Source organism: Diadema setosum, chromosome 1 (genome assembly GCF_964275005.1).
Source record: "Diadema setosum chromosome 1, eeDiaSeto1, whole genome shotgun sequence".
In the NCBI taxonomy this organism is placed as follows: domain Eukaryota; kingdom Metazoa; phylum Echinodermata; class Echinoidea; order Diadematoida; family Diadematidae; genus Diadema; species Diadema setosum.
Window position 1 is genome coordinate 25,367,911 of NC_092685.1, and position 60,809 is coordinate 25,428,719.

The following is a 60,809-nucleotide window of genomic DNA, read 5'->3' on the forward strand; positions in this document are numbered from 1 at the left end:
TTGACATGATTGTCTTTATCGAGCACTAGCTCACTCACCCTTCGATGAATTTCTCCCAGTTTTTAATATGTTGTAGCTGAGACTTTGCGCTATCGTAATGTGTCCTCCGTTTTTTCATACGACGTGAAAAGCACGTCGAAAAACTCGGCTTAAGTAATCAAAGCTTAGCTTCATTAGGTGATCCGAGTATCCTCTCGGATCACCTTCTGTATCTGTACGGATTCTTTGTTGGGTCTTCTTCTTTCTTTATTTCTGGACAAAATTTGTGTATCGATTAGCTCAGAAAGTGTTCTTCCTATCAATTTCAAATTTATACCATATATGTATCATGTCCCAAAGACGACGGGTCTAATAAAATCATAGTGATCAGTCGACCGTGACGTCACTATGACGTCATTATATGAAAACACATTCTCAATCATATCTCATTAATGGAATGGAGTTTTTCAATGAAATTTACGTCAACTATATTTCAAGTTATGCGCATTCTACTCATATTCTAAAAATTCATATTTTCTCTTAAAACGTGCGCGTACGCGCGCGTTGAAATATTTGTATGCTCAAATCGAGCTCAATTTTTTTTTGCACACGTTTCAGACCATTTGGAGCATTTTTTGAAAAATTGAAAAAATCGGACGGACGCGTACGCGCGCGCGCATATACGCACACACAGCTCATATGCAATAACAATTTCACGTTTTTTCACTTTGATGGGATGTCTGAAATGTCAAGGAATATTTCTACCAAGTTTCAAGTCAATCCGACTCAAAATGACGTCATACGGGCCCGTCAAAGTTGAAATTCCGCGCGCGCGTCAATGGCGATATACAGTACAACAATGCCAAAAAACCGCCAATTTTAAATCCGATTTTACTCGTCAGGATGGACGGTGACCCCCAATTTTCTTTACATATTCTGAAAGCTGATGAGTTGTACATGTCATTTCATCGGTTGGCAATGCTGGAAAAATGATGAAAAGATACCAAATTTCTTAATAAATCAAAACAAGTAAATTTTCAAAATGACGTCATCAAATTTCAAGTTTACTCGAGCGTATCTCACTTATCCTTAGTCAATTTTCACCCAGATTTCAGTATGCTGTAGCTTATTTAATACTCTATCAGTTTTAATCAATCAAAATTTCGCTGGATGAAGTCTTCACCTCGTAAAAATAGATTGAAGGTACCCTCGTCAAATTTGATCCATTTGCGAGTTATCTCTATAGGAGTGCAGTTTTTCTTGAAATGAAAATCAACATGACTGTCTTTATCGAACACTATCTAATTTATCCTACGGTGAATTTCTCCCAGATTTTAATGTGTTAGCTGAGACTTTGCGCTATCGGTAATGTGTCCTCCGTTTTTTTTTTTCATACGACGTCGAAATCACGTCGAAAAACTTCGCTTAAATTAAAGCTTAGCTTCGATGTATTTTCATATTTCTTTCTTTTTGCACATTTCTTTGCAATAACACATGAAAGACATTCCCTAGTACCCCCATATTTTGAACATGTTTAGTTCATGTGACGTACATTATTTTATAAGGTCACAACTACTTGATCGAACACCATCTTGGGTAGGTAAATTAGGGTCAAAGGTCATAAATTTATCATCCTGTATCTTGGTGAATACATGTCCTATCTTTCCAATATTTCGCACACACAAAGACCACGTTACCAAGATCATTTCACAAAATAACCAGTTTTTTCTTAGATGCCATTTTAGCTGTGCAAAGTGGGGTCAATGGTCAAATATACTTCATTATGTATCTTCGTTATAGTGTATACCGACTTTGGTACCAAAGATGGCAGACCTGACTCTCTTTTCTGAATGAGAATCCAAATATCACATGGCCAATGTCCATAACCACAGATGAAACCTTTACGGTCATGCCTATTGGGATCAGGACTCAAATCATTGATTTTCGAAAAGAGTACTAGCTCACTTACCCTTCGGTGAATTTCTCCCAGATTTTAACATGTTGTAGCTGAGACTTTGCGCTATCGTACGTGTCCCCTTTGTTTTTCATACGGTGTCTGGATCACGTCCAAAAACGTGGTTAAAATTAAAAGTTATCTTCGATGTATTTTCATATTTCTTTCTTTCTCCAATTTTCTTTCCAATAACTCAGGAAGAATAGCCCCTATCACCCCCATATTTTGCACATGTTTAGTTCATGGTATGTACATTATTTCATAAAATAACAACTACTTGATCAGACACCGTCTTGACATGTAAATAAGGGTCAAAGATCATAAATGTTTCATCCTGTATTTTAGTCAATACATGTCCTATCTCTCCCATATGTTGCACACGCAAAGACCATGTCACATCGATCATTTCACAAAGTAATCACTTTTTGTTCAGATGCCATCTTGGCTGTGCAAAGTGGGCTCAATGATCAAATATACTTCATTCTGTATCCTCGTTATAGTGTGACCGAAATTTGGTACCAAAGATGGCAGACCTGACTCTCTTTTCTAAATGAGAATTAAAACATCACACGGTCAATGTCATTAAAGACAGATGAAACCTGTGTGGTCATGCCTATTGCGATCAGGACTCGAATCATCGATTAAAAAAAAATCGGATCACCTAATTTGTCAGTGTTGACAAATTCCAAGTCTAGTTAGGTGATCCGAGTATCCTCTCGGATCACCTTCTGTATCTGTACGGATTCTTTGTTGGGTCTTCTTCTTCTTCTTCTTCTTCTTCTTTCTTTATTTCTGGACAAAATTTGTGTATCGATTAGCTCAGAAAGTGTTCTTCCTATCAATGTCAAAATTATACCATATATGTATCATGTCCCAAAGACGACGGGTCAAATAAAATCATAGTGATCAGTCGACCGTGACGTCACTATGACGTCATTATATGAAAACACATTTTCATTCATATCTCATTAATGGAATGGAGTTTTTCAATGAAATTTACGTCACATATATTTCAAGTTATGCGGATTCTACTCATATTCTCAAAATTCATATTTTCTCTTAAAACGTGCGCGTACGCGCGCGTAGAAATATTTGTATGCTCAAATCGAGCTCAAAATTTTTTTGCACACGTTTCAGACCATTTGGAGCATTTTTTGAAAAATTGAAAAAATTGGACGGACGCGTACGCGCGCGCATATATACGCACGCACAGCTCATATGCAATAGAAATTTCCCGTTTTTTCACACTTATCGGATGCCTGAAATGTCAAGGAATATTTCTACCAAGTTTCAAGTCAATCCGACTCAATATGACGTCATACAGACCCGTCAAAGTTGAAATTCCGCGCGCGCGTCAATGGCGATATACAGTCCAACAATGCCAAAAAACCGCCAATTTCAAATCCGATTTTACTCGTCAGGATGGACGGTGACCCCCCATTTTCTTTACATATTCTGAAAGCTGATGAGTTGTACATGTCATTTCATGGGTTGACGATGCTGAAAAAATGATTAAAAGATATCAAATTTCTTAATAAAGTAAAAAAAGTAAATTTTCAAAATGACGTCATCAAATTTTAAGTTCATTCGAGCGTATCTCACTAATCCTTTGCCAATTTTCACCTAGATTTCAGTATGTTGTAGCTTATTAAATGCTCTTTCGGTAATATAATAACAACATTTTGATTGGATGACGGCATCATCTCGTAAAAATGGATTAAAAGTAACATTGTTAAATTTGACCAGTTTACGTGTTATCTCTATGGGAGTGCAGTTTTTCTGGAAATGAAAACTGACATGACTATCTTTATCGAGCACTAGCTCACTTATGCTTCGGTGAATTTCTCCCATATTTTAGTATGTTGTAGCTAAGACTTTGGGCTATCGTAAGTGTGCCCTTCGTTTTTTCATACGGAGTCGGCATCATGCCCAAAAACTTGGTTGAAATTAAAGCTTATCTTCCATGTATTTTCATATTCCTTTCTTTCTGCAACTTTCTTTGCAATAACTCAAGAAAAACAAGCTCTATCAGCCCAATATTTTGCACATGTTTAGTTTATGTCACGTACATTATTTCATAAAATAACAACTACTTGATCGGACACCTTCTTGGGTATGTAAATTAGGGTCAAAGGTCAAAAATGTTTCATCCTGTATCTTGGTGAATACATGTCTTATCTTTCCCATATTTTGCATACGTAAAGAACATGTTACAAGAATCATTTCACAAAATAACCACTTTTTGCTCAGACGCCATCTTGTCTGTGCAAAGTAGGGTCAAAGGTCATATGTACTTCTTTCTTTATCTTCATTATCACGTGTTATCTCTATGGGAGGGAATTTTTCTAGATGTGAAAATTGACATGATTGTCGTTATCGACGACTAACTCAATTACCCTTTGGTGAATTTCTTCCAGATTTTAGTATGTTGTAGCCAATTTAATACTCTTTAAGTTTTGTTCATCAAAATTTTAATCGGATGATGTCTTCACCTCGTGAAAATGGATATAATGTAACCTTGTCAAATTTAACCAGTTTACGTGTTATCTCTATGGGAGGGAATTTTTCTGGAAATGAAAATTGACATGACGGTCTTTATCGAGCACTAGCTCACTTACTCCTCGGTGAATTTCTCCCAGATTTTAATATGTTGTAGCTGAGACTTTGGGCTATCGTCGGTATTCGCTCCATCTTTTCATACGACGCCGAAATCACGTCAAAAAACTTGGTTGAAATCAAACTTATCTTCGATGTATTGAGATATTTCTTTCTTTCTGCAACTTTCTTTGCAATAACTCTAGAAAAACAGCCCCTATCACCCCCATATTTTGCACATGTTTAGTTTATGTCACGTACATTATTTCATAAAATAACAACTACTTGATCAGACACCATCTTGGGTATGTAAATTAGGGTCAAAGGTCATAAATGTTTCAACCTGTATCTTGGTGAATACATGTCCTATCTTTCCAATATTTTGCACACGCAAAGACCATGTTACAAGAATCATTTCACAAAATAACCACTTTTTGCTCAGATGCCATCTTGGCTGTGCAAAGTTGGGTCAATGGTCAAATGTACTTCATTCTGTATCTTCGTTATAGTTTATACCAGGGAGGTACCTCCCTGGTTTATACCGAATTTGATACCAAAGATGGTAGACCTGACTCTCTTTTGTAAATGAGAATCCAAATATCACACGGCCAATGTCTCTAAACACAGATGAAACCTATATGGTCATGCCTATTGCGATCAGGACTCGAATCATTGATTAAAAAAAAAAAATCGGATCACCTAATTTGTCAGTCTTGACAAATTCCGAGTCTAGTTAGGTGATCCGAGAATCCTCTCGGATCACCTTCTGTATCTGTACGGATTCTTTGGGTGTTCTTCTTTTTCTTCTTCTTTATTTCTCCTCAAAAGTTGTGTATCGATTAGCTCAGAAAGTGCTCTTCCTATCAATGTCAAAATTATACCATATATGCATCATGTCCCAAAGACGACAAATTTTATAAAATCGTAGTGATCAGTCGACCGTGACGTCATTATGACGTCATTATATGAAAACACATTCTCATTCATATCTCATTAATGGAATGGAATTTTTCACTGAAATTAACGTCACATATAGTTCAAATAAAGCTGATTCTACTCATGTTTTCAAAATTAATCTATACCCGTAAAACGTGCGCGTACGCGCGCGTCGAAATATTTGTATGCTCAAATCGAGCTCAAATTTTTTTTGCACACGTTTCAGACTATTTCAAGCATTTTTTGAAAAATTGAAAAAATCGGACGGACGCGTACGCGCGCGCACATATACTTACGCACAGCTCATATGCAATAGAAATTTCCCGATTTTTCACGAAGATCGGATGTCTGAAATGTCAAGGAATATTTCTACCAAGTTTCAAGTCAATCCGACTCAATATGACGTCATACGGGCCCGTCAAAGTTGAAATTCCGCGCGCGCGTCAATGGCGATATACAGTGCAACAATGCCAAAAAACTGCCAATTTTGAATCCGATTTTACTCGTCAGGATGGACGGTGACCCCCCATTTTCTTTACATATTCTGAAAGCTGATGAGTTGTACATGTCATTTCATGGGTTGGCGATGCTGAAAAAATGATTAAAAGGTATCAAATTTCTTAATAAAGTTAAAAAAGTAAATTTTCAAAATGACGTCATCAAATTTCAAGTTCATTGAAGCATATCTCACTTATTCTTTAGTTGATTTTCGTTCAAATTTCAATATGTTGTAGCTTATTAAATGGTCTTTCAGATATATAATAACAACAATTTGATTGGATGACGGCATCACCTCGTAAAAAGGGATTAAAAGTAACATTGTTAAATTTGACGAGTTTACGTGTTATCTCTATGGGAGTGCAGTTTTTCTGGAAATGAAAACTGACATGACTATCTTTATCGAGCACTAGCTCACTTATGCTTCGGTGAATTTCTCCCATATTTTATTATGTTGTAGCTTAGACTTTGGGCTATCGTAAGTGTGCCCTTCGTTTTTTCATACGGAGTCGGCATCATGCCCAAAAACTTGGTTGAAATTAAAGCTTATCTTCCATGTATTTTCATATTCCTTTCTTTCTGCAACTTTCTTTGCAATAACTCAAGAAAAACAAGCTCTATCAGCCCAATATTTTGCACATATTTAGTTTATGTCACGCACATTATTTCATAAAATAACAACTATTTGATCGGGCACCTTCTTGGGTATGTAAATTAGGGTCAAAGGTCAAAAATGTTTCATCCTGTATCTTGGTGAATACATGTCTTATCTTTCCCATATTTTGCATACGTAAAGACCATGTTACAAGAATCATTTCACAAAATAAACACTTTTTGCTCAGACGCCATCTTGTCTGTGCAAAGTAGGGTCAAAGGTCATATGTACTTCTTTCTTTATCTTCATTATGACGTGTTATCTCTATGGGAGGGAATTTTTCTAGATGTGAAAATTGACATGATTGTCTTTATCGACGACTAGCTCAATTACCCTTCGGTGAATTTCTTCCAGATTTTAGTATGTTGTAGCCAATGTAATACTCTTTAAGTTTTCTTCAATCAAAGTTTTAATCGGATGATGTCTTCACCACGTGAAAATGGATATAATGTAACCTTGTCAAATTTAACCAGTTTACGTGTTATCTCTATGGGAGGGAATTTTTCTGGAAATGAAAATTGACAAGACGGTCTTTATCGAGCACTACCTCACTTACTCTTCTGTAAATTTCTCCCAGATTTTAATATGTTGTAGCTGAGACTTTGGGCTATCATCAGTGATTCTCCATTTTTTCATACGACGCCGAGATCACGTCAAAAAACTTGGTTGACATCAAACTTATCTTCGATGTATTGAGATATTTCTTTCTCTCTGCAACTTTCTTTGCAATAACTCAAGAAAAACAGCCCCTATCATCCCCATATTTTGCACATGTTTAGTTTATGTCACGTACATTATTTCATAAAATAACAACTACTTGATCAGACACCATCTTGGGTAAGTAAATTAGGGTCAAAGGTCATAAATGTTTTAACCTGTATCTTGGTGAATACATGTCCTATCTTTCCCATATTTTGCACACGCAAAGGCCATGTTACAAGCATCATTTCACAAAATAACCACTTTTTGCTCAGATGCCATCTTGGCTGTGCAAAGTTGGGTCAATGGTCAAATATACTTCATTCTGTATCCTCGTTATAGTGTATACCGAATTTGGTAACAAAGATAGCAGACCTGACTCTCTTTTCTAAATGAGAATCCAAATATCACACGTCCAATGTCTCTAAACACAGATGAAACCTATATGGTCATGCCTATTGCGATCAGGACTCGAATCATTGATTAAAAAAAAATCGGATCACCTAATTTGTCAGTCTTGACAAATTCCAAGTCTAGTGTTAAACTTCCCGTTGTCACAAAAAAAAAGATCTTTCTCCTCAAAAGTTGTGTATCGCTAATCTCGGAAAGTCCTCTTCCTATCAATGTCAAAATTATACCATACATGTATCATGTCCCAAAGACGATCCTTCAAATAAAAGCATAGTGATTAGTCGACCGTGACGTCACTATGACGTCATTATATGAAAACACATTCTCATTCATATCTCATTAATGGAATAGAATTTTTCAATGAAATTTACGTCACAAATAGTTCAAGTTAAGGTTATTCTACTCATGTTTTCACATTTCACTTATACTCTTAAAACGTGCGCGTATGCGCGCGTTGAAATATTTTAAAAAATTGGACGGGCGCGTACTCGTGCGCACATTTACGCATGCACAGCTCATACGCAATAGAAATTTCCCGTTTTTTCACACTTATCAGATGCCTGAAATGTCAAGAAATATTTCTACCAAGTTTCAAGTCAATCCCACTCAAAATGACGTCATACGGGTCCGTCAAATTTGAAATTCCGCGCGCGCGTCAATGGCGATATACAGTGCAACAATGCCAAAAAACTGCCAATTTTAAATCCGATTTTACTCGTTAGGATGGACGGTGACCCCCCATTTTCTTTACATATTCTGAAAGCTGATGAAATGTACATGTCATTTCATGGGTTGGCAATGCTGGAAAATGATTAAAATATATCAAATTTCTTAATAAAGTTAAAAAAGTAAATTTTCAAAATGACGTCATCAAATTTCAAGTTCATTCAAGCATATCTCACTTATTCTTTAGTTGATTTTTCGTCCAAATTTCAATATGTTGTAGCTTCTTAAATGGTCTTTCAGATATATAATAACAACAATTTGATTGGATGACGGCATCACCTCGTAAAAAGGGATTAAAAGTAACATTGTTAAATTTGACCAGTTTACGTGTTTTTCTGGAAATGAAAACTGACATAACTATCTTTATCGAGCACTAGCTCACTTATGCTTCGGTGAATTTCTCCCGTATTTTAGTATGTTGTAGCTGAGACTTTGCGCTATCATGAGTGTGCCCTTCGTTTTTTCATACGGAGTCGGCATCATGCCCAAAAACTTGTTGAAATTAAAGCTTATCTCCCATGTATTTTCATATTCCTTTCTTTCTGCAACTTTCTTTGCAATAACTCAAGAAAAACAAGCTCTATCAGCCCAATATTTTGCACATGTTTAGTTTATGTCACGTACATTATTTCATAAAATAACAACTACTTGATCGGGCACCTTCTTGGGTATGTAATTAGGGTCAAAGGTCAAAAATGTTTCATCCCGTATCTTGGTGAATACATGTCTCATCTTTCCCATATTTTGCATACGTAAAGACCATGTTACAAGAATCATTTCACAAAATAACCACTTTTTGCTCAGACGCCATCTTGTCTGTGCAAAGTAGGGTCAAAAGTCATATGTACTTCTTTCTTTATCTTCATTATAACGTGTTATCTCTATGGGAGGGAATTTTTCTAGACGTGAAAATTGACATGATTGTCTTTATCGACGACTAGCTCAATTACCCTTCGGTGAATTTCTTCCAGATATTAGTATGTTGTAGCCAATGTAATACTCTTTAAGTTTTGTTAATCAAAGTTTTAATCGGATGATGTCTTCACCACGTGAAAATGGATATAATGTAACCTTGTCAAATTTAACCAGTTTACGTGTTATCTCTGTGGGAGGGAATTTTTCTGGAAATGAAAACTGACATGACGGTCTTTATCGAGCACTACCTCACTTACTCTTCTGTAAATTTCTCCCAGATTTTAATATGTTGTAGCTGAGACTTTGGGCTATCATCAGTGATTCGCCATTTTTTCATACGACGCCGAGATCACGTCAAAAAACTTGGTTGACATCAAACTTATCTTCGATGTATTGAGATATTTCTTTCTCTCTGCAACTTTCTTTGCAATAACTCAAGAAAAACAGCCCCTATCATCCCCATATTTTGCACATGTTTAGTTTATGTCACGTACATTATTTCATAAAATAACAACTACTTGATCAGACACCATCTTGGGTATGTAAATTAGGGTCAAAGGTCATACATGTTTTAACCTGTATCTTGGTGAATACATGTCCTATCTTTCCCATATTTTGCACACGCAAAGGCCATGTTACAAGAATCATTTCACAAAATAACCACTTTTTGCTCAGATGCCATCTTGGCTGTGCAAAGTTGGGTCAATGGTCAAATATACTTCATTCTGTATCTTCGTTATAGTGTATACCGAATTTGGTAACAAAGATAGCAGACCTGACTCTCTTTTCTAAATGAGAATCCAAATATCACTCGTCCAATGTCTCTAAACACAGATGAAACCTATATGGTCATGCCTATTGCGATTAGGACTCGAATCATTGATTAAAAAAAAAATCGGATCACCTAATTTGTCAGTCTTGACAAATTCCGAGTCTAGTTAGGTGATCCGAGTATCCTCTCGGATCACCTTCTGTATCTGTACGGATTCTTTTTTGGTTCTTCTTCTTCTTCTTCTTCTTCTTCTTCTTCTTTATTTCTGGACAAAATTTGTGTAGAGGTTAGCTCAGAAAGTCCTCTTCCTATCAATTTCAAAATTATACCATATATGTATCATGTCCCAAAGACGACAGATCTAATGTATAATAGTGATCAGTCGACCGTGACGTCACTGTGACGTCATTATATGAAAACACATTCTCAATCATATCTCACTAATGGAATAGAGTTTTTCAATGAAATTTACGTCACGTATATTTCAAGTTATGCGCATTCTACTCATATTCTCAAAATTCATATTTTCTCTTAAAACGTGCGCGTACGCGCGCGTTGAAATATTTGTATCCTCAAATCGAGCTCAAAATTTTTCTGCACACGTTTCAGACCATTTGGAGCATTTTTTGAAAAATTGAAAAAATCGGACGGACGCGTACGCGCGCGCACATATACGCACGCACAGCTCATATGCAATGAAAATTTCCCGTTTTTTCACTTTGATCGGATGTCTGAAATGTCAAGGAATATTTCTACCAAGTTTCAAGTCAATCCCACTCAAAATGACGTCATACGGGCCCGTCAAAGTTGAAATTCCGCGCGCGCGTCAATGGCGATATACAGTACAACAATGCCAAAAAACCGCCAATTTTAAATCCGATTTTACTCGTCAGGATGGACGGTGACCCCCCATTTTCTTTACATATTCTGAAAGCTGATGAGTTGTACATGTCATTTCATGGGTTGGCAATGCTGGAAAAATGATGAAAAGATATCAAATTTCTTAATAAATCAAAACAAGTAAATTTTCAAAATGACGTCATCAAATTTCAAGTTTACTCGAGCGTATCTCACTTATCCTTAGTCAATTTTCACCCAGATTTCAGTATGCTGTAGCTTATTTAATACTCTATCAGTTATGTAATAACACAATTTTGATTGAATGACAGCATGACCTCATAAAAATGAATTGAAAGTAACCTTGTCGAATTTGACCAGTTTACGTGTTATCTCTATGGGAGTGCAGTTTTTCTGGAAATGAAAACTGACATGACTACTTTATCGACCACTAGCTCACTTATGCTTCGGTGAATTTCTCCCATATTTTAGTATGTTGTAGCTGAGACTTCGGGCTATCGTAAGTGTGCCCTTCGTTTTTTCATAAGGAGTCGGCATCATGCCCAAAAACTTGGTTGAAATTAAAGCTTATCTTCCATGTATTTTCATATTCCTTTCTTTCTGCAACTTTCTTTGCAATAACTCAAGAAAAGTAAGACCTATCACCACAATATTTTGCACATGTTTAGTTCATGTCACGTACATTATTTCATAAAATAACAACTACTTGATCGGGCACCATCTTGGGTATGTAAATTAGGGTCAAAGGTCAAAAATGTTTCATCCTGTATCTTGGTGAATACATGTCCTATCTTTCTCATATTTTGCACACGTAAAGACCATATTACAAGAATCATTTCACAAAATAACCACTTTTTGCTCACACGCCATCTTGTCTGTGCAAAGTAGGGTCAAAGGTCATATGTACTTCTTTCTTTATCTTCATTATGACGTGTTATCTCTATGGGAGGGAATTTTTCTAGATGTGAAAATTGACATGATTGTCTTTATCGACGACTAGCTCACTTACCCTTCAGTGAATTTCTTCCAGATTTTAGTATGTTGTAGCCAATGTAATACTCTTTAAGTTTTGTTCAATCAAAGTTTCAATCGGATGATGTCTTCACCTCGTGAAAAATGGATATAATGTAACCTTGTCAAATTTAACCAGGTTACGTGTTATCTCTATGGGAGGGAATTTTTCTGGAAATGAAAATTGTCGTGACTATCTTTATCGAGCACTAGCTCACTTATGCTTCGGTGAATTTCTCCAAGATTTTAGTATGTTGTAGCTGAGACTTTGGGCTATCGTAATTGTGCCCATAGTTTTTTCATAAGGAGTCGGCATCACGTCCAAAAACTTGGTTGAAATTCAAGCTTATCTTCGATGTATTGAAAATGACGTCATCAAATTTTAAGTTCATTCAAGCGTATCTCACTTATTCTTTTGTTGATTTTCGTCCAAAATTCAATATGTTGTAGCTTATTGCATGGTCTTTCAGTCATATAATAACAACATTTTGATTGGATGACGGCATCACCTCGTAAAAATGGATTGAAAGTAACATTATCAAATTTGACCAGTTTACGTGTTATCTCTATGGGAGTGCAGTTTTTCTGGAAATGAAAACTGACATGACTACTTTATCGACCACTAGCTCACTTATGCTTCGGTGAATTTCTCCCATATTTTAGTATGTTGTAGCTGAGACTTCGGGCTATCGTAATTGTGCCCTTCGTTTTTTCATACGGAGTCGGCATCATGCCCAAAAACTTGGTTGAAATTAAAGCTTATCTTCCATGTATTTTCATATTCCTTTCTTTCTGCAACTTTCTTTGCAATAACTCAAGAAAAGTAAGACCTATCACCACAATATTTTGCACATGTTTAGTTCATGTCACGTACATTATTTCATAAAATAACAACTACTTGATCGGGCACCATCTTGGGTATGTAAATTAGGGTCAAAGGTCAAAAATGTTTCATCCTGTATCTTGGTGAATACATGTCCTATCTTTCTCATATTTTGCACACGTAAAGACCATATTACAAGAATCATTTCACAAAATAACCACTTTTTGCTCACACGCCATCTTGTCTGTGCAAAGTAGGGTCAAAGGTCATATGTACTTCTTTCTTTATCTTCATTATGACGTGTTATCTCTATGGGAGGGAATTTTTCTAGATGTGAAAATTGACATGATTGTCTTTATCGACGACTAGCTCAATTACCCTTCGGTGAATTTCTTCCAGATTTTAGTATGTTGTAGCCAATGTAATACTCTTTAAGTTTTGTTAATCAAAGTTTTAATCGGATGATGTCTTCACCTCGTGAAAATAGATATAATGTAACCTTGTCAAATTTAACCAGTTTACGTGTTATCTCTATGGGAGGGAATTTTTCTGGAAATGAAAATTGACATGACGGTCTTTATCGGACACTAGCTCACTTACTCTTCTGTGAATTTCTCCCAGATTTTAATATGTTGTAGCTGAGACTTTGCGCTATTGTTAATGTGCCCTTTGTTTCTTCATACGGTTTCGGGATTACGTCAAAAAACTTGGTTGAAATTAAAGCTTATCTTCGATGTATTGAGACATTTCTTTCTTTCTGCAACTTTCTTTGCAATAACTCAAGAAAAACAGACTCAATCACCCCCATATTTTGCACATGTTTAGATCATGCCACATACATTATTTCATAAAATAACAACTACTTGATTTGACGCCATCTTGGGTATACAAATTAGGGTCAAAGGTCATAAATGTTTTACCCTGTATCTTGGTGAATACATGTCCTATCTTTCCCATATTTTGCACACGTAAAGACCATATTACAGGGATCATTTCACAAAATAACCACGTTTTGCTCAGATGCCATCTTGTCTGTGCAAAGTGGGGTAAAAGATCAAATATACTTCATTCTGTATCTTAGTGTATACGGAATTGTGTACCATAGATGGCAGGTCTGACTCCCTTTTCTAAATGAGAATCCAAACATCACACATCAATGTCCCTATTAACACAGATAAAACCTGTTTGGTCATACCTATTGGGATCGGGACTAAAATCATTGATTTCCGAAGAGATCGGATCACCTAATTTGTCAGTCTTGACAAATTCCAAGTCTAGTTCTTCTTCTTAGGTGATCCGAGAATCCTCTCGGATCACCTTCTGTATCTGTACGGATTCTTTGGGTGTTCTTCTTCTTTTTCTTCTTCTTTATTTCTCCTCAAAAGTTGTGTATCGATTAGCTCAGAAAGTGCTCTTCCTATCAATGTCAAAATTATACCATATATGCATCATGTCCCAAAGACGACAAATTTTATAAAATCGTAGTGATCAGTCGACCGTGACGTCATTATGACGTCATTATATGAAAACACATTTTCATTCATATCTCATTAATGGAATGGAAATTTTCAATGAAATTTACGTCACATATATTTCAAGTCAAGCGCATTCTACTCATATTATCAAAATTCATATTTATTATTAAAACGTGCGCGTACGCGCGCGTTGAAATATTTGTATGCTCCAATCGAGCTCAAAATCTTTTTGCACACGTTTCAGACCATTTGGAGCATTTTTTGAAAAATTGAAAAAATCGGACGGACGCGTACGCGCGCGCACATATACGCACGCACAGCTCATATGCAATGAAAATTTCCCGTTTTTTCACTTTGATCGGATGTCTGAAATGTCAAGGAATATTTCTACCAAGTTTCAAGTCAATCCCACCTAAAATGACGTCATAGGGGTCCGTCAAAGTTGAAATTCCGCGCGCGCGTCAATGGCGATATACAGTGCAACAATGCCAAAAAACTTCCAATTTTAAATCCGATTTTACTCGTCAGGATGGACGGTGACCCCCCATTTTCTTTACATATTCTGAAAGCTGATGAGTTGTACATGTCATTTCATGGGTTGGCAATGCTGAAAAAATGATTAAAAGGTATCAAATTTCTTAATAAAGTAAAAAAAGTAAATTTTCAAAATGACGTCATCAAATTTCAAGTTCATTTAAGCATATCTCACTTATTCTTTAGTTGATTTTGGTCCAAATTTCAATATGTTGTAGCTTATTAAATGGTCTTTCAGATATATAATAACAACAATTTGATTGGATGACGGCATCACCTCGTAAAAAGGGATTAAATGTAACATTGTTAAATTTGACCAGTTTACGTGTTATCTCTATGGGAGTGCAGTTTTTCTGGAAATGAAAACTGACATGACTATCTTTATCGAGCACTAGCTCACTTATGCTTCGGTGAATTCCTCCCAAATTTTAGTATGTTGTAGCTGAGACTCTGGGCTATCGTTAGTGTGCCTTTCGTTTTTTCATACGGAGTCGGCATCATGCCCAAAAACCTGGTTGAAATTAAAGCTTATCTTCCATTTTTTTTTCATATTCCTTTCTTTCTGCAACTTTCTTTGCAATAACTCAAGAAAAACAAGCTCTATCAGCCCAATATTTTGCACATGTTTAGTTTATGTCACGTACATTATTTCATAAAATAACAACTACTTGATCGGGCACCTTCTTGGGTATGTAAATTAGGGTCAAAGGTCAAAAATGTTTCATCCTGTATCTTGGTGAATACATGTCTTATCTTTCCCATATTTTGCATACGTAAAGACCATGTTACAAGAATCATTTCACAAAATAACCACTTTTTGCTCAGACGCCATCTTGTCTGTGCAAAGTAGGGTCAAAGGTCATATGTACTTCTTTCTTTATCTTCATTATGACGTGTTATCTCTATGGGAGGGAATTTTTCTAGATGTGAAAATTGACATGATTGTCTTTATCTACGACTAGCTCACTTACCCTTCGGTGAATTTCTTCCAGATTTTAGTATGTTGTAGCCAATTTAATACTCTTTAAGTTCTATTCCATCAAAGATTTAATCGGACGATGTCTTCACCTCGTGAAAATGGATATAATGTAACCTTGTCAAATTTAACCAGTTTACGTGTTATCTCTATGGGAGGGAATTTTTCTGGAAATGAAAATTGACATGGCGGTCTTTATCGAGCACGAGTTCACTTACTCTTCGGTGAATTTCTCCCAGATTTTAATATGTTGTAGCTGAGACTATGGGCTATCGTCACTGTTCTCTCCAATTTTTCATACGACGCCGAGATCACGTCAAAAAACTTGGTTGAAATCAAACTTATCTTCGATGTATTGAGATATTTCTTTCTTTCTGCAACTTTCTTTGCAATAACTCGAGAAAAACAGCCCCTTTCATCCCCATATTTTGCACATGTTTAGTTCATGTCACGTACATTATTTCATAAAATAACAATTACTTGATCAGACACCATCTTGGGTATGTAAATTAGGGTCAAAGGTCATAAATGTTTCAACCTGTATCTTGGTGAATACATGTCCTATCTTTCCCATATTTTGCACACGTAAAGACCATGTTACAAGAATCATTTCACAAAATAACCACTTTTTGCTCAGATGCCATCTTGGCTGTGCAAAGTTGGGTCAATGGTCAAAATACTTCATTCTGTATCTTCGTTATAGTGTATACAGAATTTGGTACCAAAGATGGCAGACCTGACTCTCTTTTCTAAATGAGAATCCAAACATCACACGGCCAATGTCTCTAAACACAGATGAAACGTATATGGTCATGTCTATTGCGATCAGGACTCGAATCATTGATTAAAAAAAAATCGGATCACCTAATTTGTCAGTCTTGACAAATTCCAAGTCTAGTTCTTCTTCTTTCTTTATTTCTGGACAAAAGTTGTGTATCTACGTACTCAGAAAGTACTCAGAGTATCAACTTCAAACTCATACCATATATGTATCATGTCCCAAAGACGACAAATTTTATAAAATCATAGTGATCAGTCGACCGTGACGTCACTATGACGTCATTATATGAAAACACATTCTCATTCATATCTCATTAATGGAATGGAATTTTTCAATGAAATTTACGTCACATATATTTCAAGTTATGCGGATTCTACTCATATTCTCAAAATTCATATTTTCTTTTAAAACGTGCGCGTACGCGCGCGCGTACGCGCGCGTTGAAATATTTGTATGCTCAAATCGAGCTCAAATTTTTTTTGCACACGTTTCAGACCATTTGGAGCATTTTTTGAAAAATTGAAAAAAATGGACGGACGCGTACGCGCGCGCGCATATACGCACGCACAGCTGATACGCAATAGAAATTTCCCGTTTTTTCATACTTATCGGATGCCTGAAATGTCAAGGAATATTTCTACCAAGTTTCAAGTCAATCCGACTCAATATGACGTCACACGGGCCCGTCAAAGTTGAAATTCCGCGCGCGCGTCAATGGCGATATACAGTCCAACAATGCCAAAAAACAGCCAATTTTGAATCCGATTTTACTCATCAGGATGGACGGTGACCACCCATTTTCTTTACATATTCTGAAAGCTGATGAGTTGTACATGTCATTTCATGGGTTGGCGATCCTGGAAAAACGATTAAAAGATATCAAATTTCTTAATAAAGTAAAAAAAGTAAATTTTCAAAATGACGTCATCAAATTTTAAGTTCACTCAAGCGTATCACACTTATTCTTTTGTTGATTTTCGTCCAAATTTCAATATGTTGTAGCTTATTAAATGTTCTTTCAGTCATATAATAACAACATTTTGATTGGATGACGGCATCACCTCGTAAAAAGGGATTAAAAGTAACATTGTCAAATTTTACCAGTTTACGTGTAATCTCTATGGGAGTGCAATTTTTATGGAAATGAAAATTGACATGACTATTTTTATCGAGCACTAGCTCACTTATGCTTCGGTGAATTTCTCTAAGATTTTAATATGTTGTAGCTGAGACTTTGGGCTATCGAAAATGTGCCTTCAATTTTTCATACGGTCCCGGGATCACGTCCAAAAACTTGGTTGAAATCAAAGCCTATCTTCGATGTATTTTCATATTTCTTTCTTTTTCAAACTTTCTTTGCAATAACTCAAGAAAAACATACTCTATCACCACCATATTTTGCACAAGTTTAGTTCATGTCACGTACATTATTTCATAAAATAACGACTACTTCATCAGACGCCATCTTGGGTATGTAAATTAGGGTCAAAGGTCATAAATTTTTCATCCTGTATCTTGGTGAATACATGTTCTATCTTCCCCATATTTTGCACACGTAAAGACCGTGTTACAAGGATCATTTCACAAAATAACCACTTTTTGCTCAGATGCTATCTTATCTGTGCAGATCGGGGTCAAAGGTCATAATGTACTTCTTTCTTTATCTTCGTTATGACGTGTTATCTCTATGGGAGGGAATTTTTCTAGATGTGAAAATTGACATGATTGTCTTTATCGAGCACTAGCTCACTTACCCTTCGGTGAATTTCTCCCAGATTTTAATATGTTGTAGCTGAGACTTTGCGCTATCGTACGTGTTCCCTTTGTTTTTCATTTGGTGTCGGGATCACGTCCAAAAACGTGGTTGAAATTAAGGGTTATCTTCGATGTATTTTCATATTTCTTTCGTTTTCCAATTTTCTTTGCAATAACTCAAGAAAAATAGCCCCTATCAACCCAATATTTTGCACATATTTAGTTAATGTTACGTACATTATTTCATAAAATAACAACTACTTGATCAGACACCATCTTGGGTATGTAAATTAGGATCAAAGGTCATAAATGTTTCATCCTGTATCTTGGTGAATACATGTCTTATCTTTCCCATATTTTGCGCACGCAAAGACCATGTTACAAGAATCATTTCACAAAATAACCACTTTTTGCTCAAATGCCATCTTGGGGGTGCAAAGTGGGGTCAAAGGTCAAATATACTTCATTCTGCATCTTTGATAGTGTATACGAAATTCGGTACCCAAGATGGCAGGTCTGACTCCCTTTTCAAAATGAGAATCCAAACATCACACGACCAATGTCCCTAATCTCAGGTGAAAACTCGAATCATTGATTTAAAAAAAAATCGGATCACCTAATTTGTCAGTCTTGACAAATTCCGAGTCTAGTGTTAAACTTCCCGTTGTCACAAAAAAAAAACAGTTCTTTCTCTTCACATGTTGTGTAGAGGTTAGCTCAGAAAGTCCTCATCCTATCAATGTCAAAATTATACCATATATGTATCATGTCCCAAAGACGACAGATCTAATAAAATCATAGTGATCAGTCGACCGTGACGTCACTATGACGTCATTATATGAAAAGATATTGTCATTCATATCTCATTCATGAAATAAAAATTTTCAATGAAATTTACGTCAGATATATTTCAGATCAAGCTGATTCTACTCATGTTCTCAAAATTTATCTGTACAATTAAAACGTGCGCGTACGCGCGCGTTCAAATATTTGTATGCTCAAATCGAGCTCAAAATTTTTTTGCCCACGTTTCAGACCATTTGGAGCATTTTTTGAAAAATTGAAAAAATCGGACTGACGCGTACGCGCGCGCACGTATACGCACGCACAGCTCATAGGCAATAGAAATTTCCCGTTTCTTCACATAAATCGGATGTCTGAAATGTCAAGGAATATGTCTACCAAGTTTCAAGTCAATCCCACTCAAAATTACGTCATACGGGTCCGTCAAAGTTGAAATTCCGCGCGCGCGTCAATGGCGATATACAGTGCAACAATGCCAAAAAACTGCCAATTTTAAATCCGATTTTACTCGTCAGGATGGACGGTGACCCCCCATTTTCTTTACATATTCTTAAAGCTGATGAGTTGTACATGTCATTTCATGGGTTGGCAATGCTGGAAAAATGATTAAAATATATCAAATTTCTTAATAAAGTTAAAAAAGTAAATTTTCAAAATGACGTCATCAAATTTCAAGTTCATTCAAGACTATCTCACCTATTCTTTAGTTGATTTTCGTCCAAATTTCAATATGTTGTAGCTTATTAAATGGTCTTTCTGATATATAATAACAACAATTTGATTGGATGACGGCATCACCTCGTAAAAAGGGATTAAAAGTAACATTGTTAAATTTGACCAGTTTACGTGTTATCTCTATGGGAGTGCAGTTTTTCTGGAAATGAAAACTGACATGACTATCTTTATCGAGCACTAGCTCACTTATGCTTGGGTGAATTTCTCCCATATTTTAGTATGTTGTAGCTGAGACTTTGGGCTATCGTCAATGTGCCCTTCGTTTTTTAATACGGAGTCGGCATCATGCCAAAAAACTTGGTTGAAATTAAAGCTTATCTTCCATGTATTTTCATATTCCTTTCTTTCTGCAACTTTCTTTGCAATAACTCAAGAAAAACAAGCTCTATCAGCCCAATATTTTGCACATGTTTAGTTTATGTCACGTACATTATTTCATAAAATAACAACTACTTGATCGGGCACCTTCTTGGGTATGTAAATTAGGGTCAAAGGTCAAAAATGTTTCATCCTGTATCTTGGTGAATACATGTCTTATCTTTCCCATATTTTGCATACGTAAAGACCATGTTACAAGAATCATTTCACAAAATAACCACTTTTTGCTCAGACGCCATCTTGTCTGTGCAAAGTAGGGTCAAAGGTCATATGTACTTCTTTCTTTATCTTCATTATGACGTGTTATCTCTATGGGAGGGAATTTTTCTAGATGTGAAAATTGACATGATTGTCTTTATCTACGACTAGCTCACTTACCCTTCGGTGAACTTCTTCCAGATTTTAGTATGTTGTAGCCAATTTAATACTCTTTAAGTTTTCTTCAATCAAAGATTTAATCGGATGATGTCTTCACCTCGTGAAAATGGATATAATGTAACCTTGTCAAATTTAACCAGTTTACGTGTTATCTCTATGGGAGGGAATTTTTCTGGAAATGAAAATTGACATGGCGGTCTTTATCGAGCACTAGTTCACTTACTCTTCGGTGAATTTCTCCCAGATTTTAATATGTTGTAGCTGAGACTATGGGCTATCGTCATTGTTTTCTCCAATTTTTCATACGACGCCGAGATCACGTCAAAAAACTTGGTTGAAATCAAACTTATCTTCGATGTATTGAGATATTTCTTTCTTTCTGCAACTTTCTTTGCAATAACTCGAGAAAAACAGCCCCTTTCATCCCCATATTTTGCACATGTTTAGTTCATGTCACGTACATTATTTCATAAAATAACAACTACTTGATCAGACACCATCTTGGGTATGTAAATTAGGGTCAAAGGTCATAAATGTTTCAACCTGTATCTTGGTGAATACATGTCCTATCTTTCCCATATTTTGCACACGTAAAGACCATGTTACAAGAATCATTTCACAAAATAACCACTTTTTGCTCAGATGCCATCTTGGCTGTGCAAAGTTGGGTCAATGGTCAAAATACTTCATTCTGTATCTTCGTTATAGTGTATACAGAATTTGGTACCAAAGATGGCAGACCTGACTCTCTTTTCTAAATGAGAATCCAAACATCACACGGCCAATGTCTCTAAACACAGATGAAACGTATATGGTCATGTCTATTGCGATCAGGACTCGAATCATTGATTAAAAAAAAAAATCGGATCACCTAATTTGTCAGTCTTGACAAATTCCAAGTCTAGTACCATATATGTATCATGTCCCAAAGACGACGGGTCAAGTAAAATCGTAGTGATCAGGCGACCGTGACGTCACTATGACGTCATTATATGAAAACACATTTTCATTCATATCTCATTAATGGAATAGAATTTTGCAATGAAATTTACGTCACATACATTTCAAGTTATGCGCATTTTACTCATATTCTCAAAATTCATATATTCTCTTAAAACGTGCGCGTACGCGCGCGTTGAAATATTTGTATGCTCAAATCGAGCTCAAATTTTTTTTGCACACGTTTCAGACCATTTGGAGCATTTTTTGAAAAATTGAAAAAATTGGACGGACGCGTACGCGCGCGCACATATTCGCACACACAGCTCATATGCAATGGAAATTTCCCGTTTTTTTAAACTTATCGGATGCCTAAAATGTCAATGAATATTTCTACCAAGTTTCAAGTCAATCCGACTCAATATGACGTCATACGGGCCAATCAAAGTTGAAATTCCGCGCGCGCGTCAATGGCGATATACAGTGCAACGATGCCAAAAAAACGCCAATTTTAAATCCGATTTTACTCGTCAGGATGGACGGTGACCCCCCATTTTCTTTACATATTCTGAAAGCTGATGAGTTGGACATGTTATTTCATGGGTTGGCGATGCTGGCAAAATAATTAAAAGATATCAAATTTCTTAATAAAGTAAAAAAAGTAAATTTTCAAAATGACGTCATCAAATTTCAAGTTCACTCGAGCGTATCTCACTTATCCTTTGCCAATTTACACCCAGATTTCAGTATGTTGTAGCTTATTAAATGATCTTTCAGTAATATTATTACAACATTTTGATTGGATGACGGCATCACCTCGTAAAAATGGATTGACAGTAACATTGTCAAATTTGACCAGTTTACGTGTTATCTCTATGGGAGAGCAGTTTTCCTGGCAGTGAAAATTGACATGACTCTCTTTTTCGAGCACTAGCTCACTTACGCGTCGGTGAATTTCTCCCAGATTTTAGTATGTTGTAGCTGAGACTTTGGGCTATCGTAAGTGTGCCCTCCATTTTTTCATACGATGTCGGCATCACGTCGAAAAACTTGGTTGAAAATGGCACGAGGCTTTGATGCAGCGTCATTTTGCTTAATACACAGGGCCTATGGAGAATGAAATAGGTCATCGCGTAGCGCATCCGACTCGTAACCCTAAGGTCCCTGGTTCGAGGCTCACCCCTGCCAATATTTTTTTAAATTTTTTTAAACACTTTTTTCCTTCTTTTTCTTTAGTTAATCTTAATCTCCCTTTCCTTACTTTATCTTTTCCTGATTTTTTTATGCTTCTCCTTCAAATTTCTATAAAATAACATAGTTTTTCTTTATTTTTCTTTCTTTCTACTACTTTCTGTGCAATAGATGAACAACAACAACGGCTATCAATCCCATATTTTGCACATGTTTAGTACATGTCACGTACATTATTTCATAAAATAACAACTACTTGATCGGACACCATCTTGGGTATGTAAATTAGGGTCAAAGGTCATAAATGTTTCATCCTGTATCTTGGTGAATACATGTCCTATCTTTCCCATATTTTGCACACGCAAAGACCATGTTACAAGAATCATTTCATAAAATCATCACTTTTTGCTTAGACGCCATCTTGGGTGTGCAAAGTTAGGTCAAAGGTCAAATATACTTCATTCTGTATTTCCGTTAGTGTATACGGAATTCGGTACCAAAGATGGCAGGTCTCACTCTCTTTTCTAAAAGAGAATCCAAACATCACACGGCCAATGTCCCGTCAACACAGATGAAACCTGTATGGCCATGAATATTTGGATCAGGACTCAAATCATTGATTTTCGAAGAGATCGGATCACCTAATTTGTCAGTGTTGACAAATTCCGGTTCTAGTCTCTTTTTGAAACTATACCACATGCCTTCTAATGTCTCTTCGCGGATTCAGCAGGCAATAAATACAACACTCTTGAACTGACCATGCTGACAATGACAATCTTCAGTGGTCAATGATATTTCTCTTCCTAACCCCCTCCACCCTACCCCACCCCCCCCCCCAAAAAAAAAGAATAGAACTAGAGATCCATGAAGTCCATCAACACTTTTTCATCGTTCATCCAGAAAACACGGGGCGAACGCTCACTCATCGGTTCAGTTACCGCGTCATTCTTGCCAACTTCCTCAACTGCGTAAGTTCCACCAGCGCCCTCTTCGGTCGTTAGACTTGAAACTCTTTCAGCTGAAGACATTATAATTATATCCGTCTCTGGATCCTGGCTGATGTCCCAGAAATCAGGGGTTTGTGCTTGTCGCTTTTTTGCTTCCTTTACGGTCCGACGTTCTGGAGAGGAGGGGGTTTCAGATACTTGTTCTCGTGTCGTCGACGATCTAGAGTCCGATGTCGCACGGTGCTGGTGGTCGTCGAAGCCTTCGCATAGGGGCCTATGGGGATGAAGGCGGGGTGTGGACGGTGCGAAAACTGGCGCCATAATAACGTCTCCGTCTCCCGCTGATGCAGCCGCGGCCCCTGAATGATCATCTGAAAGTGACATGTTGGACGTCGATGCGTCTTCTGCGGCAATGAACTTGTCTGCCGAGATGAAGTCATCGTCGAAGGCTTCGACGCCGGCACGTCTGGTGGAGTGTCGTGTTCGACTGACCACAGCACCCATCACAGCTGTTCCACCTCGTCAGATGACGGAATCTCGTCTAAAATCGATGACGTGAAAATTTACATCGATTTTAGAATGGGGAGAAGATCTCTGTTTATCATGATGCAAAGCAACCAATTTGATTTAAAAAAGTACAAGAGAGAAAAATAGAGATATGCGGACGTTACAGTAACGTAAAAGGAAATATTGATTTCTTTTATGTAACTGTGCAAGGATATAACAAGTTTAAAAGTATTTACACGAAATTAATGTTCAAGTTAACGTGAATAGATAAAAGAATAACTCAAGCAAACAACCAAACCAAGTCGTGTGTTGTGAAGTGATGACACACCTCATTACAATAATGTCGTTGATATTAGTTTCTAACATATGAAAGTTTGATATCCGGTAACTCCATCATTTTAGGCCCCATCATGCCTTCAAGAAATCAATCAATGCCTTCCTTGTGAACAAATAATTTATTTGCAACAAAGAATATGGTCTATCACGTTCTCTCTCTCTCTCTCTCTCTCTCTTCAGAACACAGTCGCTGCTCAGCTTTTGAGTGACGTAGCGTAGGCCCCCTATACAGCTCATGAGCAATCATTATAATCTATACTTAATGACTTCGTTTAGAGCCTTTGGTGTAGTTATATAGGTCCTCTATCTCTATGCACATAACAAAGTAGTGAAAAACAAGCGACCAGTGTATATCACTAACAATGACAGATGTATGACCGACGAATCAGTTTGAAAAATAACTGTAACAAAATCAAAACGGGAAATGACACATATTGGAATTGTGGTGAGACCCTATCCTGTGGAAGAAGAGATCATTGTTTATCAACCTATAAAATTCCACTGATTTTATGTCTTTATATAGTTCTTGGGTAATAGTTCTTACCTTCCAGGGGCCGTATTCTGAGAGCTTATTAAGTGTCTGATTAGCACTTAAATACCGAATTGGTATTCTGAGAGCATGATTAAAGCCCAAACAAAGTTCTGGTATGCCTGCAAAAGTTGTCAAATTTTGCTCCAAAATGTGAACGTATGCCTAGGAAATATGCGGAATAACGCTGTAATAACAAGATATTCAATGAGTAAGGACGAAAATGGGATATGTTAACCAAAAACATTCAGTCTCGGAACTTACCCGAACGGGGTCAGGCTAGACTCGGACTCGGGGATAACTCGGCCTCGCTTTGCTTGACGGCGGGATGAGTTGTACTGCTACTGGTTTTCCCTCTGGATTGTACAGTACTATGCATACGGGAGCGGCCTGTATAAACTACATTGTAGCGTTCTGGCTACTCGCAGTAATGGTCCGAGTTGTTACAACACGCGCATCAAAAACCTCTTTGGCGCGCATGCAAAATTAGTGTGCGCCTCTCAAGCACCTCTAAAAACAATCAAAGACAATTGATAAACAACAACAAAAACTTCAAAGACCGCGCGTCTCAGCAACTGAGGTGATGTATGTGCGTATTATAAAGCGTCTTTGCTGGTAGGCTTGAGGACCGCGCGCTGTCCATTTGTTTTGTACAGGATTAGCACGCACTTTCCTGTCTGCTCAGTAAGGCCTCGTTTGGCCGGTGCCCGTAGTATTACTAGTATAGAGTACTGATGAACATGGCGATCACGAACTGTGTGTAAATTGTCTGAAATAGGGTCGAGTTTTCCCCGAGACCGAGTTAGTCTGGAGCCTTCTGGAATAAAAGTCGGTTTACCGACTTTTATTATTTTTCTCAAAATACTCCAAAACGACTCATCATTCCGGCAAACCGCGTCAGCCAGGTAAGTTTCTTTGTAGACTCTTTCGATATATTGCAAGCAAATATGAAATGGTGCCAGACGGGTTCTCAAGCCCTTACCAGAACTTAGTTTTCACTTTAAGTAGGGGGTATATTAACTGCCATAGCAACAAGCGTTTTGGCGGGAAGGACCTACGCGTTTGCGCGTATCAATGCGCGTACACCTCTGAGAGGACTTAATCACAGAGTTAATTACGAATCGGTATTCTGAGGGTGTAATTAAGTATGAAAGTTAATGGAAAACTTAATGATACCAAAGAGCGTCATTAACTACTCTGATGTCACGCATTACATCGTGTTTTCTCTGCCACAACGATGCTTACCGTCTTTGGTAACCGAGGAGCGGTTGAATCTTGTTATCATGGTATCCGTAGAATTCAGAGAAAAAAGAAATGTACCCGATCTTCGAGGAATTTTGTCATTTTATGTGAGCAAAGAGGTTGAGATCTTCGCGTGCGTAGGTGAGGGGTTGTAATCAAATACCGGAGTGTGCGCACGGAGCTCTAGCTCTTGGGTTGTAATTACAGGGGGCGTGGAGGAGCGCGCATTGAGGGCATATTTGCGCGTGTAATCATCATTTTGGCTTCTAACAACGCGTCTGATTGGATGGAATAACAATTAGATGGGAGGGACCTAAGATAATTACAGGGGACTTAATCATACCTTAATTACGTCCTCAGAATACCGATTTTGCCCATGATTAAGGGCCTATTAACTTCACGACTTAATCACGAAGTTAATTACAGACTTAATTACGACCTCAGAATACCACCCCTGCATATTCGTGATCATCATCACCAACATCCTCATCACTATCGCCACTACAATCACTTCAACAGCGAAATATTTTGTTACCCTTGGCAAAAAGATGATGTAACGATAACACAAATAGGTCTAAATTGCCTTTGAAACTATTTAGGAAACACAGTGAACTGACCGTATACCTACCAACAAACTCCGGGGTATATGCGCTGAGGAAATATTCAGGTGAGTCAGACTCAAACTGAACTCTTGATAGAAATGAGAAAATCTTCAACAAATAGACCTGGAAAGTAAGCACTGCACTACCAAACAAGAAGTAGATGACTGTGCTGACACCAAAAACGCACGCTTTGGGCCATCGAAATGGGCATGGGGTCTTTGGATGCATGCACGGCCTACGGTTGTTGTAAATCATTGCGTTCAATCTTGCATTATACGCGAAAATCTTATGCGCCACGACGCACTACTTTACTCACCCAACGCGAACTCAAACTGCTTTATTGTATGCGCGGGATTGTAGAACCTATCAAAGTATTACAGGTCTGTACGTTCAGAGCGTGCCAAATGACATAACTTTGAAGCCTTTTTGGTCTTTTATCAATAGTTATCCCAAGTCGCCACCTCCATGCCGAAGCAGGCTGTCCTACCGTGCCGGGTGACCGAGGAGTGTCGACAGCGTCTCAGCTCCTTCCTCATCATCCTACTTGCTCTCGGTGTGCTCGGAGGCGTGGCGCTCATAGGTCTTGCTCTCTACATACGAATTCGTATTCGATCGAAGGCCAGTCTCCTCGAGGGCTACGACTTCGACCAGCTGCCAATCACCCTCCTCACCGTAGGCGGCGTGACGGTGCTGTTCGACTTGATCGCCGCCAAGATCGCTTCCGACATATCCGACTCGTCGCGCAGGGAGAAACTCCGTTACGTCATGCTCGGGATGGTGGTCATCTTGTCCCTGGTCGACACCGGACTCCTCGTCGGTGGCTGCATGGCGTTCATCCAGCGTAGTCTCCTCACCAAGTCACTCAACAACGGACTCATCACGGCCATGAGGGAGTATAAGAACGACATCAAACTGAAAGTAGAGATGGACCTTGTCCAGATGGAGTTCGGATGCTGTGGTAATAACGGCTACGAAGATTGGTTTGAAATTCAATGGATCAATGACAACTACCTCAACAGACAGAGCATAGGTAGAATAGGGAGGTAGGAGAGATTTGTTTTTATACAGAGAATTTCATTTTTTTTCTTCTTTTAATAAACATTTTTCATCTCTTATGGAAGTCCCTAGAGCCTATAGCCATTCGATAGCAAGAAGAAGACTAAAAAAAAAAAAAAAATGAAAACGTCAGAAATTATTGGTAATATAATCATATCAAATATATTCATACTTGCATGTCAGATCAGGCAAAATATAAAACAGTTTTTCAAGAGTCACGAGTTATTTCATATTTGTCCCCTTTTGAAATTTGAAAGGGAGAAATTTATTTCAATGACTGCAATAATCACACTCCTGATTAAACTTGAAAAGAGTAATCGTTTTATTTACTTGTCGGGTATCTCCTAAATTCCTCTTTAATGTCATTGATGTATGGGTTGACAAATGCAGTGGCCTTGATAAGAAACTGTAGAACAGAGACCACTAGAAACTTGTTGTTGAACATAAACTATTGTAAGTCTGGATGTCGATTCATTAAAACATATTTCAGAGAAGATTCTTGTACACTCTTTTTGTCTTATTCCTTGTGCTATATACTTAATAGAGATACGGAATCTGGCGAATTCACGAATGACGACACCCCGTTCTCCTGCTGCCATCCGAGATCGGTGCGACCCTGCATCCACCATAACGTGCACGACAACGCCGCCCACTACCGATACGACTACGAGTTGAGCTACACGATCCACCGCACGGGATGCAAGCAGAGGCTGATGGAGTACTACAACGCGAGGCTCAGTAACATCGGGTCCGGCGTCATGGGCTTGTTTTCTCTCCAGGTTCGCTGGTTTTCTCCCCCCCACCCTCCTCCTTCTCCTCTCCCTCCCACACCCCTGTCTCCAAGCGTGTAGGTTCCTCTTTGATAAAGACATTATCATCGTCAGAGTCCTTCTCATTGGTCATGAAATTTCATCCGAACTTCACTTTGAAAAGAAAGTGCATTTGAGCACGCAACGTCAAAATCAGAACCAGCCTGCATTGCATTACTATAATGTTAAATGAATATTATGTCTTACTTTGGCAATTATAAGCGAAACGTTTCATTAATGACTTTTCTGTCATTCTTTTGGTCATGCAAAGTTACCATAATTCACGAGGAACAATGTTTTACAAAAATAATACTGAATATAGACAATTATGGTAACTATGCTGTGTACATATAGTGGCGTATGAGTGTAATACCATTTTTAAAATTTCATAATTATAGCTGACAATTCTACTGGGAGCAGATACTTGATGGACGAAGGGTAAAACACCGACCCCCCCCCCCCCCACTTCATGCTGGTCACGACCTGGAGAAAAAAAGAATTACTGTCAGTGTATGACTATATCTGACACGCGTATATATTCTATGCTTGTTTGGGGGACAAAATGTTTCATTGTTGTCATTATCATTTTTCAAATATTGCTATAAAAGAATAGAAAAATCATTCATTCATCATTGCAAAATCCAATCGGCATGCAAACCAACAGAAGCATCAATACAGTTTAAAAGAAAAAAGAAGATAAAAACCAATCACCAACCAACCAACCAATCAACAAACAAACAAACAAAAACACAAAGCTATCTCTCTGTTAATTGTCGATAGGCTCTGGAGTTCTGTTAAAAGGTAAACGCAAGGAATTTGACGATTTATTTAAATGTCACTGATTTGTTTTGTTTCTTTGTATAGTTCATCGCTCTCCTCTCGGCCCAGTACCTCAACTCGTCAATCTGCAATGCCTTGGATCGAGGCGATCCGGAGCGAACTGCCAAGGGGTGGATATTTGAAGAGTGCCCTCTTATCACTCTCATCAAAGCCATCGCTGGGAATTTCATTTAGAGAGGACAGGTGAACTAAGGGACACGAGAGGAAGAGAAACGAGAACTATTGCATGATAATGTTCGTCATCGATGATGGAACAAGGATATTAGCAGATATGAATTGACAGAATTTCATTGAATACATATAGTAATATGGGAAGACAGTGCCTAGCCTAACCTCGGCTGTAAAATCATTTCATGATTTATAACAAATTATAATCGCAGTGAAATAACGGTTGGTCTAAATCCCAGGTTAAGGTTTCACGCGAATAGTGTATACTAATTTGTATGTGCTGCTTTCTGGAACTGCTATGACTATGACTGGTGATGACGACATTATACTCAATATTTTGAAGGTAAAACATAGTTACCATTATGACTGCGAGTACTAACGATTTTCTCTCTAAAATGGAGACCTGTGATCTCAAAATACTCCAAAACGACTTAATCATCTCCCGTCAATCAGACAAGTTTCTTCGTAGATTCTCCTGAAATAAATTACAAGCAAATTTCAAATGATGGAAGGTGAATTTGAGCCTTTACACGAGAACTTATGTTTTAGATTTAAAATCAATATGAGGAGTTACTAGGTAGATGTGAAGGTTAATATCATGCTTGATGATCACTGTACAATTTTTTTTTTTTTTAATGGCCCTTGATTGATATAAGCCAGATATGGAAGGATGATTTTAAAAAAAAAAATGTTCGGTTTGTGATCGGGGAAAGTCTGCTCGTTTAAGAGTTCGTATAAGGAGCATCTTGATTGGGATAGCTCTGGGAGACAAGGATGATGATGATGGTGATGATAACGTTGTGTGAACCCCGGGTGTGATCACGATTAAAAATGCGTTTGTGTTGCATGAATGTCGCGTGTCTATATCAATGCCGGGGCGAAGCGTTTTTATAAGTGGGGGGGCACTTCCGGGTTTCATGAGCTATCAAGCAAAAAAGGTCTTCAGCTCATCTTTCTCCTTCCACTTCCGGGTTTCTTCAGCTGATAAGCATAACCTTCCTCACACTTCAAGATCTCTATCTATATTTTTTAATGGATGGGCAATTTTTTGATGACAGTGTTGGGAGCTCTCTCTTCTTTCTCCTATTCACTCTTCTTTTCTCTCTCTTTACGTTGTCTCTCTTATATTTTTCTTTCTTTCTTTCTTTCTTTCTTTCTTTCTCTCTTTCTTTCTTTCTTTCTCAATGATTTCTCTGTCTCCCGATGTTTCTCAGTTACTGTCTATATCTCGCTGGGTGTTTGGAGTCCATTGAAAGAACTATGTTATAATATATATCTTGGTTACGGTTCTTTAGTTATTTTTATTGCAATACTCGTGAGTCATTTCTTTAACGTGTGGCTTATACGCTCAGTTCTATAGTTATTATGATCAGGCAGGGTTGGACGGTGTAGTCCCAATCTACAAGCTTGTTTCAATAATGAGCTTTAATATCCAGTAGGCCTACTTAGGCCCTACTTTTTTTTAGAGTAGTTTTCAAGTCTGTTTGTTTTGTTTGTTTGTTTTTTCCCGGTGCAGGGGCTTTTTTGAATGTGTCCGTGAAAGGATACATTCCATACAGTTGCACTCTTTTCCTAAACCTATATGGCCCGAATTCACGAAGGTGGTACAAATGAAACCATGGTTTAAACCATGGACAAAAAACATGGAGCGCCAAGTGTCAAACAGAATATTTCGTAACGAAATTGGTCATTTCGTCGACAAAATGACTGTTTCGTTAACGAAATTATCATTACGAAATGTTCATTTAGTTACAAAATGTCATTTCTTTACAAAATAATCATTTCATCGACGAAATGACTGATTTCGTAGCGAAATATCGCATGCGACACTTGGCATTCCATGGTTTTTGTCCATGGTTTAAACCATGGTTTCATTTGTACCACCTTCGTGAATTCGGGCCATAATGTCAGGATTTATAGATTTAAGCGTGACGTCAATAAATCAGAATGGTAGGAATCATATTGATCCCGTCTTGCATATTTTGTAAATTAATGATAATCGCGTTCAAGATGGGTGTCAGTGGTGAAGTTTATAGTTTACGTGAGAATTGTGTCGGTCGCACGTAATATTACTGATGAACGTTGTGAAGAAAGAGAGGGAGAGAGAGTGTGTGTGTGTTGGCGGGGGGGGGGGGGGGGGTGAGGGGGAGGTGAGAGAGATGAGAGGTAAATGAGAGGTCACGATGGTCACGATAGACATTATGAGGAGCACGATTTCTTTTCCACGCTTTAAGCACAATATCAATGATTGATTCTTCTTTTGAAAAGTTATGCGTATGTAAGAAAAGATAACGTTCTTTGTGAATAAACCTTCTTTGCCATTTACATTACGATAGACTCCTATACCCAAAATATGGGTTGTTGAGCCACAAACTTTCAAACTTTCAAACTAAAGCTCACAGATCTTTGTTACTTCATGACAGCCGTTGAAGAACAAATATAAGGTAAGAAAAAATAAAATTGGGCTTTAAAATCAAATCAAAGGCAAAATCATGCAATCTTTATCAAACGGAATATTTTTGTATTGAACATGTGACCATCAGGCATTCGTGTTCCTCAACGACATCTTCAATCAATTAATTTCAGTTTGGTATGACCTGAACTGTTCTCACTACTGATATACCATGCACTCATCACAAAGTTTGAGTGTACGATCTTTGGAAAACCATTCACAGCGGCAAGCTGAATCAGAATAACGCGCTTACGCGCTATTTGTTGGTATGCGCTAAGCGTGATCACCATTGTCAAGCGCGCATTCAGTTAAAAAAGCGCATAAACTTTCATTCATTACATTATTCAATACAACAACGCCTTGATGATGGTATCGCATCGTGGAGGCTTTGAATTCCGGTTTGTTTGTTTATCTGACCCATGGCCATGGATGCACAAGATCAAACTGGAAACAGGATGAATATCTCCCTAAGTCAAGGGAAAAATGTTTTTGGCCTGTGACCTGAGTGAGGGTTGTCGTCAAACTCTCGCCATCGTTCTCCTGATGATACACATCATCTGCTTCTTTTGTAGCGCCGCTCTATGTGCTGTTGGATTTTTCCTCCGCGTCAGTCTCGCGGCCAAGGTCAACCTCATCGAGGGCTACGATGGCGACGTTCTGCCCGTCGTCCTCATGGCAGTGGGCGGGTTCACGGGTCTCACCAACCTCGTCGGGAGCAAAATGGCTTTCGACATCGGCAAACCGCTGCGCAGGAAACGACTGCGGTGTCTGCTGGTCGCCCTCCTCGTTCTCCTGCTCGTTGTCCAAATCGCCCTGCTTACCGCGGGCATCATGTGCTTTGCCCATCGCCGTCATCTGGCAAGGTCTTTCCACAACGGACTCATCAAAGCCATGGAAAAGTTTCAGAACGACCACCAAATCCGGTACGACATCCACAAGCTCCAGATGGACTTCCGATGTTGCGGTAACGGCGGCTACGAAGATTGGTTTGACATACAGTGGATCAGCAACGATTTCCTGGATCTCCAAAACCCAAACATTCAGAGGTAAGTTTCTAAGGTCTCCCAACACGAACATGACTTGTAATTTTCTTGCATAGCCTAAAAGATATTTTCCTAACCGTCGCCAGGCTGCACATTATATCATGAACCATGTCAGGTCTCCAGAGAGCATGAATAATTACAAGCTTTTTATCAGAGTATAGTTGGCTGAAAATTTACCCTCTTCAGATAATTAGTGATATTAATGTTTAGCAAGTTAAGAAATTTCCTCTCATCTCCATAACAGCTCCCCGCCCTGCTTGTAGTTCTCTCTCGCTTTGAAAAATGATAGGCTCAGTATCTATTTGTTTCCAGACCAGATTCGGCCATCTGTGCCAAAGGCTTCTAGTTCTATTTCTTCTTTTTTTTTTCCATAAAAAAGTTAGTGATAAAATATCATCTTATTACAGCTCTTGACAGTATTTTAATACATAGCCTCCCTCAGTGAAAACCTATCCATCCTGCGAATCAGTTTCATTAATGGTATTAGTCTTTTCATTTTACATTGTAACCACAATATTTTACAATCTTGTTGAGAAGTTTCTCATTTTACAATCTTGTTGAGAAGTTTCTCAAGTCCTTACAGTTCAGGCATAGGACCTACAGATGATCTTTCACACACAACCATACAAACATACATGATTTTCATGTATATCATTAGGAATTTTTGTATCCAAAGAATAATGAATCTAACTTATTAGAGTGGTGTTTATTTTTTACATGCATCATACACCCACTAACATTTGAATATAAGGCTAAATACTTTTATGATCAGACAGTGATATTACAATTTACATGTTAATTTTTAAGTTTGGCATATATCATTCATTCTCTCTTGTTGTTGTTTTTTAGTGTCATTCTTGATTAAAATCCGAATAGAACTTTGACCAGATGTAGGCATCCTATGTCTGTTCCCATGTCTAATTCTCATACATATTATGCCCTGCATGTGCCTTTTATACGTCTTTTCCTTGGCAATTGCTTTAATAATATTGTTATTTCTATTTTGTTGTTACATCTTCAATTGTTTTCCCTTGTTGTTGGTAAACTTCAGTAAAGTGATGATGTGCTTCGATGTGGGGGGTTTGCTGCTCTGCTGGTAGAAGAATCCCAGGAGGATGAAACGGAGTCTTCCACAATCCCCACAATGACAACAAACTATTCCTATGTAGTGTGTTAATGTTGCATTATTCCCATAATGCCGTACAGTGCTGTTTATATATACTGTATGTATGTATATATATATATATATCATTTATTTATTTATTTATTCATTTATTTATTTATCAATTTATAGAGAAACCTTTGAGCAAAGAAAATGGGTTTTCATCGGGATATATTATTATGTAATATATCATAATGTAATATGCGACAATCTTAGTATCCTATGCAATTTATTCTGCCTTCCATTTTATGTTGTTCTTTGCAATAGTGTGATCAAGAGTACAGCCAGGGAGGTGCTAGAGAAGGAGAGACAACTACTGCTCTCCTTTGAAGTCATGCGCGGCGCCGCCGAGAAGTTATGCGTTCAACTACAGGTGTTACCCATGTGCTTTGACAAAAGAGAGCATCAATAATCGGGACTAGCGCTCTCACATCTAGAAATACTTGCCCCTACTGCAATTCGCTCTCTCTTTCAATGTGATGGCAACAATGAATTTGTGTAACTTGAATTGGAGCAGCGAACCAAAATGCAGTGTAAAACTAACAATTTTAACAGCAAATAGTTTAAAAGAACGCTGGAATACGCTTTAGCGGAGTACTGTATTTGAAAGATCAAAATATCCCAGATTAAAAGATTAAAAAACTAACATGCACAAATATGCGCATTATAGAAAAATATTAGGTTTTTAAGAGGGCCTAATTTTCATTTCATTTTGATTTGCGCATTACGAAGAAACTAGAAATACATGTTTATAATATTGAATTCTTTCCTAAACTATTCTAAATCAATTCGAGTAGACATTTCTATTTCATTTAAAATTTTACGGTGAAATAGAACTTGTAATTCAACGAAAGGTGAAATGCGTTCTTCGTCTCCCAACTTCGTCTTGCAAACCAGAGCGGCGCCGAGCATGACTTCAAAGCGTAATGGAATGCTAGACATCCCATTGTAACGCCTTGAACCCAAACATGCGTTTGCATGAATTACGAAGAGTTGCCACTCCATCTCTGTAACACCTCCCTGGTACAGCCACGTAAAAGTAAAAATCTGTTTGTAATTCTGCCAGTTATCACTGAGCATATTTTCGGTAAAGACAGATTATATTATCCCGTCAAGAACTGTGACCTTTTTAAACACCAAAAGTATTGAGTATTCCTTTCACCTCGTCTTTTTTGTTCTAATTCTCTCTCTTTTCATGTTTTCCATTTTCTGCAGCAAGATGACGAGTGGACAGTATCTCAACGATGACGTCCCATTCTCATGCTGTCGGCCATCGTCGTCGAGGCCATGCGTCCACCACTTCGTGCACGATAACAACATCCATTACCGGTACGACTACGGCATCGACCTGACTCTCCATCGCACAGGATGCAAAACCAGCCTCATGGAGTACTTCGGATCGCGACTCGCCAGCTTGGGCGCAGTCACCATGGCATTGCTTGGATTACAGGTATATTAACGAGCACTTTTTTCTCATTTTTTTTTTAAACTCCACTCTGAGCTCAAATCCACTGAGTGAGAATTTGGCCAGTGAAACAATCAGGAAGTGGAACAGTTTACGGGTTCGTTGAAACCTGACACAAATAAGAGCGTTATGGAAGTTTTGGATATGATGAATGTCAAGATTCAAGATTCAAGATTCAACTTTATTTTCACTTCCATTAAATAAATAAAGAAATTATATACATTGCATATGTGCACGATATTTGTAATACTTGCAGAACGTAATTTGACAATGTACATGTGAAAATGAGAAGTAGATGCAATTACATCTTTGTTAATATATACATAAAGCGTATAATACAAGTCAACTAAGGATGAGGATGGAAGTTGAGGGTCCCACTAAGAAGCAGAGCTTGTATGATATGGGACCCTCACAAAAAGACAGCAATATAAAACAAAATAAAACGAACCGATGTCAACTGACATCAAGACGATTGGGAAGGGAAAAAGAAAGAAAGGGAAAAAAAAAGAGAAAAAAGAGAAAGAAAAAAAGGGGGAAAAACTACAGCACGTGCCATCGTGGACGCAGCAATCTAGATTCCAATGTGAAATAAGTGATGAAATACAGGCTGGATTGAATATAATGCAAAACATTTTTTTTATACGTAATTATGTTGGTAAGAATGCAGGTGAAAAAGAGAATAGACACATCGTTATATTCAGAACACAGACAGGAACGTAATCATAAGGAGGACTTATGTAAAAAAAGAGTGATGACTTGACTGAGATGATAAAGGGAAACTAACTCGGTTGGATGTTGTAAGATTTCAATAAAATGTCTTGAATGTTTTCAAAGAAAGTTATATCCGTCCCAACCACTAGATCTTCTTCCTCTTCCCATACATTCACAATATACACACATTGACTACATTGTATAAAACAATACAAAACCATCGATATAGAATATACTGGAAAACGCTTCATTGTTTGACTCAACCACCGAAGGAAAAAAAAAAACACCTCACAATACATACCTTTACAAGTCATATCATTCATTGATTATAACAATTCAAACTTATACAGGATCATGTGTTTTTTCCACTAAAAAAAAAAAAAAAAATAGCTTTTAATCGAAATCAAGGAAGATGTGAAATCATATTTCGCCCACCCCGATACCCAACCAGATGCAAATCATAGACAGAATCAATACTGTCCTTAGCTCTTTCACTCATTCATTGATACGCACATCAGAAATTATTATAAAACATCCTTTTCAGAAATCTGTCATTGCAAAATTGTTAAAAGTAGACAAGCTTGACGTGAGGGCTATACATTGTTTTCTATTTTAGAGCTCATGTCAAAAAGGAACTTGACTGAAGACTTGGGCGTGCAAGTGGAGACCTGTGAGATCAAGACATCATTTTTGTATTTATGATGTCATCTAATTTGCATAAGAGGCTATGATGGCGTTTGTGACCGGTATGACTAATAAGGGAAAACGATGAACGTCACGATTCATTGACACTCTTGATTCTGTCTGATCTTTTAATGAAATTTTCGCTATTCTGTACTTGTTCAGTTTCCCTGTAGGCCCTACTATAGGGAGAGTTAACATGAGTACGGAATTTATTTAACTTTAAGTTCACGGTTGAATGCTATAACGCTCCACTGCATTTGAGTGTAAATTCCAGTGGAGTCCCCTCGTCGTTTGCAGAAGGCGAAGTACATTGCAATCCTTTTGGAAACCAAAGTGCACAATTCAAATTAGTTCATATGTGAAATTGAAATCAATATGACATCACGAGTCTCTGTAAGCACCAACACTGTATTCACATCTGTTCTGAAATGACGAAAAATAAACAACGCGGTGTAGAAAATAAGTGTTTATACAGCTGTTAAATATGCAATGGAATTCAGTCACGTAGATTTTAGGAAGGATAATATTGTTGTCATGTTATTTTTTTTTTCAATATTATTCACCTCCGGCAAAGAAATAACGCTGCGATCATAACGATTATAATTATCTTTTCTTCTGACGGCTGTCGACCAAATGCGCCACTTGACATTTTCCAATGCAATGTCGAAAAGTGGGTTTGTCACGTCTTCCATTTTAAGGGGCTAAACGAGAGTTTTGCATGAAGGAGATGTTTAGCAGCCATCACTAGTCTTCTAACGGTGTAGGCGTGACATCAACACTTGAGTATATATAGGTAACGCCCACAGAACACAGTTTCGTTTCCTGTTGTGCAATTGATTTTTTTTCTTCTTCCCATTAGATTGCAGCTCCCCAATTTAATTTCCGTCGTCGTAATATATCACAAACTGACTGGAAACATCTGGGACCAGCTTATAATATGAGCCTCATGTCGTTAAAAGGAAAAAAAATGAGCTTCGAGCTGGGCTATTGCTGTATATTCAAGGCACTGATTCAAGGTGTTACATCTTTAGCACTTTCTTTTTGCACGTCATATTTCGATTCTTGCTCATGGATCATCCATATACGATTATCTTTAACAATGGCTCATGCGTAGCTCCATGGTTCATGCATGGCCTATTGGATGATTGCGACTTTTTGCATCAACCGTATAACTTCACTTATGTGTTCCCTGCTTTTTGTCTTCAAGACATAATTATATGCTATGGTATTTTAAAAGAAAACTCCACAACATTTTCTTGGGGGAAAATTATTCCTTACGCTTCCTTCATTGAGAAAAGAAACAAAATAATATAAGCACAAACAGCTCCTATACAATGAGTGAATATTCGGCGCGAAATCCGATACGCGTCATACGTTGCACATTAAAATTGTGTATATAAAGTATAGATACACCAACATCTTCAACTTACGTAATGTGAAAACTGCCTGAAAGTTTCACTAGGGTTTGTATACATTCTTAAATGTTTTTGTTTGTTTGCTTGTCTGTTTTTTGCCTGCTAGACGGTGGCTGCTCTCCTGGTCCGATACCTACAGACATCGATCACGACAGCCATAGAAGGAGGTGACCCCGAGATGACATCGCCCGGTTTCCTGTGCCCAGGAGGAGCGGCAGAGTCAGGGGCTGGAGGGGGCAAGGTTGTGAGAGGATCCCTGGACGATTTCAAAGCTCACGACTTGGACTTCGAAGATGACGACGACACCTTTATCGACGATTCGACGTTCGATGAAGAGAACTTTGAGGAACCGGTGTACGCGAATATTCAGGAGATTAAGGACGAACCGATCTACGCGAATATTCAGGAGTTTAGGGACGAACCAATATACGCGAATATTCAAGACGTTTCCGCGAATAAGGAGGAACCTATATATGCAAATATCATCGGCACAGCTGACAATATAGCCAATAAGCAGCAGATGACACCGCCTCAGCGGCCCAGCGCGCCTCCAAAAGCGAAACCACCGGATGTTCCTTCACAGAGACCCAATAAGCCCCCACAGAGACCTAACAATCCTCCAAAGAGACCGAGCAATCCTCCACCCCAAAGAAATAAAGGAGCGCAGCCAAAGACTAGTACACCGAAAAAGACTCCACCACAAAAGTCTGTCAAAGGGACTAAAGGAGGCTCGCCATCCAAACGGGACAAAAGTTTTGGCTCAGACAAAGCGAAAAGTCCTCAGAAAGCAAGTACGAAAGTGAAGTCACCCGGAGCTAGAGGTTCGACCAAACGAGCAAAGACAACCAAACCGAGAGCAGAGAAGAAAAAAGTAAGATCTTCAAGTAAGTCCAAGCCAGCGAAGGCCTCCAAGAAAATGACGAAGGCCCCGAAAACCAAGAGCGTCAAGCGGAGCCCGAAGAGAAGCAGCGGTAAACAATCAAGGAAACGGAGATCGAAGAACAGGAACAACAACATTTCACCCGATTCGAGCGAGAGTTTCGTCTCGAGCGGGACAGACTCGGCCACTGATAGCAGCGAGGACTCGAGTAGTGCAGCCGACACTAGCACCTACGATCTCGAGTCAGGCTCTAGTTCCGATGAGTCAGATCCTTCGAGTGAAACGCCATTATTGCCATGACTTCGACCACCATCTCAAAGTTTAGGGACACAAGCAATACCCCCCTTTCCCTCATTCCCACAAAAGTTTTGTGTGTGGACAACTTAATCGCTATGAGAAGTAGCCTATACCAAATCCATATTTCAAAATACTCATGATTGTGGCCGTGATAGTTTATAGAATTAGAGGTGTCTGAAATGTCTTGCATTTTTGTTTGATTGCTGGAGACATTTCAAGTTGCCTAGAGGCAATGTGAAAATGTGTAATCTTGTCGTGATCCATGCAGTGATCTTCAAGTCTGTCTTCCAGATGTTAACCTGCACGAGACACCAATTCTATCTCAACAAGAAGACTGAGGATCGTCCGACAGTACTGGCTAATTTTCAGAGCATCTTCGGTATTTCGAAAAGATATAGAAAAGAAGAAAGTCTATGTGATTTGGAGAAACATATACCTGTATACGTTAAAGCATATTGACACTGAAGGTCTGTAAGCTGAGAGTACATTTCCATGAATATTTTTTGAAACAAAAATCACTGTAAGGATTGAAAAGGATCATCCCGACATTCACATTATGGTTCGACTGCTCGACACCGATAATACAATAAGCGTTTGATCTGAGACAAATTACCTAACACCTATATACTACCCTCTTCAGGCGAACTGTTGTCGACGTTGAGAAAGACTCTGAGGGCTATCGAGTGGGGGTCAATGCCCTAAAACTCCTTTACGCGCAGACAATTAGAGGCCTGCAATCGAGAAGCTCTTTGGGCGCTGTCCAGCCATCGCGGAGAACGATCGATATTTCTCCCGGGACGTGATCGGAACACCCACTGGCTCATTAAAATCGTCATGAGCATTGAGTGTGGAGGAGCCGAGTCGAGTCGAGAGACTTGTTTGTCTGATATGCGCCATCAACGTTGACTTCCTTTGGTTCGAACAAGTTACTATGTATCCGCTAGGCCATGCTGACCAAGCGGTATCAAGTATTTTGTGGTATATGCACCATATCCAATTTTGTTTCTTTTTTTCCATTCACCCTGTCTTTTTTTTTATTATTGATGGGCGTTCTTCTGTTTGTCGTGTCGTGAACCTTGTTTACTGTCTGGTCAAGAAAAACAAATCGGTACTCCTATAATTGCTTTAGGATCATGTTGTGTTGAAGTTCAGACACAGGGAATGTATCTATAGGTTCAGAAATGAAATTCTGTTTTCAAAGTAATAATACATCACCACGTAACAAGACCTCTATTATGAAGAAGGTTAAAACAGAGGAAGCTCTGTCATGATTTTAACCGTCCACCATTCCACGTTTTTATGCTTTGTTCTGTATTGTTGAATTTAACACACGATTGCTAACTCCTCTGTAGAAATATTAAAAAAAAATCACTTTGATGACTGAATATACTTTTCTTCATCTATCCTTTTATTGAATGGGAACTCGTTCCCTTTATGAGTCAATATAAAGCGTAAGTCCAATCCACGTTCAAACTGGCCTCAAGGAATAGAGCAAAGAAAACATTTGTAATTCCAAAGTACATGTTATTTTGATATCGTTTGAAAAACAACCTTGCCACTGTATCATACTTTTCCTGTCAACGCTTCATCAATCTTAGGCGGTCACAACTGCAAAATGATACCAAAGATGTCATAATTACCATTCGATTCATTTCAAAAGAGGATATGTTTTAATCAAGATTTATATTTATAGGTCAATGGGACATTAATTCTGTCGATGCCTGGGTTATCACCTTCACAACTGTGACTGTGACCAAAATCACTTTTCCCGTTATAAAAAACAACAACAACAAACAGCGACAAACATATAAAGCGTGTAGAATTACAAAGCTTGGGGGGGGGGGGGACATTTTTTTCTGTGACTTATCATGGTGATTTTTTTTTCTCATACATGTCTACGCGAACCACGTCTATAATATAATCGCTATATTGGCGCGTGGTCAGTTACCAATATAATTTCTTAGTCGCTGTTACCAGATCGTAATCAGCACATTATTTTCCGTAGATTCAAATCTGTGTATCCTTTATCAAACATCGCTCTTTTGTTTTTATAATGAATCATAAAATAACCTTTGCCTTTATAAGAAGGTATCGATTGTTTCGAACTTGTGATTTCTTTTGTGTTCATTCTTCGAGGCGTGATATCACAATATCCCACGAATAAATCTTGATCTGACGGAAAAACACACGACTTTTTTTCTTTTTTTTTTCTGGCGTGGGTATGGGGCTTTCCCTGTAATCTTGGAACAGTACAAAAATTATCATTTTGCTCTCACTGCGATGTGGGTGCTAGATCAGAGTGCCACTCATGGGACATACATGCAATTTCTTGTTTAAACGGAACTCATCCCGATGACCCTTGATTGTTTTGACCTGTGCGAGTAATAGCCGTTTTCCAGTGAGGTCGCCCTTGGCCCCTGTGGTAGCGTGACTCATTCGCAGACAGACGTGGCATTCCAAGTCGGGGGACAGCCGCAGCGATGGTGATGATATATTTCACTGGGGCAGATGATACCCTACTAAATCATGCATCTTTCCAAACCATCTAATACAAGTATCATGTCGGTGCCACCACATCGCAAAATACAGTCCTTAGTCACAAAATGACAACATCAATTTCTGATAAAAGAAGATAAAATTAATTTAATTTAATTCAATTCAATTCAAATCAGTTCAATTCGTATTGAGTTGAATTTTTGTATTGAAAGTTTATATTTTATGTATATTTTATGTACATTTTATATTGACAATAAATTATCTTGAATCTTGAATCTTGAATATGAAAAACCCCCTCAAATGGGGAAATTCTTGCAATGGAACAGTGCTATCATGCGTTGTTCCAACTGACCATCACAACAACAACAACAACAACAACAACAACAACAACAACAACAACAACAACAACAACAACAACAACAACAACAACACAAAACACCCACAGACAAGCAAACGGAATATTTCACAGGCCAACACAAAATATCAACCACAGACTTTACTATCATGCAACTAGTGGTTTTGGATGTTTGTTTGTTTGGTCTTTTTTTTTGGGGGGGGGGGGTGCAAAAAAAAAGCGAAGCCAAGGGCAATGTCAGTGTTTTTGGAAGTCAACTATAGACAACTAGAATTTCTTTACCCCATCTTCGGCAAATTGGTCATATATCACACAGAAAAAAGGATCTTGTACATTTTGAAAAGAGGTTTGAAGAAATGCCTCCTCCCTCTTTTCAATAGGAGAGAGAGAGAGAGAGAGGGGGGGGGGAGAAGGGCGGAGAAGAGTTAAAAGTTAAAAATCTGAATCTACATTACGCGGATTCAGAGAAGATTCATGAATATAATATTAATCATCTACACACGGACAAACATTACTTTTAACGAGAAGGCAGACAAAAATAGCCAATATCGGACTCTGTTAAAAGTAGGGACAATAATTGAGGTTTGCAGAATGGAAGCAGACAACACTTGCCTTCCTTGAGAGGTCTATGTATAAAGTTTGAAAGGCGCCCACACTTTAAAGGCACAGTTATTAGCTGAGATGTTTGTTTGTTTGTTTGTTTCAATTCCATCTGGGAAAATGGCCGGATAACCCACATTCAGCTGCAATAGCTGGTCTTCCATGCATGGGGTCCAGTTGGATGTTAGGCGGGACCCCTCTAGTAAGAGGCAAAACACTCTGTCCCTCGGATAGGACATTAAATGGAGGTCCCGTGTGTGAGAGAGCTACAACTCATGCACGTACTGTAAAAGATCCCACTTCATTTATTCATAGCAAAGAGCAGGGTACGTATTTAACCACTAATGTTGAGCAGATCGGACTCTTTGCACTGTCGGAACGGTCACGTTGGCGGTGCTCAGCAGGTCAATATCCTTTTCCTCTACTTCTCGATTGGTGTTTCGATTTCTCTCAGTGGAAATAAGAATCTAATAGTGTGCATCCTGTGGTAAACTACGTGCGATGAGAGGAATATTGTGTTTTCAGTTTCTTCCATAATAGTTCTATAAAGCCTGCTGCTGTTAATGTTAACACTTTGTCATTCACGTGTGACGACTACTCCACTGCACATTCCCATCAAGCATCAACGCATGCATGACGTCATGTCATAAGACATCATCATCATCGCCATCACAACAACAAAAAACAATAATAATTATGATAATAATAATAATAATAATAATAATAATAATAATAATAATACTAATATTCTTCTTTTTCTTCTTCTTCTTCTTCTTCTTCTTCTTATTGTTATTATTATTATTATTATTATTATTATTATTATTATTATTATTATTATCATAATTATTATTATGATCATGATCATGATCATCATATCGTCATCGACTTCCACAGCAGCAGCAACAACAACAACAACAACAATAGCCAACGTGGCCAAATAGAAACATCAAGACAAGAATTAGGCCACCTAAAACTTGAATTTGAATTAAATTTAAAGTTTATTCAAAATTACCGATCTAGTCCTAGCTCTCTTCCTCGGCACTTACTGAACATGACGGGTATATTAAGTGCATGTGTCTTTTTCTCTTTTTCAGTACAGACGAAAGAATTCCACTGACCCTCTCGATGCATAGCTTTGTTCTTCATTTTTCTTTGATAACAGAAAATGATTTCACGATTATGACACAAAGTCAACTGAATTATGGGATGTACTATTGTGTTCACTTACTGTAAGTCGAAACGTAATGTGCATGTTATTCAGTTATACATCAATATAAATATATGTTCGGAAGGAATAACAATTGAAAAATCATGGTTTCGACTGTATACTGTATCGAATTCAAACATCAAATTTTGTGCCTAAATGTGCCTGTTTTGTAAACCAGTAGTAATTTGATTTGATTTGATCGTATTTCTGCATTCACTTTTCATACAAGAATATAAGAGAAAGCCAATTGAACTTATTGAGTAATTTAACAGTGAACTATCATTGGGTACGGGTTGATGGTTAACATAAATGAAAAATACTGTATTTCTGAATAATACAGAATGATTATGAACAGGAGTCTTTTACGCATTAAATGAGAATAAGATTTTACGTACCTGTTTTTTTTCTTCAAAAGACAAATATAAACAAATCTAAGGTTAATAGAAATGCAGGAGACCATTTAAAGGTACTATTTACCGTTGGGAGCAGTGATTTAAAAATGTTCGTGTTATCAGAGTTATCACATTTGATGCATATAATGCAGGTCAGTTGAATCACAAAACATCCTACCAAATTAAAGTTTGGCAATAACGCCTAAAACATAAAGAGATATCACTATTTTTCTCATTAAACCATTTACTGTAGACGGTTTAGTGTGCAATTTTGTTATAACTGTTGTTCACATTATGTATAACAATGCTTAACATTTATTATGCTGATTGATATTTTTACATTGGTTATTTATATCTCTAACTCACATTTTAGAATAAGTTTGAAGCACTAAAGCTGGGTTTTGTTTCATCTGCAAATGGTAAATAAGCACATGCATGGCGAGGGTGATGGCCTCATACACATAATATAATACAATCAAAGATAATGATAATCCAATCACCACTCATCAAGCCAAAAGTTTGTATAGATAGCAAAGAGCAATAAAAGAGTAAAAACATACATATGTGCATATATATATATATATATATATATATATATATATATATATACAAGTTAACATCAATATATATATATATATACAAGTTAACATCAATGTAAACTAATGTTTTTGTCCTTGAGCGTTCACTACGAGAATTAAACGAAAACTGCGATGAGAACACTCCATATTGCTTCAAAACCAAATTACTATTAATTGGGAATGAATCGAGAATAGAATTCTGAACGCTAAAAGTAGATTAATTTGTGACTGAAAAATTCACTGTGCGTGCTGAAATTTCATCAAGTTAACTTTACGTTGAGCAAGGCAATAAACTAACTTAAAGGGAAATTCCAGGCGATTCATATAATTTCAACATCGTGTAGTACATAAATCGACAGCACCATAAATAGATTTGTGGGATCTATTGATGTGGTCCTTCAGCAGATAAAACCAATACTTTGAAAACGCAAAACATATCATATTGAACAAGGATGATGACATACTATATGAGGTTCATCTTCTAATGAAGCAAGCATTGTAAATCCGTTATAATGCACTTAACAACTTCACCTGTGTAGAATTAATTCATACATGCTTTCTTTTGTTCTGAGTCACTATAGCATTCAGTAGAACACAATATGGAGCGAAACCGACTGAAAAAATTGACCAAAAAAAAAAAAAATAAACAGGAGGGTAAATTAAAAAAAAAGACTCGTGTTGCTGGTCAAAATGAAAGCTAAAACTAATGATAGCCTGAAAGAAATTAAAACTTATTTCTATTTATTGATGTGAAAATATTATGTGATCACACAGGAGAGAACAAATCAGAATTAGGGAAGCAGAGAGGGGTGAAAGAAGGAAAGATAAAGAACGAGACGGGAGGGGGACATTTTTAATCCTGTCTTTAACGCTGAGTTGGCAAACGAAATGATGGTGCGCCACATTATTATTATATCGAGCCTATAAATCCGTCTCGGATGCGCCACATCCAGTGAACGGTCGCTTTTTTATTATTACCCCTGGAACGACTCTGCGACGAAGAGCTAACGATGAAACTGGAGTCTCCTATACCCGGGTTTGACATCTATGTATTGCCCAGGTCTCCCGCGTGGCTGCCGGGGCCTCTTGAGAACATTAACCAACCCCCTCTCTATACTACGGATTGGGGGCCGCGCTGCGCTCATTATGTTAATTAACGCGCTAGAGATGGAATTCCCGTGACGGCCCGATGTCACGTTCGGCGCTCTCCGAAACCCCCCCCCCCCCCCCCAAAAAAAAAAAAAAAAAAAAAAAAAAAACATTCAGCATAAACAATATCATGCTCCTCTCAACACGTTCTCTTTCTATCGTTTTGTTTTTCTGTTCCATTTTTCTTTGAAGGAACATGTTCCATGCAAAGTCAATTCTGCCCTGGAGAGCAGACATGGAACCCATTTACGCATTTACGTCGAAAATAACTGGGCGCATAAATCCTTAAAATGGAGGTCAGATCTTAATTGCTAAAATTTGGATTTGAATTTTCAGTTTATATCATTCTATTTACTATATCTCATGCTACGATACTTCCTCGAAAGGTCACTCTATCTAGAATGTGAGTAATAAACACTTACAATGATGAGTGATAATAATACAATGCTAAGTTTCACAAGTGTTGTACTTATTTTGTTTACTTATTCGCGATTAACAAATCAAGTAGATTATGATCATATCCTACGTCGAAGTCGTGAAATGAGTCTCTGATTTCGTTGGCATTGTTTCAAGCAGGAATCGTCTCCACAATATTTACCTTATCTTTATGCATATGGGGTCTCGACTGACTTATATGCCCCTTCTAGTATAGACACGTTAAACACGATTTCCCTTCGTGTGTTCGTCCTCTGGAGATGGTGATTCATTCACTAGCCTCTCCTTATACCCTGAAGTACTGTGATGACAATGCTGAAGATATTATCATGATAGGATCCCTTTTGGAGGAGATGGGCAAAGGGGGGGGGGGGGTGGGATTTAAAAGCGCTGATGAGGCTACCTCTGATAGATAGAACCATCACCTTTTTACCCACTGGGAATCAAATCACAAACACAGTGACTCACATGACCTGAGGTATATTATTACGTGTTTATCTATACATTGCTTGATTCGTATCTTTAATTGTCATTAACCTAAAATGTTAGAGGGGCATATAAAGTATGGTAAAAAGAGAACATTTGGTAATGACCTTTTTTTTTTCTTCTTGAAACCAACCATCAGAAGATGTATTTTCCAGATTTTTTAGCTCATTTTGATTAACATCCATGTCCATCTCGTATACTCCTTGATACCTTACCGGGATATTCGATGAAATGAAGTAAAATAGAAAATTGCAAGAGAGCATTATCTGCCCTGATTCTGTGACTGCTATTGTTGTTATCGTCATTACGAATTCAATCTATTTTGTAATGATGATGATGACGATGATAATAAATCCCAAGATTTTCATAATTTCACATTATCCATGAATATATTTGTGGAAATTATTGTGGTCCTTGAGCAGATAATGAGGTATTCTGAAAAGCCTAAAACAATTGCAGTGAACAAGGATGATGTCATATGGAGCTCACACATTCTATATTCTAGCAATGTAGCAATGTAATTTCATTACCGTGCCATTTGCTTAACAAATTCACCTGTGAAGAATTTATGCATACTTCTTTGAGCATCTAATCATGCATTCTTTTGTGGAGCTGGTATGTCATCATCCTCTTTCGTTGTGATTTCTTAATGAATTTTGAAAACATTCTCATTCCTCATTGCAATTACTATTAATTCTGAAACTCTCTACCCATTATAACCAATCTATATAATCACCAACCTATCTATATAATCGCTTAAGTCTGACAATCTTCCGGAATTTTCCCTTAACGTCATCAGAAATAAATGAAAAAAAAAAATCGATAACACTTGGCACTCATGCCTTAAGATTGGAATCAAATCGCTAACAGCACCATTACAGGGTAAAACAACTTGGACAGAATGGAATAACAAACAAGCAACAAATTGAATCTGAACAGATCTGAGATTTTAAGTGGAAACAGAGATTAACGCCTGCGTTTTGAGTTGACATTGTTATGTAGGTGCGAGAACCGTTTTGTGGCGAATCTCTTCTGTGTCGGAAATTCCCGCCATGGTTGACACGAGGACCGGCTTACAGTATGTGATTCCCGAGCGGATTGCCCTCCCTAGATGCCAGCCGTCATCCATTATACACCTCAGAAAACGCTTTCCGAGGCACGATTCGATCTGGTCGGCAAACACGGCGGACGGCAAAGCAGAAGCGAAGCCATACGTTGACAAATATTTGGGGTAGTTTGTCACTTCAGTCGGCTTGACTGTCGAGGTTTGGCAGGAGGATGGGGGTGGGGGGGGGGGAGGGAGTGGGAAGAGGCAGGAGAGACGTTCTAAATATACGTATGTTTATTGTCGTCTAGGGGGACGAAAATGTGTGCCGACAAATCTGTGAGTTACAGAAAAACAAGGTATCGGATTTTGCTCAGAGCCGTATAAGAGAGAGTAGTTTATTTTCATTTGAAACTTTGAGATGACAGGACATTTTAGAGAAAGACGCATAATGTTCGCACAAATTTAGCTTCTGTGTGTGTGTGTGTGTGTGTGTGTGTGTGTTTGTGTATGATGATTATGCAAGCCAAACACAAGCTGCTACCAGCTTCAAAGCCTGTGTTTTGTCATCCCATTGCATTGCCCCTCTGTATAGTGTGTTGAGGCTTTTGCACGCTTTAAGTTTGAAGCTACTCATCACCGAAGTGCAAAGATTCCTAAACAGCGGGGGTGTATTGTGGGACGAAATTTGGATCACAGTTGGGGGGTGTGGCCTAGCTCTGCGTACTGCTTTGGAAATTCGTATAGGCACCTACACAGCGACGGTATCAAGAAGTATCCAGAGATGGAGAAATAGATAAAAGAATAACTATAAGCACCATTACCGTTTCACAGCAGGAAAGCGAATCTGTCAGGACACATCACGCCGAGCTATGCGGACGCTTTAACCATCAATGAGACGCGGCATTATGCCTTGGCGCCATTATGCGAGTTTTCGACATCTACGGAAGATGCCAAGTGTGGGCGTATACAACCCTGCTGGCCCATTTTCACTCACACTCCATTTAACTCCGTTCCTCTGTTTCATCTGCAACCCCTCCCTCTAACCCCATTCCTCCGTCTCCATCTGCTTACTCCCCTCCCCCCTCCCCTCTCTCTTTCTGTCTGTATCAAGGCGGCTCTCCAAACCTCGGATCACGTCGGGACTATTCTTAAAGCAACCGCTATGACAGTGACCGCAAGAAGATTGAATTAACAATGATGCCCTCATTCCCCACAAAAATCCCGGCATCCCTCAACATCTTCATAGATTCATAGTTATAAACCAGCTTGAGCACTTTTTGAAGTATACGAAGGAGATTTGAAATCGAGTCTGGCGAAATGAAATTCATTTATTTCAACCGCTGGACCGTTGACTGTTCTCATCTTAGGAAAGGTCGAAGGGATTCCCGCTGGATAAGTCGGAATTGCAACTTCTGAAATATTGTTGGCAATTACCACGGCTGCAGCCACTTCAGCTTTCAGAGTGACCGGTCTCCGCTCTACTAGTATTTTCAGTTGCTCTTGCGGTCAGTTTAGAAAAGTGACAATCAATAGCCAACTGGTATAGATGTCTATGACCTTAAACTATAATTCACGATGTGTACGACCTATTTGAGGGCATATTCTGTACAATGACTTACAAATTAGATTCATATCTAATGAACATTGATGCCGCACGCACACATCTGCATTGATAACGTATGTTATTGCTATCATCTTTCTCTTCGAGCTACACTCATTCCCCCACACCCTCCCCCTGCACGGGGATACAGAAAAGAAACTCATTCTACTGCCTGAAATCGAAATAGGTCGTATATCACACACGCGCGTCGTTACTGCCCTACTTTACAAGGAGGCCTCGTGAAAGAGAGAATGGTGGACGTGGAATGAGCATGCCTTTCTTACTGCCAGCTGGACAATGAACCTCATTAAATCGACACCTGGTCTATTAGCTTGTGAGCTGTAAATCGTTAAACGCTGAACATCTGAGCTCTTACCTCAGGGCGAATATCATTTCCCTCAAGGAATATCATATACAAACATATTTTGAGACGTGCACACAAGCAAGATTGCAAGATTTTGTTCCACACCAGAATTCTGACGAGAAGAGCTACGATACACATTTTGTTCCTCCATCAGAAATACCGGTCCGTTATTTTGAGCATGCATGTGTGGAATGAATAAAACATTACTCTTTTACATCCGAGGACGATAGCATTTGGAACCTATGTTGATTTACCGTTTAGGCAATTGATTATTTTGTATTTGAACATCCAGGCTGAACAGTCACAACAATTTATGTTAGCTCAAACCTAATACATGTACGGGATGCTTTCAAGGCTGACTGGCTGTTATTACAAATGCCAGTGTTTCTTTTGCCGAATAAATGGCCTAAATTGGTCTCAATCAATCAAAGCTTTAGAATTTCATAAAGATATCTTTATTAATTTCCAATTTGAAAAAAAAATATTATGTACGTGCTTCCACAATCTTTGGTATTGTGTTAATATGATGCTATGAAAAAGTTATATCGTTGAATACAAATGCTATTTACTTTAAAAATGAAAATCTGATTGTCAGAATTTTTACTATACTCAGTATTTCCCATAGACAGTATGGTTAAAACGAACCATATATAAGCAACAGTAATATCTGTTCAGATATCTTGATACTGACAGCATATGATTTTTATCAAAACTGTAGAACGTCAGAATGTTTTTCTTTTTATACACTTGAACACGATCACGCATATAGCTATCAAAGTCAGTTCGACAATCTTTGAAACTGAGCCATCACAATGTTTAACTATTTGTGTGCTGTGAGTGCCGATTGGTACAGAGAATATTGTAGGCCCTACATACTGTCCAAAGTCCCTCGCACAGAAAGGTTTAACACGGTCTTGAAGAGATTGTCGTTGTCAGTGGCAAACATACAGGAGGGTAAAGAGAGAAAGTTGTTTCTGAGAGGAATTGCTGGTAACTTTACGAAGCTTCAAGGATGAGCTGAAGTTTCCATTATTCTCTATTGAATAGAGATGATCATGAGATCTGTCAACGTCATTATGCTTTGATTAATGTGTCAAGTTTGCAAACTTCGCACATTCAAATGCACTTTCGAAGTGAGTTTCCGTTACTGCAAACTTTGTAGGCATACTGTGATCTTATTGGTTGATTCATTGTATTGTTTCTGTGAATGAAGTATTTATTTGGTTTTGCTTCAGAGCATGAAAATGTTCCCCTGAAGTAATGATGTGAAACAAAAATTAAATAAGATGAGATGGAATGATGAATTTGAAACTTGATGTAACTTGCAGATTTAAGTGGTCATTCAATTAACACGCACGCACTCACACACATACGCACACACACATATGTATGTATGTATATATATATATATATATATATATATATATATATATATATATATATATATATATTGATTATATACATAACATACATTATGTCAAGGCAAATTGTCAGGTGTGACTGACAGGAAGATACTTCTTCATCCGACGGTCATCGTTACTTAGCAACGCGCATGTCGACAGATGCACGTTGACAAACAATTCATCCAGGTATCATTCGCATGTGACATATAAGGGCGACTTGGGCGAGACTGGGTAAACTAGGATAAATATGAAGTACGTGCGTGACAAAGCGGAGCAGCGAAATCATCGCGAAGCAAAATCTATTTACGCACGCCGTCCGTCACGTTCGAATTTTGTATCCCGCTCCCCCTCTCCCCCCGCCCCTCCCCATCTAAATCCCATTTTCCATAGGATTTATTATAATTAGGAAAGACACATAGCCCGCTGCATAGTAGCATTTCATTACCTATCCATATCCACTGTATAAGCCATCGCAGCCAGCCTCTAAATGAATTGCAAATCTTTTTTTTTTTTTTTTGGGGGGGGGGGGGAGAATTTCCCCCCTCAAATACATTTCTTTTTTTTTTGTTGTTTTCGGTCTTAAAACGCAATGCTTGGGGAAACACCTGGCGTCCAGTCTGCCTTGTTAGTCGCATAAATTGACATGTTGAAATAGTTAAACAGCCTGTCGGATGCGTATTAGGCCTACTCCTATTCCTTCGCCTGTCTATGAGTTTTAACCGCTGCTTCCTCCCAAACAAACGAAACTCATTTCGTTCTCATGCTCAATTATTCTTTGTTATCGGAGGGGAAAGGGTTGACATAATGTGAGGGAAGTCTGATCAACCATTCTCGATCGACAAACTGCACACACAGAAACAAGCACGCTATATGCAATTCTGACCATCCCAAAGAAGCAAACAAACTAGCAAATAACCCAAACATTGAATGAAAACGCTGAAAACAAATATAATCTATTCCCTTCCTTCATTGTCCTTCAACGAAATAATTTTTCAGACAAACATGACAGAAAAACGCAAATTAAACATTTATGCTAGAATTTCTTGTACAATGTACTCCTACCGTACATCAGTCGGGGAGTTTGGGAAGTGGATGTGACATCAGCGACCTCCGTAAGACCTGTCATCTCCTGCCAACCCCATTGAAACACGTATAAAGAGCAAATCAAGTTGGGTCTCTTTCTTTTAACTATTTTCTTACGGTAAGAAGAGGGGCATGAAGAGGAGGAGAAGGAGGAATTGAGTATAGGGTGTTAGGGGAGGGGGAAGAGGGGGAGGAGGGCAAGCGGTTAGGAGGAGGAAGAAGAGGAGGAGGAGGAAGAGGAGGAGGAGTTTCAATGACTGATGTGATGGATTACAAAGAATAATTTGTCCCTTGTTTGACGTGGAATGTGTCAAGTCCCTCCATTTCAGATCATGCCTTTAACGAATATCAAGTGACACGTTTTCAATATTTGCAATCCAAGCGCATTTGTGGCTCGTCTGAAATAGGAGTTCAGACCAAAAAGAGTTCATGGAGGTTTTTTTTTTTTTTTTTTTTTTTTTTTTTTTTTTTTTTTTTTTTTTTTTAACGTAAGCCCTGCCATTTTATACCACTTCTCAAAGAAACCTGACAACACCAAAACTGCATATTCATAAAGTTGACACAGGTAAGCCTGTGGCATTTTGATACGACATACATATTGGGAAGCTGTTTGCTGATGCTTTCAGATTTGAGAATGATTTTACCATCTTTGCCATGATCACCTATTTAGCTGTCAAACATATTATTTCAATGAATGGAGTCAACAGTTGATGTTGTGCCTGTGGTCAATGACAGGCAGAATACGTAATTAAAGAAGAAACACTTTTTATCGTAAAGTCTAGAAAAACGAACATGTTAGTAATTTGTTCTAATTCTATAATAAAAAATAACCATAAGAATATAGAACTCCTTCCCTTGTCCGCACGTTGGTACGCCTATTCTGTCAGTGTATGTGAAAGGAAAAGTCATCTTTATTCGTTTTTAGAAGCTTCAGCGCGTGGTGAAAGCCAATTTGTTTCACCTCGGCTGATGAGTCCCTCATAGGACAAGAAGGCACCGGAGCACATTTGCGGTTTTTTAAAGGTATGATATAGTTTTAGTTGAGGTGAGAATTCAGCTTTTAACTTTTTGGGAGATACTTAGAAACCGCTGAATGAAAGGTTAAAAAGCATAATTATAATACAATTCTATTCATTATACAATCACTATTCTATTTCATATCTGCCATATCTGGGCCTCAGCTTAAGTCGCCTTCTCGCCTTCTCGTGCTAAACAAGTCGCCCTCACGCTGCGTCACGTGCAAACTTCGACAAGTCATCTGCAGTCGAAAGGAAATGAGCACTCGAGTGCAGAAAACAACCAATCATGAATCACATGTTTAGTACATTGCAATACCCAGTCTCGGTCTCATCGTCTTTTCATGGAAAACGGATACAAGGGAAGGTTTCCGGGAGTTTTTAGATCAAAAGTACAAAGAACTTGGCCCTGGTACTGGTCATGAATAACCACGCGCTGCACCTGCTGAAAGTCTGCATAATCCGTGCCCTTCATGTGGTGCCATTTCGACCTTGGTAGTGTCGGAATTGATCATTTGACTCATTGATCACCATTTCTTCCGCTGTACATTCACAGCAATATACATTAATGAGGAGTGGGTATGATTAAGGCTTAGCGCTCATGCCGTATGCCAATAGACCGATTTACCAATGTCGTGAATGTTGTCAAATTTATGAATGTTTCTTTCCTCGATTAGGTCCTAGTTAAATAGCTTTTCCATTAACCTATTCCTGATGAGTAAACTTCAATACTTGGAATTCAGCCTGCGTACATGAGCTGTTGCTATGTCGGGCAAGCCCTGGGTGACCTTTCTGGTTATCAGGAATTATTACCTTGTGCAAAAAGAAAATGCATGAAATTTTAAGGTGTTATCAAACTGGTCTATTTGAAAACAAAACACCTCTTTTTATTTTTCTGTACAGCTCTTTCAAATGTGTTATTTACGTGGAAAAAGCAAACGACGAATATCTCCTCCTTTGACTTGATTTTATTTTTTAATTTGATTTGAATTGGTTTCCACTTCTTGTTCACAAAAGCAAAGAAACAAACATAACATATAGTTACATTGATTATTACTATACAGTAACGTTTTGCCTTTTTTGACGTATACAAAGATAATCGAAAAGCACACTCTGATAACGTCTATACTTTTGGAACAATTAATGGTAATACAAAATGCGAACCAGTGGGGGGGGGGGGGGGGAGTCAATTAAAAACAGAGCTTGTATTACTTAGCCCCCGCCCTAGAATACATTAAACCCATAACAAAGAATATACCGAAATGGCTTAAATAAAAAAAAAAGCAACTAAAGATGGGGAAGAAAGAGATGAGGAAGAGAAAGTAAGAAATAGAGGCACCAGAATGAAAACAAATTTAGTCGATTTCGAATTTTGCTTTCTGTCCGTTTAAAGAACAAATTACAGTGTCTCGGATCGACATGACCACGACACGGAATCTCTCTCCCAACATTAAACAATCAACTAGGTTATGTGGAGATCTGTTGGTAAGTGATTCTCGGCATCCTTCTGTAATAAAAAATTGTGATGGATATCATATTATCCCTCCCCTGAAAGTATTCAATACTCTTTTACATTGCGTTTCATACCATGAGATTTTTACACTGTATGTCGATAGCTGACACGTGCGGGTCTTTTCACAACGAGTATATCCGAATTCACCATGCACATCCATGCGTGTTAAAGGGGATGGCTAGTAACTGATCAGTGGGAATCAGTGGGAATGCTTGGGGATGATTGTTCCAATCCTTGTGGGATTCATTTAAGAGTACATTATATATCTATCGTTGTGTGAAAATTATTTGCTTCAGAACGGTCTCATATTCAAGTAATCTGCAGTTTAATGCCCCATCACTGTACAGGCATGCTAGCCTGGAAACATTCAACTGCACATTACTTGAATATGAGACCATTCTGAAGCAAATAATTTTCACACAATAGATATAAAGTACTCTTAAATGAATCCCACAAGAATTGGAACAATCATCCCAAGCGTTCCCACTGATCAGTTACTAATAGCCATCCCCTTTAAGCATGTTTGAGTGTGTCTCCCTTGTTGACGATAATATGCATGTAAATCAGGCAAGCTGTGCAAATACAATACTCTGGTCATAACTATTCAGCAAAGCAGAAAATCAACACATCTCTGACTTGATTGTTCGATCAAGTGCTTTTCATACATACGGGCACTCGTGTTCGGCGTGCGCTAGCGTATGTACATGGACATATTTTGTTTTGTTTTTTTGACCTCATGTCTGTGATTATTCATCGCGACGTAGGCCTAACTGTATGTCAAGATGCTTTTACAATTTTTCGGCGGAATGCCATCTCGAACAAAATGCTGATCATGACTTGTAACTCACTTAATACTGATCACGTCTGCACTGTACAACTTGTCACATTTTCCAAATTGCAATCATGGATCATGGCATATATGCGCGACGATAACGAAATAATGCACGTGTCACCCATATATATATATATATATATATATATATATATATATATATATATATATATATGTATACATATATCTCATTTTTCTTTTTTTTGGGGGGGGGGGGTAGAGTGGGGGTGATAGAACATTATTCCTTGGTCTGGCAAAGAACAGAAATGGAGGGGGTGTTAGAAGGGAAAGCAGTTGTCAGATCGACTTTAGTTACGACAGGTTGACCTGCAATCTTATCTTTATCCATCAAGCCTACCCTCATCATTGCACATGCAGTCTCACCGCACAGTCTTAATTACGTGCCTCTATAATTACATGTAACACATGCTTGGTTGAGGTCACTGTAGTCAATGCTTTCTTCTTCTTTTTTTTTTTTTTTCTTGTCGAGGCTTTATCCACGTGACAGGTCAAGGAGGCTGACAACATCCTCCGGATCCTGTCATTACGATGACGTCATATAGAGACCGCCCGACTTCTCCGCACCCACTCTCCGAGTCACCCTCCATCACCCCGTATTCAGTTCAGGACAAATTAAAGGAGACCTCCGGGTGATTTTCAGGCTTTTACAATTGAACAACTATAAATTAGTTATGCTGAGTACAGAGTTTCAGAATTTACAGTGATTCGGGTGAGGAATAAGAATGTTTTCAAAATTCATAACAAATTGTAATGAACAAGGATGATGACATGGCAGCCTCACCATAAGAATGCATGAGTTGGGGCTCAAGGAAGCAGAACAAAAGAAGACGGCATGGACAGATTCTACACAGGTGAAGCAAGCGGAATTGTAATGGAATTACACTGCTACATTTCTAAAATATGTGAGGCTCCTTATGTCATCAACACTGTTGAGTGCAAATCGCTTAAGATTTTCAAAGTATTAGTTTCTCTGGTCAAGGACCACAATAAATTCCACAAATCTATACATGGAGCTGTCGATTTAAGTACTACATGATGTGAACATATGAAAATCGTCTAGAATGCCCCTTTAAGTTGGCTAACAGCCTACAGCAGCAGGAGCACGAAGACCATCCCTCATCCGTAGTACACCTGTAGCACCTGCGTGAGGTGGAGGGGGTGACCGCAATAAGTTGGAAGCTGCTTGGTAGACGTTGGGCCCAAATTGCAGCGATTTGCATCTTATTTCAATAATCAAATTTAGCGTTGCCAGAAAAGCGCTAACACGAAGTTACGAGCGACAATCTATCGTCTTGTCTTTATCCTTTTCGCTCTTCTTTCAGGCTTTCTTCAAATTAATGTTGCCTTTTGAATATCCCCTCCATTTTTTCTTAACCATCTCTCTCTCTCTCTCTCCTCGGTGTTACTTGTCTCTTCCGGTTAATATTGATGGTAATCAAGTCTACTCTTTCATAGGATATAGCAACTACAACCTCTTCCACATTAACGCCATCCTAAGTTATATCAAGTGCAAAATTATTTGATGCTTAAGTTGTATACTCATACATTATCTACTTGGATTTCACGTCAAATAAGGTAATTTCGTTAAGATATTTGTCTTGATAGATTGGAGTGTTGTGTAACGATGACACAGTGATTGTTACCCAAACTCACTGTTCGATATCAACATATATATATATCCCGGTTACACAGAAGCATTTTACTGAATTCTTAGGTCAGTATAATCCCAACTCTATTTTTTTTTTACTCCTACTAATAGATATGAGATAATTGATATGGTATCTTCATTAAAGAACAAACGAAGTTCTGGTTATGATGAGATTGATAATGTTATTTTGAAAAGTGTTGTATCTTTGGTTGCTCATATATTTAATTTGTCAATGTCTCACGGTGTGTTCCCCGATAAAATGAAATTGGCAAAAGTTATCCCAATACTCAAAAAGGGCGATAAACTTGAAATCAATAATTATCGTCCAATTTCATTATTATCTTCTTTGTCTAAGGTCCTGGAAAAACTTATTCATAAGAGAATGATTAATTTTTTGAAACAGCATAAAATTTTTACAAATTCTCAGTTTGGTTTTCGTGAGAGGCACAGTACTACTCATGCTCTCTTAAGTTTCGTCGAAAAAGTAGCTCATGCAATTGATGACCATTCCCATTTCATTAGTATTTTCTTGGACTTCTCCAAGGCCTTCGATACAATTAATCATGATATCTTACTTTACAAGTTATCACATTATGGAATACGTGGGAAGGCCTTGGAGTGGTTCAAGAGTTATTTATTTAATAGAAGACAGTTTGTCACAATTAAAAGTGATAAGTCATTGACTAGAGAAGTCAAATGTGGGGTTCCTCAGGGAAGTCTGTTAGGGCCATTGCTATTCATTATTTATATCAATGATTTTTGTCAAGTATCTGAAACTCTTTCTTTTATTCATTTCGCTGATGATACTAATGTATTTTATTCCAACAGTAATATTGATGTTCTTGTTCGAAAAGTTAACAGTGAATTGAAAAAAGTAACAAATTGGGTTAGAGCTAATAAGCTCTCGTTGAATGTTCAAAAAACGAAATATATGCTTTTTAGTAATACCGTTAGCACTTTAAATACAGACATAGTTCTGGACGATACACATTTAGAGAGAGTTTCATATTTCAAATTCCTTGGTATTATTGTAGATGACAAACTTTCTTGGAAATTGCATATTGATTATATTTGTAATATAATCTCTCGTAATATAGGTGTCATTAATAGACTAAAATTGTGTTTCCCACAAAAATCATTACTTATGTTATACTCGTCATTGATATTGCCCTACCTTAATTACGGAGTGTTAGTTTGGGGCAACACCCACCAAAATTTGTTGGATAGAGTGTCCCTTTTACAAAAGAAAGCTCTCCGCATCATTTGTTATTCTCCCATACGTTCTCATACAGATGTATTGTTTGCTTCTAATAAGCTGTTAAAAATCAGAGATTTGTTTTTATTTAATTTAGGACAATTTATGTATATGTATAATAATAACTCTCTTCCTGATATTTTTCATACCATGTTCCTAAAAGATCAGTCATTTCATGAATATCCAACTCGACGTTCTAATGAATATCATTTACCTCTTCTTCGTACCATTTTAGCCAAGAACACATTTGTTTATACTGGCCCAAGTTATTGGAATTCATTGCATTCCGATATTAAAAATGCCCCCTCTATATACTCATTCAAAAGGAAACTGAAATTTGTTCTACTGCAATCTTATAATTCTACTGATTTAAATTGACCAGCTGTTGTAACCCTTTATCTAAGAAAAGAACCACGTATTGATTGCTACGTGTATTCTTTTATTGTAATAAAGCTAGGATATTTCTTCGATAATACATCACCGTATCTCTTGTAGGCCTACATTGTTCTTTCTCGCGTCACCCCCCCCCCTCCCTCTCTCTCTCTCTCCCTAGACATACTTCCGACGAGATCGCTGTTTCTGCTAAACGTTTTTGTTTGTTTTGTTTGTTCCGTTCTATTCTCGTACTGTTATGTTAGTTTTGTCTCATCTCGTAGTCAACTGTCTGTTGTGTACTGCTACTCCTATTCAGTCCCGTCTCATGTTTTTTACGTGTGTACATGTGTCTATTTTGTTGATCTGTTTCTATAGTGGGCTTCCAGACCTTCTCTTTACTTCTAATTGATGTTTTTCGTCTGAGGGGCCCACATTCTACAAGACTTGTCTTTTTAGTGGGTCCCTCCATTTTTCGAATTATTCACAATGTTTACTTACTTCAAATCACTTGAGTTTTATGATAATGTGTAATTATTGCAAGGTGCTACAATTATTGTATATTCTTTTCATCCTACATAGTTTTACGCACCTGATTTTCTGTTCACAAAAAAGAAGTGATGTTTGTATTATGTTCTTGTCGAAAAATGAAATAAAACATTGAATTGAAATTGAATTGAATTGAAACATTTAAATTTCCATAAGTTTCAAACTTTAAATGCGGCATTAATGAAAAAAGAAGAAGTCCAATCTGTTTTCCCAACTTGGCTCTCTATTACCGAAAGTCAACCAGAACTGAAAGGTTTTAACGAGGTCAGCCTCGTGAAAATATGTGAAAATATGTGAAAAATATATGAAAAATATGTGAAAAATATGTGAAAAATATGTGAAAATATTGTAAGTGAAAAAAAAATGTGAAAATATTAAAATATGTGAAAATAGTAAAGTGATAATTTCTCAAAAATACCCTTACTAAAAACTAAACAGGTCAATATTTGTGTCTTTGTTGAAATTCATTTCATGAAGAGCACAA

At 37.9% G+C, this 60,809-nt stretch overlaps 3 protein-coding genes across 3 annotated transcripts; 2 read left to right on the forward strand and 1 right to left on the reverse strand.

The window, feature by feature from the left end:
• Window positions 1-23,614: 23,614 nt before the first annotated feature.
• LOC140228890 (uncharacterized) lies at window positions 23,615-27,105 on the reverse strand. Its single transcript, XM_072309163.1, has 2 exons — window positions 26,968-27,105; window positions 23,615-24,266 (listed from the first exon to the last, which is right to left on the reverse strand). Exon 2 carries the CDS (start codon window positions 24,227-24,229, stop codon window positions 23,633-23,635), a length of 597 nt encoding a protein of 198 aa, XP_072165264.1. The 5' UTR covers window positions 24,230-24,266; window positions 26,968-27,105; the 3' UTR covers window positions 23,615-23,632.
• A 232-nt stretch (window positions 27,106-27,337) lies between these two features.
• Window positions 27,338-31,763, forward strand: LOC140228901 (photoreceptor outer segment membrane glycoprotein 2-like). The gene is made up of 3 exons (XM_072309173.1): window positions 27,338-27,984; window positions 28,542-28,776; window positions 29,671-31,763. Exons 1-3 carry the CDS (start codon window positions 27,407-27,409, stop codon window positions 29,818-29,820), a joined length of 963 nt encoding a protein of 320 aa, XP_072165274.1. The 5' UTR covers window positions 27,338-27,406; the 3' UTR covers window positions 29,821-31,763.
• A 904-nt stretch (window positions 31,764-32,667) lies between these two features.
• On the forward strand, window positions 32,668-42,107 carry LOC140228912 (uncharacterized). The gene is made up of 3 exons (XM_072309183.1): window positions 32,668-33,312; window positions 35,687-35,921; window positions 38,853-42,107. Exons 1-3 carry the CDS (start codon window positions 32,750-32,752, stop codon window positions 39,924-39,926), a joined length of 1,872 nt encoding a protein of 623 aa, XP_072165284.1. The 5' UTR covers window positions 32,668-32,749; the 3' UTR covers window positions 39,927-42,107.
• The last annotated feature ends 18,702 nt before the right edge of the window (window positions 42,108-60,809 follow it).

What these genes read in the sequence shown, in the direction of transcription:
- LOC140228901 (XM_072309173.1), top strand. Translation starts at nt 27,407, where the DNA reads ATGCCGAAGCAGGCTGTCCTACCGTGCCGGGTGACCGAGGAGTGTCGA. An exon ending in AGCATAGGTAGAATAGGGAG is followed by an intron (nt 27,985 to 28,541) that starts GTAGGAGAGATT and finishes TATACTTAATAG; the next exon opens with AGATACGGAATCTGGCGAAT. An exon ending in TGGGCTTGTTTTCTCTCCAG is followed by an intron (nt 28,777 to 29,670) that starts GTTCGCTGGTTT and finishes TTCTTTGTATAG; the next exon opens with TTCATCGCTCTCCTCTCGGC.
- LOC140228890 (XM_072309163.1), bottom strand. Translation starts at nt 24,229, where the DNA reads ATGGGTGCTGTGGTCAGTCGAACACGACACTCCACCAGACGTGCCGGC.
- LOC140228912 (XM_072309183.1), top strand. Translation starts at nt 32,750, where the DNA reads ATGTTTTTGGCCTGTGACCTGAGTGAGGGTTGTCGTCAAACTCTCGCC. An exon ending in CAAAACCCAAACATTCAGAG is followed by an intron (nt 33,313 to 35,686) that starts GTAAGTTTCTAA and finishes CATTTTCTGCAG; the next exon opens with CAAGATGACGAGTGGACAGT. An exon ending in TGGCATTGCTTGGATTACAG is followed by an intron (nt 35,922 to 38,852) that starts GTATATTAACGA and finishes TTTGCCTGCTAG; the next exon opens with ACGGTGGCTGCTCTCCTGGT.